General features: G+C 40.2%; 2 protein-coding genes and 1 long non-coding RNA gene across 4 annotated transcripts; 1 reads left to right on the forward strand and 2 right to left on the reverse strand.

Moving 5' to 3' along the window:
• Nucleotides 1-3,662: 3,662 nt before the first annotated feature.
• Nucleotides 3,663-10,284, reverse strand: GPR85 (G protein-coupled receptor 85). Of its 2 annotated transcripts, none has more exons than XM_065862697.2 (2): nt 9,248-10,284; nt 3,663-7,627 (listed from the first exon to the last, which is right to left on the reverse strand). In XM_065862697.2, exon 2 carries the CDS (start codon nt 7,450-7,452, stop codon nt 6,340-6,342), a length of 1,113 nt encoding a protein of 370 aa, XP_065718769.1. In that variant the 5' UTR covers nt 7,453-7,627; nt 9,248-10,284; the 3' UTR covers nt 3,663-6,339. The 2 variants fall into 2 exon arrangements, with proteins under 2 accessions (XP_065718769.1, XP_071659409.1); XM_071803308.1 differs by lacking the exon at nt 9,248-10,284 and adding an exon at nt 8,738-8,818.
• Nucleotides 10,285-10,340: 56 nt separating this feature from the next.
• On the forward strand, nt 10,341-16,073 carry LOC136097190 (uncharacterized). The gene is made up of 3 exons (XR_010650756.2): nt 10,341-10,971; nt 12,986-13,127; nt 14,555-16,073. It is a non-coding gene; the product is annotated as an uncharacterized lncRNA (long non-coding RNA).
• Nucleotides 16,074-28,354: 12,281 nt separating this feature from the next.
• Nucleotides 28,355-30,554, reverse strand: SMIM30 (small integral membrane protein 30). The gene is made up of 2 exons (XM_065829292.2): nt 30,420-30,554; nt 28,355-29,667 (listed from the first exon to the last, which is right to left on the reverse strand). Exon 2 carries the CDS (start codon nt 29,594-29,596, stop codon nt 29,411-29,413), a length of 186 nt encoding a protein of 61 aa, XP_065685364.1. The 5' UTR covers nt 29,597-29,667; nt 30,420-30,554; the 3' UTR covers nt 28,355-29,410.
• Between the last annotated feature and the right edge of the window lie 41,535 nt (nt 30,555-72,089).

Below are 72,089 nucleotides of genomic sequence, written 5' to 3' on the forward strand. Positions count from 1 at the left end.
TTGAGAAGACAAGCACATATTCCCTGTCTGTAGTCTACAATATTGTCTAAGCATTTTTCATCTCTGCTCAATGCTGCATTTCACCTGTTAATACTCAGGGTGTGCACAGCTAAAGTCTTACTTAAACTCAACACAAAGTGGGTCACAGGCCTGTGATGGGCCAGTTCCATGTGAGGTGGTTCCACTATGGGCCAATAGGAGGATTTTAAATGGCTCATAAACAGGGTTGAAAACTTCATTATGTCCTCCAGTCTGCTGCCTAGAGTAGTCATCAGGTATCTATGCCATCCTCTTACACTATCTCAAAGACCTGAACTGCCAAGATTATTACAGTGCAAAACTTTCTACCTTCAGTAATTTCTTCGATATGTATAAGGATCTTTGCATGCCTGAGCTTGATGGCTATAGAACGAAAATAAAAGAGCTCAAGGAATGCTATAGTTAATGGTGACGTGAGAATTGTATGTATACAGCATATACACACTCGCAAAAAGTAGGCAAGCCAATAGATTATAACCCTGCAGAAAAGGCAATGCATATATGATAACCACATTCATTGCAAAGATAACCTTAACAGATGTATTTCTGGCTATTCGTTCTTTCCCCTCCAACATACTTGTTTGTCAGAGTTTGCCTTTGCATTCCTAAAATTGAAACTCTAACATTCCATGGAAATAAGAGAAAGAACGAACTGGAAGTGATTAGTTTGGTTTGGTTTGCTTGTTTGTTTTTCATCATAAGTGATTATTTACATTCTTCAACTATAAACTTTGTGGGTTTATTTAAAATGTCACCACAACAACGTCACAGACAGGTAGCATAAATGAAATTCAAATTAATAATTTCATACTTGAGATGCTTAATTCCACATTACAACAGAACTTGTCTTAGTCAACCAATGAAGGGATGAAAACATATGTGCCTTTAACTAGATGGCTGTTTAACGAAGGTGACGTAGACTTTTGGTGAATTATCAAAGGGATCATTTTGAATAATCTCTGGAGACAGAAATTTGCCTAATATTTGGAGGTTTCGTCACTGCTAATGCAAAGTTTGTTGAAGAGTATATCAGATGAATTCTGCTTTTATATCTCTTGTGCTTATTAAATACAAAGCAAAGTACAAAAACTGTGATGTGAAGAACAAGTGTCTCACTGGGCTGCATCAGCCAACTCACAGTCTAATGACATTGTTCTTTACATTTTTCAGGTACATAAAAAAATCACTAAGTACTGAAAATGGCAATAATTGTTTTGTTATCTAAATTTTATGAAGCATATGGATGACTGCAATTATTTTATTTCAAATGGCTGAAGATTGTTGTTACTTATTTGCTTTTTAGACTACTAAAAAATTTAACTTATTTATTGTGGCACTCCTTTGATCATCATACACTTATGTAATTACACAGTTCAGCCTATCAAACAAAACCAACAAAAATCTTCACTATTTATAATGATCAATCTTTAAAATTCACCCTTCTTTTTCCACACTGGCTTCATCATACTTTTTTCTAAATTTAAAGTGTGAGCTATTTTCAGGCCTCTCAAGGAAAATCGTGGTGTGTAATATCAAACTCTGATTTGTTGCTGGCTTATGCATTACAAAACGTCATCTTGTCCTGTTGTTAATGGTCATGGCCACAGAATGCTGATGATCATGACTGATTTAGATCACTGATTTCCCCACATTCAAAATCACTTTAATAAACAAAAGCAGAGAACATATTGAATTTTAGTTTTGAAGAACAGCATTTCAGACTGAGCTTTCTCTTTTCTCTGAAAAGTCAATCAGATTAGTAGCATGTACCTATACAGCTCTCAATGAATATAAACTAGAAGGAAGTTGTCCCTGTGGTATGCAGAATTGTACAGTCAACTCTCAGTTGTCTGTGGGTGTGTAACCCAGGCTGCAGATTAGCAGTGCTATGCTAAAACAAAGCAGAAAAAAAAGGAAAAACACCCACCATTTTTCTTTGAATTTCTGATCTCACTTTTTTGCTTCAGCTTAACTTCATTCCTCGATAAATGTAATAAACACAGAAAGCTTTTATCTAATGTGCATATGCTTTGCATTACCTATGTTATAACTTTACAGGGGTTAGTTTGCTCCATTTCTATTTTCAATAATTGAGAGCTGACTGTGTAAATACAAAAGAGCCGAGCAACCCAGAGTTTTATTCGACATTTGCTAAAAACCAATTGTGTGTCAAAATACGACTCTAATGAACCTCAAAAAATCATCAGAGTTCCTTTTTACTTTATTTTTTAAACCCATGAGTGATAACAGCTTCCTGCAATACTGGACTCTTATTAATATAAGTAAAACGTTCACATGCTTGAAAGGCAAAGCAAAGACAATACAAGTAAACAAACTCAATGCGCTTAAAAGGAGATAGATACAGTGGACTCCTCTGCCCCCAAGGGCTAGAGACTGATGGAAAGCCATTTTGTAATAATATTTTGTAGCTGTACCAAAACCAGCATTAATAAGCCAATTAATTAGCATTAAGTGGCTAACCGTACATTTTATTCATTTAGAGGGACATTAGCACCGAACATACTTTAAAAAAGCCATGTTCTTGGGCAATGCAACAATAACATTGGTTTCTTTATGAAGGGGTTGGGAGGTTGTTTCCTGCTGCTCCCTCCCCATTCTCAATTTCTCTGCATAACCTAGATCGCACCCTGTTCATGACCAAAGCCAAAAGCCAGAGATACCTCTTGGGGAGCGTCATGGGATGATGATTCCACGGACTACAAAGGCAGCAGGAAGGAACTGACGCCCACTCGCTGTCTTCAGGCAGGGAAGCTAGACACTGAAAAACCTTGGGAAGCTGCTGCAGGAACTTATCTACTGGGGAGGAGGGATGGCTGAGACACTTTGTAAGGAGCAGCAGAAATACAAGACTCGGCATATGAAACATTTAATCTTGAAGAAGGATTGATGGAGGGGCTGCCAAAGGGCCAGCGGGGCAATAGAGCTGGAAAGCAAGAGGGACAGACACAGCCTTTGCTCCATGGAATCTGTTCTTACCCTTTTTCTGCCACCAGGAAAATGAGAACAACTAACTTCACATTACCCATGAGCATTAAAGATCACTGCAGAGCCTGATATTCTTTGCTGTTCTGAAACGAAGAGTAACCTAGCAGCCCTGTATTCTACCTTTGGCAACAGCTTAGCTCCTGTACTAAAATGAAAGCAAAAGGCTTTCCATACTGTGACATAACAGTATACTCAATTGGAATAAACCTGTTTGCTTATTTGAATTTATACCCTAGTACATTAGGTTCGATACGCTGACTAGGATCAAAATGACACCGATGACAAAAGCACTGCTCTAATTCATGTATACATATAATTCTTGTAGGAAGTTCTCCAAACTACTTGACATCCTGTGTCAGTGAGTTCCACTGAGTAATAACTTTACATAAAACGTTACTTCACATGTTGCCTTTTAATTTCACTGAACATCCCCTTGTTCTTTTAATACTGGAGAAAATAAAATGAAATACTGTAGTCACAAGACTTCTTACTGGAACAATTATAAAAACTCACTTTAAAAAAGTACCTCTTCTCTGTCAGGTAGTAATAGAGTTGCGTATTTTTCAGTTGGCCAAAAGCATTATATCCGTATCAAAAGAAAAACATTTAGCAAAATATTTACTTTCAGACTTGTTTACTGTTTATTATTTTAATTTACATAAGTTACTGCTTGCAAAACTTCCAGGGATTTTTTTTTTCCCCACTGCATAGTAAATACAGCCTTCTTAGTGTTTCAGAAGCACAGTACGATAGAAACATTAGGGCCTGCTTCTGCTCCAAATGAAGTTAATGGGAAAACACCAACTGACTTTATTAGGAGTTAGGTCAGGCCCCAGATTTGCAGCTTTTGAAATTTCATCGTTGAAAATTTTCTGTCTAATGTTCAGAACTGACTACTTCTACAACTAGAACACTATTTACAACTTTATTTATTATGTATTTCTTTATTACAATATGTAATATCAATGTTCCTTGTAAAGGTTACTATTTTATAGAAATTAGACTGAAGTTATTGCCAATCAACCTTTAATAAACTTAAGTGGGATAACTTTCAGAATTTTTCTCAACATGCGATCCAGTTTTTATTCACTCTTGCTATCTTTCACAATTGCTTAACTACCTTAATTTCAAAGCCTTTTTCAGTGTAATAAAAAAGTCCTTTTGGTAGAAGTTTATTGGTCCCATTTCAAATTACGTTCTAAAACATCCTTGTACTGATGAGGATTCATTATTTTAGCAATTTTTCTGTTTCAACACAGTATATAAAGCCATGCCTCTCAACCAATCAACCTCAGTATAAAAGTGTAAGTGAGGTCAAACAGATCACTCACTAAATCTTTGATCAAGTTGTCTGATCACATATAGACACAACTCTCTGAATTGTTGCATATGCTGTATAATGTTATCATACAAATTTAAGCATTTCCATTATTAACTGCTGCTTGTGTATGTATATATTAATTTGCTAGTCATAAAACTACAACAAAGGACAATATATACCAATAGTAAATTAGGACCTCTGGTCTTGTCTCTCCAAAAATTAAGAAAAATCCGTGTTCTTTGTGATTGACCAACGCATGATGTTGTGCTTCAAATATACACATTTTCCAAAATTAAACTGTGAAGGTAATGTCAAATACTGTGTTGTAACCTTAAATATAACTGACATATTAAAACAGATAGATGGGTAATTATGATAAACTACACAATAGTGCTACTGTAGTTAACATCATTTATCAATCCTGTGGTCCCCATCATTCATGCATTTACAGTTTGGGAATACAGTGACTGCAAAGGATAATAATTCATAATGGCTACATTCTTAGTACTTCATGCTAGCTCACTAGACAAAATAAAAAAGGTTAATTGTATAACTGGAAAAATGTAAAATTTTATTCCAAGAAAATTAACAAGCTACACAGGTAAATTTTGGCAAATGCAACTTTATATTGAAATCCACACATCTGTATCTTAAAGAAGGAAAGACTCACAGACTCTAATGTATTTCTAAAATACTAAGAAATCATATTATATGCTTTCACAAGTTAAAACTTAAATAATTTAAAACAACCAATACACCAAAATGTGCAGAAAATATAAACAAGACTGTGCCTTCAGTAGAATAAATGCTTCACAAATTGTGCAAGATATCATACTAAGGCTGCGGTCTCCCCAATGACAGCTGTCTTAAAATATAAACATACATCAACTGCCTGTGTTTCTCAGAACAAACTAGAAAGGGCGGCACACCTAGAAAAAAATCATATCATCCCAGTGATGTGCATACTGATTTTGGGAACCATTGGAGTAAAAAGGAAAAAAGAGGACTAAGTGATCTTTCATGCACTCCCAAATGACTGACCAGAGTTATTAAATTTTTCTTGCTTATTTGCTTCAATGCTAAACAAAATGGAAGATACTAGATAACCCTTTAAGGCAACATGTGTTTATTCTGTATAATTATAACTGTTCAATTATGACTGGATATTATCATTAACGTTGCCTAACAGACTGATATCTAGCTTTTTAAAAAATATAAATAAGAGTCTATTCAACTTTATACCAAATCAGCAAAAAACACAGAATACAGGTAAAAGTTAGTAATTTCACTGTCAAGGAAAATGGTACTTAGAAAGAATAATGTATTTGGAAAAGAAAAAATAAAATAAAAACCAAAACAAAACCAAAAAAGTGAAGTCTAAATCTGAACAAAAATACTGCTTTGGAATGCTCCCCAAAACTTACTCACAAGGCAAACAGATTTGTAAGTGTGATAATCCAATAATGCATGGCACATCTTTAATCAGTTACAGTACTTGAGTCCCCAGTTTTCAGTCTTTGCAAAACAATAATTGTATGAAATGTTTTAAAGGTCTTCAGATGTCTAAAATTAGTTTATCAACACATTAACCTCATATCAACTTAATTTATTAAGATGTCCAATGCTAATCATTTTGATGGTCTTACTTTATGTAGTGATATACACAGCATTTAGCACTGATACTTAGCACCTGCTACTTTCATAATCTAGATTTCAACCACATAAAGGAATTCAGGGCAGTAGTTCAGTCCTTTGTTCTTAATTACAAACCTTCAGCAGTGGTCAGCAGGAACATGTTTAGGTTTAAAATAGGATTAGAGGTGAGCTATTGCAAAGACTGCAGAATGTTGCCCAAATCCTTACAACTGCTGACATCCCATTCTTGATTTTCTTCTCAAGACATGGCTACAGGCCACAATTGCTTAGCAGAGAATGGTAGTGTTTCACAAGGCTAAAGATTTACAGATGCTCCCTCATATAACACAGTAAGGTTCCCTTGGTAACCTGGATTTTCTGCAGTAAAGAAGGGTTGTGCTGAAACAGCGCCTCAGCTCCCTGTTGGAGAAAATGCAGACAAAAGGATTGATTCCAGCTTGGGCAAAACTCATCCAGACAGCGGCCGTTAGAAATCCCCCTGGTACTACTGGCCCTCTTGCAAAAACTCTCCAGTAACAGGCTACCAAATAGGGACCCCACAAGGTCAGAAAGAGGAATGTCATGATGTAGAACATTCTGCTGATTCTCTTCTCCATTTTGAACTCATCTAAAACCAGTAGCCTTCTCCTGCCTGTGGTGTTCGCGTTTTGCCTGATTCCCAGCAAGGTTGGAGGTGTGGGACCCCTTCCAAATCCAGCCAGCCAATTAGCAGCTGCTTGACCGCTCGCTCCGGGACCATGAAAAGTCCAGTTCTGGCTCACTGCTGCAACAAACTGGACTGGCTTCATTTTCCTGCGATCGTGAACAAAAAATATCAGCTTGAGGTAGACAAGCTGTGTGGCTAGGAGGATAAGAGCAAGAAGAAGCATAAATCCCAAGGAATCATTAGCCCTGAAGGAACGATGCTGGAAAGTGCATTGGTCTTCCTCCCTAATGAACGAGTAGGTGCCCACGTCTAAAACTGGGGGGAAAGCCATGGCTACAGAGAGGGTCCACACCATACAGATAACGGCCAAACAAGTCCAGAAGGTCAGTCTTTTCGTATAAAAACGATGATGAGCGATAGCTAGGTATCTGGTGACGCTTATGCAGAATAACATGAAAGCAGTGTGAAAGCAGGACAAAACCCCCAAAAAGGCAATCACTTTGCAAGTAAGAGTCCCATACGTCCAGGTCGAGCCATTTTTTACAGAGGTGAAAACAAACGGGAAACAAATTGCAGATCTGAGGATATCTGAGCAGCAAAGATCCAACAGGAAGTAGTAAGGAGCTCTATGCAAGGTCTTATCTTTGACTAGCAAAATGGAGATCAGAAGGTTACCCACCACACTGACTCCTATTATGAAACCCAGTGAAGTCAGTTTCAGAAAAGCTGTTAAAGGAGAAAGATTTTGTAAAATGTTGTCAGCTGCATGGCTGTAGTTCGCCATAGATGGATGGATGATATGTATATTGCCTCAGTCAAGTCTCATGATCTATATATAAGAACAAGGAAAAAATAGATCCATACATCTTACTGAAAGTGTAATCCACAAACAGAACTGATCTTGTGTCTAGTCATACAGTACATCCTCTTCTTTCTGATTTGTCATGCCATCAAAATATCTGAAAAAAAACGAGCTATCAGTTCTTAAGTTAACAAGAAATGATGTCAGAAAGTGCTAACAAAGATGTTAATTTATGGAGAACCAAATGAAGTTGTAAATTTGAGTACTATTGTTTGTTTTTAAAAATCATGGGGCTTTTTTTGTTTTTACTTACTGTTCAGCATGATTGATTATTGGCATTTCAAAGATTTGGCTTGTTACAGTTTCAGAACTGACCGGTGCCCCTTATATTTGGTAGCAGATATAATTTTACAGTTAAAGCCTCAGAGATTTTATGAATCAAAAGATTCCCAGTTTGCAAGCTCAAGAGCTAATCACTGACATCTTTTTTAAAAATCCCCAAAGACTGCTGATATTTTGACATTACCTACATTCATTTTATGGCTACAGTATTTGTCAACGTTTTAGAGGCAGCTGCTGTGTTGATACGGATCACACCCAAAGAAACCCTGCAGAATTTATGTTTTTTAACCCAAGTCACCAAAGCACATTAATCACACTCTGTTAGTTCATGCACATTGAAAGAGAAACAGTATTCATTCTCCCCCTCCCTTCCTCCTATAAACCATAATTTTATCATTTAGGCTTTCAAATAAACAGATATGCTAGACAGTCGATAGCACTATGCTTAAGGGTCCATGTCTTTGTCCCCCCCATTTTAATGCAAATCTTTAAAGTCTGAACATAATTCATAAGCAATGGCCAGTGTAAATACTGAGTAAGAATAGGCAACACACCCAAGACATAATGCCCATCCTTCTGGGAGGGCTGGTTTTGGTTATGCTTAAATAAATATATAATAAATTGATTTTTTTTAGCTAATTAGGGCTCCATGATTCCCACTAATCCTCCCATTGAATTGCACCGGAACACATTTCACGCAATAAAATGAAATAAATTAAAGAACAGCCTGGTGCTGATGGGTTGGTTTTTTTTGCTTGGTTGGTTGTTGTTGTTTTTTATTTTTTTTCCCCTTCCAGAGCTGGGGACAGGAGCCTCAGCAGGCATGATCAGGCTCCTTCGTTATTCACACGAAGTGTTTCCTATGCCACCTCGGGTGTACAAAGGATATTCCCACTGAATCCCAGCAAAATCTTTCCATTCTTACCGTCCACAAAAGAGCCTGATTGCTGCTGTGTAAACAGAGGCTGATCAGATCATGGCATCGTTTTAAAACCATGAAATCAGGCTCCCCCTCCCCCCTCCCGCCAGCCCCGCCGCTTTGCCCCCCCCCCGGTGGAGCTGTCCCCGCGCCGCCGGCCCTGGCTGCGCACACACACACGGACACGCACACACACTCACCCTGGCACACGCACTCACACTCACAGACACCAGCTCCCCCCACGCACGGCCATGCAGAGCTGGACTGCGCCGCGCTGCAAGGGAGCCCTGGTGCCGCTGCCTGGCAGCCGCATCTGCCGGAGCCATGCGAAAGCCTCCCGCGGCGGGGAGCTCGGGAGAGCGGAAGAGGCATTGTCTGCCAACACTTCCATCATGCCGCTTCTTTAGAAATCACCCCCCCAGACCCGCTCCCTGAGCGGGGGGAGCCCTCCCCGCACGCACCTGCAGCTGCGGCAGCCTCGGCACCCCCAGGCTCCCCCAGCCCCTCTCTTCCTACCTGTTGGTGCCGGAGATCCCCACATGCCAGCGCTGCTCCTTCCTGCCGACACAGGGCTGCTTTACGCCGGCCGTCTCCTTTAGAACCCTTTTATTTTCCTCTGCCGTCTTTCATTCTTTCTCTCAATCCTTTCCTTTTTCTTTCGTTTGTTTTTTTTTTGGTTTTTTTCTTTTTTGTTTTTCCTCGGTACCTTGACTGGGAATCCAGTCAGTGGCTCGGGCGGCGCATGCTCACTGAGCCTCCTCCCTGCGCGCCGAGCCCCGTCCTCCCCTGTCGCAGCGGCACAATCTCCCCCAGTAACGCAGCAGCGGCGGCGGCCGCCTCAATGAGAGCAAGGCAGCCTCGGTGGCGGCGGCAGCTCCCGGTGCCCCGGTGCGGGCAAAGCAACCTCCGCGGCACCGGCGCTCTCCTCAGCGGCGGGCAGGCAGCCTCCGCGGCGGCACGTTCCCATTGCGATGCATAGCCGAGCTGGATGTATTGGCGAGCCTGAGCGAGCCAGCTTGAGGAAAGGGAGGGGGAGGAATTAGGTCCTGCGCTCCTTGTTTATGCCTTTGAACTCCCCCTCCCGCCCCTTTCGCTTAAAATGGGGGCTCAGAAGCAGCCGCCGTGCCGCACGTCGCAGCCTGTCAGGAGGGGGACCGGGCGGTTTCTTCAGCTGCTGCTGCTCGGGTCCTCCCGCTGGCGGCTCGTTTTCTTTCCTCCCAGTTGCCACCCGGTGAATTCCTTCTTCCCAACCCCCGAGCCACGAAGGGCTCCTTAAAAGCACCGCGGTTCGCGGAGGGCGTATTTTCCGCGGGGCCCTTCGGACCCCGCACCTTCCCCCCGGCTCCGCTGCCTCCCCCTCGCAGCCAGTAAAGCGGCTCCTCGACATTCAGCCGAAAGCCGGCGCAGAACTGTCAGCGCGCTTCATGGCGACAGTGATGAATTTTAATGTCAACCTGTTCCGTCCGTAGCAGGGCCAGCATCTCCCCCCGGCGCGCAGGGCCGGAGCGGCGGCGGCGGCCGCGCAGGACCGCCCGCGCCGCTGCCCGGCGGGGAGCGATGCCGGGCCGGCCCGATGATGTCATGCGGGCCGGTGGGCCGGGGCGACGGCGTCGGGAGGCGGCCTGTGGCCTGGGCCGCCGCCGGGGGCCTGTCGCTGGCCGCCCCGCCCGCCGGCTCCGGCCCTTGCTGGGTGCCACCGCGGTAAAACCGCGAGGGAGCGGGAAGGGTTTGGAGAGAGCTTGAAAGAGCGCGATCCTCCGCCCTCCCGCCGCTTCGGGTTTTGTGGAAGTTTATCCAGGAGGAGCGGGAACATGAAGAAAGGCTTGCCCCAAAAGCAACTCGCTTTGACTTGCAAGGAACAGCTTATTTTGGGTTGAAAGGTTTGGAATCTGAGGAACTTCTTCACTGGGAGCTTCTGCTCAAGTCAGAATAAATCCTTCTGGAGGATAGATTTATGGGTTTGATTCATAACGTATGTCACATCTTTGAGACCGCTAGTAGACTACGGGCATTTTTTAAGGCTCTTGTTAAAGTTTGGGTTCTTTTTTTTGGCACTTACTATAAGTCATGGGAATTGATGGCTAAACCCTCGAATTAGCTTCAGTAACAGCCTGATCAAGCCCAAAGATCTGCAGCCACTGGAAAATACAGTTATTTAAAAACAAAATGTCACTATTTCAAGCATGTGACTTCCTTCAGGTGACATTTATTCATGAGCAGGAAACTTACACAGAGCTCAGGTATAACTTTTTTTTCCCCTTTTTCTGTGGATGTAATTACGATGACTTTGTGTTGGTGCTCATCTTTGGGGTTAGTTTCGCTCTCAATAATTGGAATTTGGGGTGGCTATTAAAGTCACTTCTTCAAGATGAACTTTTCATGTCACAATCAGCCAAGCTAAGCAGACCTCTCCAGCTATGCCTTTTCTGTTGTTAAATATATGTGCTCACAATGACATAAACAATGACTTTTAAAGTAATTCTTAATGTTAGAATGTGAAGGACAAGGAAGTGGCTACTAAACCAGCAAGAGCAGGCAGTTTAATTGTCTAATACAGCAAAGAATTCTCCCAATGCCATGGAAATTAAACACAATGCCAGATAAGGAAGGAGTTTTACAATATGTGGTACAGGATGGCAATAGTATGTTCATGGTCAGGGCCAATTCTAGTACTCTGATTTAAGATTTTTTGTTAAGAGTAAACAATATGATGCCATCATCATTGTTATAAAAAGATCCAGACCAGTAGTTTTTCTCTTTCTCTTAAAGATGTAGCAGAAGTATATTACTATGTAACATTTGAGAACTTTTCTATTAGACCTGCCAGACTGTGTAGAAGTAATCCGCGGACTTCAGAATTCATTCAGCATTCAACCACTGGTTCAGCATAGATCCATTCGTGGAGCTATGTATAATCTGAGAAGCAGCGCTCTAATTTTGTTCAACAAAATGTAGACATCTAAACTGAAGCAACATATAACTGAGCTAGTTTCTAATCATCGTCAACGGTGAGAAAAATATGCTTTAGGGAGTAGATCATCTCATTATGAATCACAAGTCTAAAACACATCAGATGGGTTGCATTCTATTCTCTTTATGATAAGGGTAGAGTCAGGCAACAGAAACCCTTGTTATGAAGGGAGAGATTTCTGGTGGAGTGTAAGACAATGCTGTGCTAAACTGTTATTCCGGGAGCAGGTCACATCTCCCATGGACGCAAAATTAATCCAGGTGTCATGGGACTGGTAATCTGGAGGATGAAGGTAGATGGCAGCTAGAGATGGAAACAAATGTTCAATTGGAAGGGGAGGAGGGGAGGAGCTATGGAAGAACAGGTGAAGAGATCCATGCTAACTAGTTATTCAGAATAGTTGGGCTGGAGATATGAAAAGTTCAGGGGAAAAAAGTGTGACACAGCCTTTGTTGCAAGATGAGCAGTCTAGCAGTAGCCAAGTGGAATTTCTTGGGGCTTTGCCCACCACACAATGTAAGGGGGGCAACACTAAGGGCAACAGGAAGGTGTTCAAAAAAACCCAGAGGACTAGCATGGTATATAAGCATCTCAGCAGAAAGAAGTGATTAGTCCCAGGCAAGTAAACCCATTTCCCTGCCCTTTTTCTTTTTTTTTTTTTTTTTTTTTTTTTCCTTAATTTAAACATCTAAGTCTGCTTTCCCCCAAGAAGGAAGGGTGAAGGTAGAGAATGTAAGTGAAGTGTAAGGTGTAAGAGCATTCATGTACCCCATTAGAGCTAACAGCATTTTCTCCTGTTGGAGTTATTTAATAATCATGGTCTAGAAAGTAACTGGTGAAGTATTCAGCTTTGTTGTTGGTCATTGAGGATCCTGTATTCCAATTGTAGTATTTTCAATTTTTGTACTGTTTGAGAATGATGAAGAGACTGGGTCCAGTGAATTGGACCCACTAGGACCATCCCCAGATCAGGATCAACTTATTAGGGAACTCTACTTTGACATTCTTGATCTTTGGCATCATCTGCAGACCTGGGCAGCTCATTCCTGTGAGATGGTTGATGATGTTTGGGTGCATGTGGCCAAGTGCCAGGAACCTGGGCACTGGAGTGGGGGACGGTTGAATGCTGTTGTAGAGAAACTTTGTTGGTGCATAATTAGCATTTTGGGTAACTGGCACCTAATTTATTTTGAGTATATGTGCCCTGGAATCCTGTACTGCAGTTGCGAGCCAGCTGAGGGTGCTGGGTGGGTGATTCTCATTGTTTCAAGCTTTTTCCTCAGAACAGGAGAGGTTTTTGAGAAAAGTCTGACACGGAGAAATCTCACTAACGGAGTCTGAGGTAGAGATTGGGCTGGAAGAGAGGCCAGTGATGACAAGCAACTATCAGTTGAAAAGATGGGGTGAGATATTGGCCTCACCAAGGTCAGTAACAACTCTTAACAGTTTCAGTGGAATGACGATTTCAGCTTAGGGCAAGAAGTCGTGAACAGCTAAAATGTAAAACACTCATGTCCTTATTCTCTTGATCATTTCAGTAATTAATGTGTTCACTGGCTGTCTTGAAATTTGCATATATGCAATGTCTACCCAGTTTGCATAATGCAAACTCTGAAGCACTATAAGAATTTGAAACATTTCTACAAAACAAGAGAGATGCTCTGCAAGGTGTGCAGAGGCCAGCACAAGATTTATGTATTGCTTAAGAGATTGTGATAGTTGCTATCAAAGTACATCCTTTTCAAAGGGCTCAAGGAATCCTTCCAAGAGAAATTTCTTGCCTGTGCAGTAGATTTGTGCAACTTTAAAATAGTATTTAAGTAGGACTTATGTAATACAGAGACCTGTGTAAGACCCCTGTCCAATGGAGAATTTCACCTGCAATATATTTGGTTCCTGTGCTTTGTAAAGTGTTTGCAGAGTAAAGATATTTGTTGGTAGTGTCTGGCTCCTGGGTTGGCTCTCAGCACAGACATAAATTTCACCCCACACTGAAAATCTCTCTTGTGGTCTCTGCCTCAGTGATGCGTGTTTACACCTATAACAAAACTGCATTCATGTGTCTAAATTCTTCTGGAGAATAATTGCCTCTTTTTTTTTTTTTGTGGCATTGATCTTTAGCTAGATCCTCAGATATTTTATAAAATTTTCTCAAAAGCATTTAATTAGGTATTTTAAAAAATGCCTGTCCTTTGAAACTTAATTTTTGTTCTTAAAGGTTGATCTATGTTGCATGTTTACACAGGGGTAACTGAAGGTTTAAGGGCAAATACATATAAGTTTAACTGCTGGGCATATGGAAAAAGCTCTGTCCTGTAGAGGAAAACCTCTGCTGTATGTGACTGTAAGGGGAGGGAGGCACCAATATCCTTCTGAAAATCCCATTAGATACTTCCTGTATCCTCATGCCTCTAAACACCTTTTACCAGTTTGTTCATTAGGGCTACGTTTGAAAGACTGGACAGGGCTTTTGCATCTAGATTTCACAGATACACTGTGGAATCAATGTTGCAGGGTTAAGTTCAGTTATTTTTTGTGCTATTTAAGCAGTGTGGACAAGTAATTACTTGACTTGACTTGCGTATCAGGTAGTTAGAAATGCAAATGAACTTAGCTGTGGCCGTGAATAATTACCAATGTTAAATTGCACTGCTAATTACTTGTGCCTGAAAAAAGATAAGCTATATTTTTAAATTGCTGGACTTCACAAATGGCCTTTTTATATGTATGATTCAGAGAGAGTCAAAGAAAGTGAGAGAGTCAAAGAAAGTTGCATATGCAGTGTTTGCTGTTTGTGCGCCATATGTATGTTGTCCTGTACTGAAGAATTATCAAATTACTTGTTTTCACAGAAAAGGTGGAGTGATAACGGATGACTTAAAAAAGATAGTCAGTCACATCCACAGTGATGCAGATTGATGACTGAGCTCCACAGAAGGAAAAAAAAGAAAAAAAAAAAGAAGAGGAACTTCATAATAATATCTGAAGTAATTCCAAATAGATGCTTTTTTTGAGATCACATTTTTGAATGGTTGGGAATATTTCTCTAATATTGTCATATTGAATTCCTCAGAAATTGTATACATAAATAATACAATACCCAAGATTTAATGTATGAGTACTTTATTTAGCTCTTTTTTTTTTTTTTTTAAATAACAGAGGGTAAACACTATCTTGTATGTCTGCATAAAAAATCTTTTAATGTGAATAATTCTGAACCTGCAGTCTTGTTAGTGGAAAGTATTGAAATTCTCATTCCATCAACAGTTTTTAGTTAATGTGGGCACCACTGCAAAAATGCCTCAGTAACAGGGTCTACGATGAGATCCTGGGCTACTGGCCTTGGAAGGACACTTGCTGTTGTTCCCAGCACTCCTGGCAGGAGAAAGAACCTCTTGTCAGAAAATCAAGAGAATGTGGAGCAAGCTTACTGAAGTCGCTGCTCTATCCAGTTTTTCTGCTCTCTTTCTATTGCAGAAAATCTCTTGGTGTTTTGGTAACTAAACATGGAATGGGAGGAAAAAGATTTTCTTCTTTCTCCATTACGAAAAATAAAATATCATTCCTTACAAATCTCGTAGATGGGATTTGATGAAGCATGTGCGCAGACACTGGGAATACTCTTACAGAAGCAGGGATTCATTTATTTAGTGTATTTTCATCTTCAGTTTAATTAATCCAATTAATTGTACATAGTATAAACTACATTACAATATGTCTTCCAACTACTGTAAATACATGCCATTCACTAATTTGTTTTTCTGTGCATGAGATATGGTAATGTGAATACATCATAGTGGTACAATTCAGCAACCAAACTAGTTGAAAGGAATGATGCTGCACACAATTAGGAATTCGTGACTAAATGACTATGGGTGAAAGGCATGATTTTTGCATGAGGCTTGTCTAATCAATAATGTGAAAACAGTCTGGTGAGAAACAGATAAGAGAGGCTTTCAGAATTTACAAGGTGAACTGGAAGCACTGACCCAGCACCATGCTAATGATTTCCTGACCCCGACACGTAGCTAAACTGTCTTGGCCTCTTTGCTGGCTGTTGTTCTCATCTCTAACCTTCTGACACTCTACCAACTGCATTTGGGTAAAAGTGGAGCATCCCCACACAAGAGATTTCCAGCCAGTGCAAGTCAGCACCTCAGGACCACTAACAGAGAAAACTATTTTAAATTACTCCAGCAGGAGAATCTGTTACGGTGATTTTAGAAGTGTTGTCTGTTAGCTTTGGAAATCCATGATAGGCAAAAGATTGTACATTTTCTTTTTCAAACAAAGGAAGAGTTTGGTTTGTATTGTTTGTGCACCTCCCCTTTTCTCAGATATTATGTTTGATAGTCCTTTTGTCTCTGCTATTTTAACACTTGAGTTTTCAATAAAATGCTTTCTCAGTAATGCTCCTGGTTTACCTTACTAAATGGAAATGCAGGACTTGAAATCAGCTAACCACTGCTGAAGCACACAGCAGCTCTGCAGTGTCATGGTCATTAACAGTGCCAATCACACCACTCGAGAACACTTTTTTCCTATCACCATTGCAGACGCCAGTGGAACACTGTGGAGCAAAATGAATGGGGTTAGTGACATTACAGAACAGAATGCTTGCCCTGAGACGAACCTGAAAATGCCTGAGAGACAAGGGGAGGATGACTTCTTCCAGCTGACCTGCGTCCAATGTTTTTATGCACCCGGTATTAAGTGCAGGCAGCCTCATGTCTGAGATGCACATAACTATACGACTTATATAAACCTACTCTGTCCCAAGCTCTTCCATAGTTCTCCGGCACATATGGATAAGTGGGGAATGCTTCTTTGGCCGACTGTGGGGACTGCCAGGCTGGCAGGTATTGCTGCCATCTCTTTTTGTACCGCTGACTCACTGGAGATTATTAGGACATGGTCAGGGCCTAATGAAAGGAATGATTATGGTTCATTATTTTTCATACACTTTCTGTCATGAAGCTATATAATGACCAAGTGAATTTATGCACATTTCCTCCCCTTCACTGTCTTTTAAATCTGGAGGCTGATTTTAGTGAAGTTGGATACGTGAGCAGAGAGGTCTCAGAGGCAGGTGAGGTTCCTATAAGTTTTGTAAATGTAGGTGTTGGCTGCTTGTCTTGACCTTTTTCCCTGGCTGTTCTTTCAGGCTGGCCACCATGTTCAGTCTGGCCTGCACTCCTTAGGGACTCTTGTCCCTACCTGAGGCTTCAACATACAGCGATTCATCTGCTGGTCAAAACTGGCCATGACTTGAAGTCTTAATCCCTTCCCAATTCAAACTCTTTGTGACCAGGCCTGGCTGTGCTCAGCTGTGCAACCAAACAGGACACTGGCTGTGTCCCCGTGGTTCCTGTGGCAGGTGGCCACCACAGCACTGTGTTGGACTCAGAGACCGTGCTGGTTCTGTGACAGAATACACACATCCTATCCACAGGTCGGTATCAAAGGGATCAACAGTCACACTGCTGAGCTCCTCCTTGCTTCTACTGTTCCATTTCTTCCAGTGCTTATAGAACTATGTGCATGAGTATTATTAGTGTGGAGGGATATACGTCAAATCAATCACTTTTGTAGAGCTGAGATATACAAATACTCCCATTTTCTGCCATCTTTAAGGTTAGGTTAGAGGTGAACCATGAATGGACAGTATGTTGTAGGATTAAAGAGACTATTTGGAAATAGCATTTTCTATTTCTAGCAATATACTGAGAGGGGGATTTAAAAATAATAGGATAAAATAGGATAACTGTCACTGACAGCTTTCAGAGGCCTTTTAGGCTGTGCTCAGGGACAAAAATGAACACTGTCAATGTCAGCAATATTTATTTTTGGTGATATGTCTGGTTCACATCTAGGTATTAGACTAATTCATTGTTTAAATTTTAATTTAAGATAATACAGACACGTACAGTATAATGACTCTGGATGGATTTAAAGCTCTGCAAAGAAAATATAACTTGGTTTAAAAAAATATACTCCTGAATGGTAATTGCTGAATGTGTAAGATTGAGACAATGGAGATTCATGTCTATAGTGTCTGAGATGGAGAGTGAACATGGGCTTTGCAAGCAGCTAGCATGAATATATGTTCTACTAGTGAGTTTCAGGTCTTGTGATCTAGAAAATGGAATTACTCTTGAATATTCCTGTGTCAACTCAGCTGTTAGTTGCTCACTGCAACTAATTTGGTATCTAGAACCTGATGCCATGTCCCTCTTTTGTGAAGTACGAAAAATTCTCATTCATTTGTAGAGCAAGCAGAAGCAATTTTAAGTTTTATACTTGCAAAGATGCAGAGAACAGTCTATCTCTGGATAAAGGTAGGTCATCTGTTAAGAAACATGACAGTTTGAATTCTGCAGATACGGCACTGTGATGGCACAGTAGGAGGAACTGCCTGAATGCAGCTCTATGATGCAGCTGTAAATATAAGTTTATTACTGCATTGCCTATTTCATGGAGGTATGAAAGAATTTATGTTTTATTGAAATGTCACCTACAAAACTAGTCAAGCCTAATATTAGCAAATGGTAATACCTTTGCTTAATTGGACTAGTATCTGCATATAGTTAGGCAATGTTTGAGTTTGGTATTTAAAGAAAAGGGTAAAAAACTGAGCAGGAACAGGATGTTGCACTATACTAGATAAGACATGCAGCTGGCAAGAGAAACACAGAGGATCTGGTCCCTGCTACCTATATGGTTTACTGTTGGTTTTGCTTTGTTTTCTGATTGACTATGTAAATGTCCAGCCATGGATCTGGGACCAGGACCTAAATCTTGACATAAGTGGCAGATATCCTAAGTAGCAGACAGGGGAGTCAGTCTCTCTTGTCCACATCACCACCACTACCCCCCAACCTGCCCACCATTGCTCTTGCATTTTTACACACAGAGGGTCCAGGATAAACAAGAGAGCATGCTTGTACCTCCTGGTACTCCAGGAAACTTTTTTTGGAGGTTGGAGACTTGAGCTTGAACTCCAGATCTTCTCTTTCCTGTGATATTACTACCGGGTGGTTATGGGAAAGGCGGGCTTGCTGCAGCATTTGTGCATTCTCTAGGCTCAGCAGTGCTGCTGACGTGCCTTTCCTGAACACACCAGCCAGATCAGACTCTTCTAGGGACATTGCTGGGAGTGAGACACTTGGGTTAGGCTCTGTCTCACATCTAGATCACAGACATCCTGCCCTGCACACTCTTGGGCAGTTCTGCAAACGAATGGAAAGCTTGCAGCCTCAGGTCCAAAGTGTAAATGCCAACTGAAAAGTGATTAAATCTTGCTGTTGCTGCAGTGAGGACTTCTGGGTTCCTTTTTGGAGGGTTTATGTCCTAAATTCTGTTCCAGTCATGTTTTGGATATTTAAACCACCTCTTAAACTCTTGCAGTGCCTCACTACATAATTTTATTAAGCCTCAGTGAACTTATTCACTCTCCATATTAAAATAAAATGTGGAAGTAATAGGGCTAAATACTAGTAATCTGTTTTTCCTAATGTAGGATATGTATCCAGACATGAAAGTGCTCTTTTGATGGGTGAGCACACCGGTTCCTCACAGTACAAGACCAACAGTAGCCAAGTAAAATGTACCTGTTGTGTAATTCTGTGCTGCATTGTAAATTTGGTATTAATGTAATGCTTCAAAAGCTAACAGAACATTTAGTTGATATACTGTATCTCTCTATTATGTATAATATCTCCTCATAAATATGCATGCATAACAAAACTCTGGCAATTTGAGGAATTTATGTAAAACTTATGAATTCTCTTTGATATCATGGGTCCTCAAGATATATCTTTTTCAACCTGCAAGCTCTATATTGAAAAGAGAACAGTTTTTTCTTCTTTTTTTCCTAACCTTTTTAGTGGATTGAATTTTCAAAGGACATCGCCACAAGGCCAACCATGGAACATAATGAAATGCCAACAACCTGAAATCAAATGGAAGACCTTCGGACAAAATGAGCTGGCAATTGCTCAGAATGATTTATTTGCCCAAGTAGGTTAGTTACCAAAACACAGATCACATCTTTGGAAAACCTGGTGAAGCTGAAAGAGAAGTAAAGTTAAAAAAAAGGAGGGTAACTTAACAGTCATTCTGAAGTAACACAAAATAAATTAAAAAAAAATTGTTGCAGGGATTTAAGAAGCTATTTTCTGCTGTCACAGGTAGCGAGAGGCAATTGAGAATATAAAACTAGTGGAATTGCAAGGCTGTATTTAAATACACTTTTGATCAATTTAGGTAAACCCAGTTAGATAATGGAGCTGGGACAGCCTTCGGTAGATTCAGTGAGAGGTTGGAGAGAGCCAAAGTTCATAGTCTTAATTGTGAAACCTTCAGACTTCTGCTTCACTTGGTGGTCCTGGAATAGAGTTATGAACCTCCTTAAACCAAAATTATTTTAAGTTGAGGTAGGTTTTCAACCCTTACATACTTTAAACTTCACTTAAAAATCTGCTAAAATGGGGATATGGGTATTCAAATATGGCTCCTAATGAACAGATACAGCAAGATACCTTTCAAAACAGGAAACAATGCTAAGTGCTTCTTTCTAATGTAGAAAACCTACATGTTAAATCATTCCTGGAGTTTTCTGAAATAAAAAAAATATAAGAAAGAGTAAAAGGATGAATAATTACCAGTACTAACGGTACATTGACATCTCAGCACTGAGCTTCCAAGTGCTAAAATGAAGGGATGCAAGTGTAGTTGACTTTGACTCAGCATTAGGGTTTAAGGCTTAGGTGTGCTGTAATGTGAATAAAACTGCATTATATAGGCATTTTAAGAAAGGATTTTTAAAGTGCCTGTACTAAGGGATCGTGAAATATTTGTTCTGGTGTGTTCAGTGCAAGGGTTCCAGAAGGAATTTTTTGAACTAGTGGAGTTTATGGGCTTTTATTATTTCTCTGGTAAGTGTACAGAAACATATGTACTTATAAAACTCTTTACAAATGTCCCAGTGCCATACTAGCTGCACATTTCTCAGTCTTGGTAATAAGATTAGAGTTACTGTAAGCTGGTTCAAAACTGAAAAAACAGTCTTTCACTCATGAAGTTTACTTCCTTAGCATTTTTTTTCTTGAGAAACCAGAGTGCAGCTGTTGCAGACACAGGACAAAAGGAAAGTGGGTTTTCAACACCAGATAATGAAAAACCAAAAGCCCAGTCCCGTAAGAGGACATGGAGTTCTTAAGAGCAAATGGCTTGGCTACTACTGCATGAAAGAGAGTGTATTTAAGTATGTCTGTCAGAGCCTCTTCACCCTGTTTCTATGACATTTGCTTCCCAAGGCCTGTATTTTGCACTAAATAAGGCAATTTTCATTGTCCCAAGTTAAGACGTTGGCATTATGATATATTAAGGCAGCAGTCTGACAACTATTATGTACAGCCAATTTCAGATGTGCATGATGTGATCACATGCTCTGCATTCACTATTGGAAGGTCAGTATTGCTTTGGAAGTAGAAGGGAATCTAATTCTTAATTCCTATTAAATCTATTGGGAGTTAAGCAGAGAAACCTCTGGCAAACTCATGAAAGTTCAGATTTTGAGTGTTTTACATTTCTGTCTACAGCTATAATAATTTAGTTGCTGGTCCTTCTGAAATTGAGAGCACATAATCCTTTTTACTGGGATTTTACTGTTACTTCTGGATAGAAAAAGAAAATTTATGAAGTGCTTCTCATTTAACACAGAGATCCTTATGTAAACCAGGTGAAGTTTGATGTAGACACAAACCAGATTGCCCTTATTCCTGAAATGATAGGTACAACAAGGCAGAAAGGTAAGCTGATCTACATGAGTTCACATACATTAAGAGTGCATACATACATCAAGAGTGTATGAAGAGGCACTTTATACTAGTATGGTGTCCTTGAGAGTGGGCTGTCTTGTGATTTCCCTTTGCCTTTGTTCATAAATCTTGCGGCGGGGGGAGCCAGAAACAATGGAGTCTAAGTTGAATATACAAGTTCTGAAGTGTTTGTGGAATAAGAATGGGAAGAATATTTTTTCCTAATATTTATCAATATGTAGGTCAAATAATTTACTGGTAGCAAGCTGAGAAAAAAAAAAGACAGCATCTATTTTAAGAACCAATTTAGATTTTCACATAAATGGAAATCAAGAATAATTCTACTGCATTACACAGAAGTGTAAGGGCTGGTGCAAGGTCAGAATGAAGCCTCTTGTGATTTCTGTTCAAAGTGAATTTACATCAGGATGACTGCACTGATTTCAGCAACTTCAGGCTGTTTTTAAAACAGATGAAAATTTGGCATTCAGTTATTACAGTAAATAATTCAGCTAATATTTTCCTAAGGAAAGAGATAGGGATGGTGCCTAATGCGGCTGCAGTTCCCTGTGAGCACCATCTGGCGCGAGGGGCACTACTGGTCAAATGACAGGGACCCCTCCATCCTATCGACGTAACTGCTGCATCCAAACCTGTATTTTGTCTTTGACCTTGTCCTAAACTCCCACTGATGCCGATGGGAACTCCATGTGCAATTCAGTCTTTTATTCAGCCTGTCAATTCTTAATATTTTCAAAACACTGACTTGGTCAGGAGTTAATTTGCATTTGGGGCTTTGCACTGAAGCACTTGAATTCCATTTGGAGCACAGTACTAGCTCCATAAACCCATCTCTAAAATCCCAATCTGAAAAGAGGATTACTGTACATATGCTATATTTGCTCCCTTTTTTCCATAACCTTTTAATGCCTCAGGGATTGAGTTTCACTAGACACAGTGGGAGAATCCTGGTACATCTGGTTTCCCTGTGGTCTTACATGATGACTGAACAGCCTCACAGCTTTTGCGGTCAGGTTCCCTGTGGGCTCACACTGTGATGAGATTTGTTCACCACAAATACATCCTTGTTTGCCACAAAGAAATGAGTGAATTGAGCTGCTCTTTATGCATCCCATTTACAGCTAGGATTTCATAGAATCATACAGTAAATTAGGTTGGAAAGGACCTCTGGAGGTCACCTCATCCATTTCCTGGCTCGGTCTCTTCCCAAAGATGATTTCTTTTTTCCCCTTCTGTGGATGGACAATTTATAAATATCGTTTCAGATGACAGAGTGACCTCTGCTTTCCTGCTTTCTTCAAATGCAAGCACACAACCCAGCCCATGCACATTCCATATTTTAAAAGATTATACACAGGGTTTTTTAAAATAACACGCAACATACAATACTAAATTTCAAAACCTGAAATGTGGCATGGAAGAAGGTTAAAGCCACACAGATATTCCTAGATGTCTAAACAAACACCTGATCAAACATCTGGCTTTTGTCACAGGAGGAGATGGCTCCATGGAGCGAGGGTAGCAGTGGCCTGGCTGTGCATTTGGCACCTGGGCAGCCCCAGTTGTCTGGCAGTTCCCAGGAGGATTTGAGGTTTTTCCAGCATCCCTTGCATTGGGACAGCCTGCTGCCATAACCCTGGCATGGGGTGGGTCGTGATGAAGTGGTGTGGGGTTCAAAAGACACAGTTTAGTCACTCCTTTAGGAGAGCTTGATTTAATTTTAGGACACTAAAATTTTTTGAGCTGACTTCACTAAGATTTTCACCAGGGCCATGATTATTACTAGGTAACACTGACTTGTTCTTGGAAAAGCACTTTTTGCCTGTTTTTAATACATAATAGTTTCTGGGATTTACGCTTTCTTTCTGGAAATACAATAGAATGAAAAACATGGCTGTGTGACATTTATTGCTGAATACTCATTTCTTATTGGCAACTGCTCCAGATATATGACCAACATCTTTAATTTTTATGAAGAGATGAAAAGTGACTTAGGTAAGGCCCATTGCAATATCACATTTCATGAAAAAGGACTTTTTTTTTTCTTTTTTAGTCAATATAGACTGTAGTCTATAGATTATATGCTCTCTCTAAATCTCAGATAGACTTTTGGAAGGTGACCACAAATGGCTTTTCTGAAAAGATCAAACTTTAAAAAGGCATAATTGCTCCTTTCTATTCATGCAGACACTGAAATAAATATGTGCTTTTGAGGAAAAATGAATCAAAATGGCTTCTGCTAATCCTTCAGATCATTTAAATAGATTCAAATAAAGTATGCTACCTATGTACTGTTACCATGTGACTTACGAACAATGATGTTGGGTTGATGTTGGGTTAAAGCCTGAGAAATAAGTGCAGATATTGACCACGTAATTTCCATAGCCATCTGAATTCAGAAAAAGGTTGGCAGAAAATGTCCCTCAACAGTTCTGGAACTAATTAAAGACATTCTGGTTTCACAGGTAATTCACGAAGTGGAAAGTGAAACGTATTTTGATAAAAGTGGCAATTTTCTTCACTGTAATTGTGCCAGAATGAAAATTTGTCATATTTTTAAGACTGCTGCTTTTCTGTGAGAGCATAGGGAAGGGACATGCTTTTATATTATTTTTATTTGTATCATCTCAATGTGTGCAAAGAGCTGCACCCACAGAAGAACATGAAGACAGACCCTTCTCTGGTAAGTTTAACATAACTATGTTGCTCTGGAGCATTTTGACTCCAATTAGGAAGAAAAGTTAATTTTCATGCTCTTATACTTGCAGAGCAGAGAGTAACAGTACAAAGATATGCACAGGCATTTCAGTGCCTTGAACGAACAGCAGCTGGGAAAGCTGCTGGCCATGTTGGTTCACGTCAGAACTTCCAAGACAAGGACTAGTGAGGAGGAATGCAGCCAACACCGTAAGGCTCAAGCAGAACACAAACTTTAACTCAACCCAGCAGCATGCTCTCGTTTGCTACAATAGTGTGTCTGGGGACATGATTATTTCTTCCCTGCCTGGTGGTTGCAGCTCCCGTGTCTGCTGGAGGCCGCTCCACTTTCAGGCCTTCACATCCACCAAGAGCTTGTAAGGGTCTCTTTGCTTAGCACTCTGCAGGGCTATTTTGTTTTGCTCATGAAAGTCTCTGTTGTGCTCTAATCAGATGAATGATCCAGAAACAAAAGGCTGTGCTGACTGCCCACTGTGCCTGCACCTTGGTGTGACAGAGCCTCCCACGTATTTTCGAATTTCATTATGGAGAAACTGAGCTGAGGAGACCAGTACCTCTGGAAATGTTTTGAATAGCTATATAATTTTGTTGCTCATTTATTCTTAGTTCAGAATAGATGTGCTTTTATGGTGTTTACCATACCATAGCTGGTATGTAATATTTCAGCTTGCTTACTGGAAAGCTTTCTTTCTGAATATTGGAAATGTAATATTTAGGTGCTGTTACGTATTCACATAAACTGAAATTCCTCATGATTTCAAAGCTGGTTACAGTCTTTAATAATTTAACACTTAGTGATGTGGTTTTGTCAGTCAGTACCTGGTATAGTAAAAACTTGTCCCTTAAAAGTTTTTAAGATTGATTTCAGCAGGAATTAAGCATTTTGGGTCCTGTGCATCTTTAGTCATATCAAATGTCACCTGCTATGTTTTCCTGCATTTGGTTCTGAATTAGTGGTTTCATTTTTCTAATCTAGTGAACAACCCACACTTTCTGTTGACTTCAGATCACGTACTAACAATTTGTTCAAGTGTAAACAGGCAGGACAACCAGATCCAAGCCCTCCTTTCCACCACTTCTAACACTCTCTTGCCATTACATCAGCTTAGATCTGCCAAACCTTTCATTAGATATAAAAATGAACAGCAAGGTTACTTTTGTAGTGTAATAATTAGACCATTTGCCATGGTAACAGACTTATTATGGTTCATCCATTTAGTCATGTTTTGCTATCAATGGTGAACTCAACTCGCAACTCCCTTCTCACAAAGCTTGTGTAAACAGCTGTGTGCAGAGAGGAACGAGGACCTCAGCCTACAGCTAGTCAGTACACAGAGTCTCTGAGCCAGTCCAGGGACAGCTGCAATGGCAGGGGCATGGTGGCTGAGAACCACAAGTACAACCCACTCCAGGTATCTCAGTGAGCATCTTGGAGATACCACATACTTCCTGTGACACTGCCACAAGACGTGTAGATGAGGTCCTGGGGACATGGTTTAGAGGTGGACCTGGCCGTGCCAGGTTAACAGTTGGATTTGATGATCGTAAAGGTCTTTTCCAATCCAAATGATTCTGTGATTATACATGAGGGTTCTAGATAGAAGATGTCATAGAATTTCCAAGCCTTACAATAGTATTACAGCAGCATGCTCATCAGCAGCAGGATTTACCTGAGTGGAAAAAAGGGTTGATAACAGTGGTTTATCAGTTTTAATGTACCCAGAGAGGCAGGTGTGTTAGTAGCTGGGTGAAGCATTTGCATTCCAGCCCCAGATACTGCTGGACCCAGCAGAAGCTGGTGAGCAGCACCTGAAGGTAATTCCATGAGGAGCGAAGGACTTCTGCCCATTCACACAGGGACTGTACACAGACTGTTAAATGTTTGCAGGATAGCAAGGTTTGAGCTATGCTATTGTTAAAGCAGATGGAAATCATAGCACTCAAAAGCTACTCGTTCCTGACTTGTAGCTTTCCTGCATTGATTAGAGGATAGGTTGTGTTTGTTAAGAGATGGGCACTGTCAGGCTGGTTTTGCTTTCTGCTCTGAAGACACCCACTAATGGTTTTAGTTTGGTGCACAAAGTGAACGGTTTTGTGTACCAGCTGAAGTCCCAAAAGAGCCAGAACCCTGTTTTCCTAAAATGCTGGTATAAAACAAGCTCTTTTGAAGTCTAAAAAAAAGTATAATTCAAATAACTATAAAACACTAGAACATAATTTTTCTTTAGAAAAAAAGAAAATGATCCTTTATATCCTTCTGTCTCCAGCTGGAAAACTGCCATAAATGGCTTTTCTGGTAAAAAGACGACTACATAATAGTAATGCTGAAAATTCATAGTCAAAAGGAAAAATAAATGTTTCAAGTTTATGTTATACCAGAGAAATGGGTTTCTTCACAACTGCAAGCTACCAAAGAGGAAGAGCCCTCTTGAAGGGCTCTAAAGTAACTGATACTGAAATGAAATAATTTTTACATACAGAAGTAATAGGACTAAGAAAAGTACACTTCCTGTACAAAACATACCTTACGCCACATAGGTTTGTAAAGTCACCTAATATAAGCAGAAGTATATAATAAAATAATATTTTATATATGGAATTTCAGCAGTTTCAGTCATTTGCCATCCCTATTTTCCTTTTCATAAGAACTACTTCATCAAATTTACAACAAGTCTTATGTGGAAGTTTATTAAGACAGAAGAAAAATAGGGGTACCCAATTTTACACTTAAGTCACTGAGAAATGCAAGTCTTTAACACTAACAGCAGGAACCAACAGCATTAGGCTGCGCAAACACCTTTCAACAAAGTACATACGGCTCCAGGCAAAGAACACAGTTCCTCATATCCCTATTGCCTGATGCTAATCACTCTGCTAAAATTTTGTTCACCTGCAGTAAAATTGTTGCACAATGCTGTGATACTATTGCCAGGGATCTTTTCCAAAGTGAAGATACAGGAGTTTGTGAATAGTTGCTTGTGGTAACATTTATTCTATGGAAAGAGCAATGTTTAATATCCTACTGAAAAAATGACAAACTACTTGAATTTTGGGAAATACAAAGTTAACTGAGTTGGGTGGTTTTGGTTTTTGTTTTTTTGGTTTATTTTTTTAAGGGTAATGGTTTCACCAAGCTGGAACATGTAGGATCACACTTGATGTATGCTTGCATCCACCCAGTTGAACAATCACATACAGACTCATCTACTGCTGCTGGGCAGCCTTCAAAGGTGATGCTACTACCTGAAGCTCCTCCTTGGGATGTAAATTTCACTTATACGTCATAATTCTCCCTTCCTGATTTTTGGAAACTTACAAAAAGGGTTTGAGAACAGCTTCCTTACAAGACTTGCATCTGATCACTTTGTGACCATTATTATTCCCATAACTTGAGAGCAGATACCTACATTCTTGTGGCTTTCTGGGTTGAGTCCTACAGTTTCAACCCCACGCAATTTTGGAAGCTTTCATTTTACCTTCCTCCCACTATCAACCATGAGAAAAGGACATACATTGCAAGACTGAAATTACCAGGGCTTCTGTCTCCTCAGAGGCTGGAGAAAGAAGTCAAACCAGCTACAAATGGCATACAGAATACAGAAATTTCGGAATTTGGAAAACATGATCTGCCCACCCAATTACTTATATAAGACCTGTCTGACAACTCTTCTAGCCATTGCTTTGTGCTCTGCTGAACAGAGACACTCACAGAGGAACGGAGGGAATAGTAGCAAAATATATAGCTCTGCATCACATTTAACCTTTTTCTCCAGCTCTGAAAGATAAAAGCCAAGATTTCTAGCAAGAGCAGCAGTGTCCACAGCATAAGATCACAGGGGAATTCTGTGAACTGTGGAGAACTCACCTTCTAGGCTCCTCATTCTGCTGCTGTTACGGACTGTGCTCCTTGTCTCACGTGGACAGTTTACAACACCCGAACAAGCCAGAGGGACTTGTGGCAGACATTCCTGGCTGTGCCATTTCACCTTTGGTACTCAAAGAAACAGGTCCTGGATATGCTACTGAGTCTTTCAACCATATACCATACAATCTGACTGAGCATGAATAGAATAAGACTATTTACATCTCACATTTTGCATCAGGAGTTTTTACTTTGGTTTTGGTCCCAATCTTCCATGGAATTCACATCCATCAGGTAAGAAGCCTAAATATTTAGCTAGCAATACAAGTTTGTCATGAGTAAGACACTTGAGAACAATTGACCTGCTCACTAAAACCAAGGATTTTAACAAAACATGTTATTTCCATATTGCAAAAGAAACACGTACAATTGTCTTGTTACAATTCTAATAACTCCCTAATGCAGAAATACTACACATAATTCCTAATTAAAATAGGTAAATCTTCAGTTTTGGGGAAAAAATACAAACACAAATTAAATAAGCATTGAACCTGGTGTACCTAAAGGAAAGCTGAATAAAAATTTTAAAAAGGAGACAAAACCCATATCCCTGATCTTATTTACGTATTCTTACAAATAGTTTTTGTGAAATACATGTTAAAAGAAAAATAGTGGTCCCATTCTTGAGTGTATCTACTTGGTAGCAAGAACACAGGCTACAGAAGTAGCACAATCTAACATAAAGATACAAAAGAAAAAAGAAAATTTGCAATGTTTTCTTAGTTCTCATCCCTGTGACAGCAGAAGTGAGCTGTTAGGTGTTAACTGTCATTATAAAGAATGTGAGCACATGCACACAAGTCAAAGCAGTCTGCTCGCTAGCTATCTAGTTAGGAGTACTTCCAAAGCTCTGTCATCCTGACTGGAAGATTAATAGCTGCTTCTTCCTGATTAACCCTTGAAACCAAAATTGTAGAACTTGTTGGTGGTCTGCCTAACATGTTCCATTTATTAAAATTTACTGTGAACCACTCTATGGGGTTCTTTCCCCATTCAAAAAGGTTTTCCCTTTCTCTAAGGCAACAATTAATCACAGCGATATAAAATCATTTCAACATCATGAGGACAGACCCTACAAATCCCTTTTACTGCATACAGTCTTGCTTCTGCTCTATTGCACAGCAGCATTATCTACTACATGATTTTTGAAAGTTATTCAGAACACAGGAAACCTCAACCCCAAGCCATGTTTGGAAAATCACTTCATCTGATCATCTTATTGAAAATCATTGCAGTCCGTTCCTTTTCCTTGCATACAAGCCAAGGCAGGCACAGAATCCGATGATACTGACAGCGAGGCCCAGCAGGAAGGCGATCGTATCTCCTGCGTCCATGGCGTCAACTCCTGGCAGCACCAGCAGCAATATAACAACGACCAGGAAAAGTCTTGAGGTGTTTTCGGTAGAAGACATGTTGCTGACCAGCTGACCACAAGGGGAAGTTAAACAAGGAAAGTACTGGAAAGCAGGTAATTCAGCGGTACCTACAATGAAAACAAAAGGAACATAACAAATTTCCCTTTTTTCCATCCTGGAATTGTCTCGCCAAAAGCCAACCAATATCTGTGTGGGGCTCAGGAAATTTAGGTTTTATCTTCACAATTACAAAAGTAAATGAGTTACTATCATGAGGCAGCCACTGTGGGTTTGCTATCTTGTTATGTAGCTCCGTGGAAACTGATCTTATGGAGTCTTACCATGCGGTGAAGTCAGAACAGGCTCTCCTGCCTCCGCCACCCATGCCTGCTGACTTGAGGCTGTGCAGTGTCTAGGACTAGGCAACTCCTGCACACACCTTCTAGTAGGGACTATCCTCGGGATCCCCGTGCGCAGGACGGGACAGCATTGCCCACACATCACAAGGATGTGCTTCTAGCTGCCCGCCCCGCCCGCGGGACAAATGTCCTTCCAGCGTTCTCCAACTGGGGAGCGACCCTCGCAGGCGCCGCTCCGCGCCGCTCCGCTCCGCTCCGCTCCACCCCGGGGTACACGCCGCACACCGCGCCAATACCCGCGCTGGCGAGGCTGCCCAGAACAAGCCGGCTCTTCGTCAGTTTCCCTGACGGGGCCAGTAACGGGGCTCTGTCTCGCACCCAGCCAGAGCCCGCCGCCCCCGGCGCGGCGCGAAGCGCGGCCCGCGCCTCGTCCCGTCCCTCCGCCGGTGGCCTGGCTGCCGGACAGCCGCTCCCCGGGGCAACCTCCGCGCAGGCCCTGCCCCACGGCGCCCCTCAGTCACCTCCTGCCGCCGGCCCCGAGCTGGGGGGCGTCCCCGCACCGCACCGCACCGCACCACACCACCCGGCCCTCAGCTCCTGGAGGCGCCGACCCACGCCACCCCGCCGCGCTCCCGCAGCCCGGCAGCTGCCATGACAGGAAGGGGCGGTGGCGCGGCCGGGGGCGGGCGTGACCCGGCCGGGCCGCCTCCCGGAACGCACCGCCGCCGAGCGGCCCTCGCCCGTCCGCGGCACCGGGCAGGCGGGATGGCTGCGCTCCCCTTCAGCGGCCGGGGCGGTACTAGGCCCTTGCGGAGGCCGCCCGGGAGCGGTGCCTGGCGGGCTGGTCTCTGCCTGGGAAGATGGAGCCGCCAGCGGGCCGTGGGGCCCGACGCCACCGCGGAGCCCCGGCCTGAGGGCACCAGGCTCCTCCGAGAGCGGCCCCGGCAGAGCCGAGCTGGTGCCCGTGCGGTGGTACTATGAGCCCCGGCCTAAAGAGTAGAGGCCGCATGTGCGCACTGCGGCTTTAGTGAAGTAAATTTTGCAAAGGTACCGGCTTGCGCTGATTGCCCTTTTCTCTAAAAATAAAAAAATAGCACAAGTTACCTTTAGTTTGACTACAGGCAGTGCCTCCTTCATTTCGGATGTAGGTTCTCCTGCAACAGCGATAATGAGTACTAATGAGTACCAATTCCTGGTCTGGGTGTTGAAACAGTTTTATAGGGTGGAGAGCAGCATGGTGCCAAGAAACTAAGAGAAGTGTTACAAGCTAGTTATCTGAGATCACCCCAAAACGTAAGTCAAACTTGCCCCTATTTTTGTCTTATTTCTTCTTTGGAAAAAGCTGCTCGAAGAAATACTGTGTTGCACTGTTCTGCTATGTAGAACAAGGTTAAAATGTCTTTTTTTCTTTTTTCTTTTGTAAATGCTGCAGGGCTTTACTAGCTAGTTCCTAGTCAGAGTGCAGTTTTTATTTTTCAAAGGAAAATAGTGTGCTTAAGTTTGGATAAAAGATATGCAAGCAGTTATTATACATTCAAAATATGTGTGTCTTTGGAGCGCTTGCAGAAATAACCAGAAGCAACTGTGCTAATCTAATGGCAAAATTAACCTAGAATTTGTAATCCATGACTTCAAGCATTAATTCAGGATAACCCATGTTCTCACAATGTTTCCCTAGATGTGCAAGAAAACAGCTTTTGTAAACATTTCTCTTTACAGAAACAATTTCCCATGAGCTGCTTAAAGAGCAGTGGAAATCCAGAGGAATTGTTCAGCATACAGATTGCTTTGCCTCTGCCTTATGTGATTTCACTGTAATTGCCCTTGAGCAACCATTATTACTCTTATAGGAAATTGTAAGTCTGAAGTGGGATGTTATTGTTGTGCTGATCATCATTCCTTTATTACTGTCCTTCTTCCCCTCCTGCCCCACCCCCCAGCAGCTGTCAGTCGTCTTTCTTAGACTATAAACTTCCAGGGATGAGGAACAGTCTTTTTGCTCCCTCTTTATACCAAGTAGCATGAAAGCATCCTCTTTATGAGCAGCAGTGCCTAGACTCTGTGATAATGCAAGTAATAATAAATATCAGTATAATTTATAAGCATTTCTTTTATTCATTGCCAGTTTTCTGATCTGAAATGCTTGGTGCCTTATGTTCAGTTCTGAAGGCATTTTCTCAAGAAGCTGGTGCCAGATAAACTTCACCAGAGAAAAATCCTGAAATTTCTGAGGAAGTTGCCGTGGCGTGGAGGAGAGTAATGCTATGATGTCTGGCCCATTCCTTAATAAATCACAGATAAAGTAACCCCTACAGAACCTGAAGAGTGGCAGGAGGGAGGTGTCTTCTTAATCACTGCTGTCATCTCAGAGAGTGGGACCTGGAGTCCTGACCCTCTCAGTTCCCTGCTTGGCCTACTTAATGCATCCTGCACGCTTGAGAAGCAAATGTTACGCAGTTCTGCAACGTCAAAAAATGTTTAAATCATCTCAGTAAATTTCAGTACTGTAATTTTCAATAGTTTTCTTTAAGTCCCACAAAACAGATGGAAAGAGGTTGAACAAGGACTTTCGAGTCTATCTTTTATAACTAGAAATGTCAGTACCAAAGAGCTATGGCATCTCTGGACTTGCATATCTTGAAGGTGAGGAATGTAAAATCCAAGGGGAAGACTGGACTCAACATACTCATCTTGCTATATCTCCCCTTTTCTTAACAACTGTGCTAATTTACAGACAGTTGAAATGACATGGAGAAGTACAGTAGGGATGTAGAAAATATTGATCTTAAGATAAATAATTTATTAGTAATATTATGGAAGTGCCATTGAGAGTGTCGAGGGTTAAGATTGCAGGGTGACAATCAAACCCTGGCAGATGTATTGTTAACCTCCTCACCCCCCCACTTCCCCCTTTTTGCCCCTCCCTCTCCCCCCTTCCCACTCAGGACAGGCGATCGGGAGGGAAAGAAGGACAGAGAGAAGAGAGTTGGAAAAGTTAAAGATGTTTTACTAATGCTACTAATAAGAATAGAGAAAATAATACAAAATATACAAAACCAATCTTGTAAGTCTCAGCAACTGCAGAGCCAGCACCCAAAGTCCTGGATTAGACTCTGTAGCCAGCCGGAGCTGGATTCAGCCTGTCACTAGGCCTCAGTTCACAGGGACGGCCAGCAAGGTCCTCTCCTAATGTCAGCCATGAGGAAAAAGAGGAAAAAGGCACGAGATCCTCGTGATCTCCCACTTTTATATGAAGTATTCACGTGAATGGAATGTTATACACCATTGGTCAGTCTCTCGGTCATCAGTTTTCTCGTTGCCCCTCTCGCGAGATGTCCACCCGTGCTTATCAATAAGTTTGCATTCCATTGCTAGGTTTAACCAAAACATGTGTTGGGTTCTCCAGGAAAATGCAGCTAACATGAAGGCTTTAGCTGACAGGCAAATTCACTAAAAGAGAAACTTGTTTTTAACAAAACCAGGACAGAGAGCTAGAAAGCAGTGCCATTTGGGGATATTTCTTTGGCTTTCTGGCTCTTTCAATGCCATTGCATTTTGTAGCTTTGGCTTCAGAAACAGTATGGCTTTGAAAAAAAGCCAACAAATTCTAAACAGTGAAGGAGGCTCTAGTGGTTTTTGTGCTATCTGAATAGCAGAGAAATGTGTATTCAGCTTCAAGCTCTGCCATCAACTTCCTGCATCACCTCAGGCAAATCTTCCTTTTGACCTATCACTGCTTTGATTGCTTAGCTCAAGCGATTATGTAACTAATATTCAGAGGAAAGACAGAGAATTCCCAGAGCTGACAAGCTAAAGCTTTGTAAATTTTGAACACAAGGCTAGGGAGGTATAAATGAGACTGGAAGTGGAAAATAAAGTGCACTTTCTTGAGAGCAAAAAGTTAGGAGATAATCAGCGGAGCAAGACTACACCCTGAAGGGGTATTCAGGTTTCTTTTGCTCCTACTTTGCATGACCACACTGATCTGTGAAGCTTTCTGATCAGTTTTTGGACTTCAGTTGTACTGCCATAATGAGAAATGCTAACTCTGATTACAGATAAGACATTGACTACAGGGCAATGATTATCACTTCTACATCAACATGTTCACCCTGGAGCTACTTTTCCCTGGTGATACTTAATCTGACATTTTAGCTGTCTATCACTGTTTCCTCATCTCTTCACTCACAGATACTGCATCTGTTTTTGATTCTACAAGAACCATGACTTGCTTTATTTGGTCTTCTCTGGGTGTTTTTCTTTGAGTTTCCCATCAGAAAGTAGACTCTACTACAACTCATTTACCTTTGCAGAAAAAAAAAAAAAAAAAGTTAAAATACAGCATGAATTACTTCTGTCATTAACCTTTTCCAAATTTGTTTCTTAGTTTGCTGTCACAGAAATGTTGACTTCATTTGTCTCTTCCTACATTCCTTCCTCACTCATTTTCCCTTCCCTTCCCTTCCCTTCCCTTCCCTTCCCTTCCCTTCCCTTCCCTTCCCTTCCCTTCCCTTCCCTTCCCTTCCCTTCCCTTCCCTTCCCTTCCCTTCCCTTCCCTTCCCCTTTCCCCTTCCCCTTCCCCTTCCCCTTCCCCTTCCCCTTCCCCTTCCCCTTCCCCTTCCCCTTCCCCTTCCCCTTCCCCTTCCCCTTCCCCTTCCCCTTCCCCTTCCCCTTCCCCTTCCCCTTCCTTCATGTATGTCTGCTTCATCCTATCATCTTTTTTCTCATCTAGTTCTCAACGTCCTTAAGTTTCCTCTCAAATAAATGTAGGTAGTCACAGACCTTCTCTGTCATGAAAACACCAGTTGGATTTCCTTCCTGTACTATTGCTTCATCTGTTTCATTCCTGTCATTTCTAACCTCTCTAAACATGCTGTCCAAAACTGCTCTAATTACATCCTGCACCTCCTTCAGTGTGGCTTGTTCCTTCCTCCATCACTTGGAGCTGCTCATGTTGGTATCTGTAGTTAAGATCTCAAACATCAGATCATCATTGTCTCTTGACTGATGGACTGCTTTTGAAACTCTCATTCCCCTTCCCAAATCCAGTAAACACAAACCCCCTCTTCCTTTAAAAAAACTTTTCATTTCTTTATTCTTCACTTGTACTTCTTCAGTCTTTAGTGCTGAGTCCTCCTTTTCTGGGGCTGAGAGTGTGCTAGATTTACGTCTGTGTTTGTGCCTCTTGACTCTACGTATTGTCCCTGGCTGCCCTTATTAACAAATACGGCTTTGGATGCCATCTTTCAACTCTTGTTTTCTTTGTCTTCCTTCTCTTTTTATTCCCACTTGATGGTATTGAAGTTTTACCGCATGTAGCACAGAAGCTCCTGGGCCTAACTGTTCTGTTCTGACCATGTGTCCTAAAGTCATGTCCTGACAATTATGTTTGTCTCCCACTGTGACCCCTGCAGCGCTGTTTATTCAAAATGCTGCTGGGAAGGGGCCTCTGGGATTTATCATTTTTTCTGTGTTCCCTCACTTCTTAATCCTCTGGTGTTACATTTCCTCTTTTGCTGAACCAAAGACAATTTTCTTCTCAGCCCTAGAAGGTCTTTGCAGTATAATCTTCCTTCATACTGGCTTATCCTATTGCCATGTCAGGAGGTTAACTTCTACCTTTCTTTTGTCACCCCTGGCAGACTCCTTTTGATCCCTCTGAGAAGCAAAAGTTACTTCTTTCTGAGAGTGCTGAAAGGCTTACTGAAAGAATTGTGCCACTTTTTTGATGGAAAATTCTTTCCTGTGGTAACACATGCTTCCTGCTGTCCTTTATACAGACATGAAAATAAAGGATTAAATCACCCAGTGATTCCTTTTCCCTCAGTACTTTGCTCCTTTAGCCTGGCAGGGGATCTCCTCTGCCTGCTGGAATCTCTTTGAGTTCTCTTGCCAGCACTTCAGAGATGTCTCTGTGCAGGGCTGGCTGGCGCAGGGAGGCATGGAGGCAGCTGCCAGCCCTGCAGAAAAAAGCTCTGGAGTTGGTGCTGGCAGGAGGCAGGAGCAGCAAAACTGCAGGAGTGAGCACAAAGGACGCCAGCCAGAGTTAAACACCCATTGATTGACTTCCCCACTGAACTCTGCAGGGAATGTGGGAGCTGACCATCAATAATGGCAAATCTGGGGATTCCCTGCCATTACTGCCAGTGCTGTCATGCTTATTTTGGATTGTGAGGAGCAGACTCCTGAGGGTTTTGTAGAAGAATAATAAAGTAGAGGTAGATATGAACTGAAATGATGCATCCGAACTCCCTCCAGCTTTGAGGAAGTAAATTCTGAATGCAGTCTTGTTGATTTCAGTCTTTATACTAGTGTAAGCTATTGAGATGTTCTCACATTATTCATGAGTGTTTCCACAGGTAGGTTAAAAATTGTGTATTTGTCTGGGTCTTTTTGAGAAAAATAAATTATTGTACAATATTAGCAAGGAAGTTATATACAGCATCAGCAGTTCAGCTTCAGAGGGCCTGGCTATGCCATCTTCATCTATCTTGAATGGTAAGCAGAAGAAGATACTATTAAACACAAGAATGACAGAAGGAGATTAAAGGGGGAGTAGCAGCTGTCATCCACACAATGTTTTGTATAGTACTTCCTTATTTTTTTTTCCAAACTATGCTGTCAGATGTTTTCTTGACTTCTGTGCATATGATTGTAATAAGTAGGAGAAGTTTCATGAAAATAAAAATTGATTTAAACATAATAAACTTGTGTAATCATATGTTTGAAGTCTAGATCCAATCCATATTTGGATACCTGGTTTATCTATAGGAATATGTCAATAGCCTTTTCTTTTTTTTTTTTTTCTTTTCCAGCTTTAGGCATTATTAGAAATAAAGCTTGGCTACTTATGGAGTTTTAGCCATCTAAATCTGAGTGTATTAGTCACAGATGAGAAAACTGGTATTATAAAAATTGTCCCTTACATTTGCATGCCTAAATGATACAGTTTTCCGAGATCGATCCTCAAAAAAGAAGGTTGCTGAAATTAGAAATTGGGAAAATAAGAGGTTAGTGTGAGGCTCAAGGTGGTGTATCTTTAACAGAAGAAGCAGCAGAACTCAGAAGGAGGAGCTGTGCTGCGTGTCAAAACTCACTGCCTAGGGGAGGAGAATCGAAGAGTCGCTGAGGCTGGAAGGCACCTCTGGAGATCACCTAGTCCAGCCACCTGTCCAAAGCAGAGTCAGCTGGAGCAGGCTGCTCTCAGCTGTGTCAGTCAGGCTTTGAATGGCTTCAAGGATGGAGATTCCGTGACTTCTCTGGGCAACCTGTGCCAGTGTTCAATCACCTTCATGGTAAAATGTTTTTTTACATGTTTAAATGGAGTTTTCTTTATTTCAGTTTGAACCCACTGCCTCTTGTCCTGTCACTGTGTGTAACTGAAAAGAACCTGGTTCTGTCTTTAACACCGCATCAGGTATGCATGTGCATTGCTAGAACCTGCCTGAGCCTCCTCCGAGCTCATCTATCCCAGTTCTCTCAATCTCTTCTCACGTGCCAGATGCTGCAGACCCTAAACCACCTTTGTGACCCTTTGCTGGACTTGCTCCAGTATATCCATGTCACTGTTGTACTGGGGAGCAAAGGACTGGACCCAGCACTCTGGACGTGTCTCACCAGTGCTGAGTAGAGGGGAAGGATCACCTCTCACCCTGCTGGCAATGCTTTTCCTAATGCAGCTGCAGATGCTGTTCCCAAGTGGTATGGCCCTACAGTGCTGCTATTTCCTCCAAATTCTACACTAATCTGACAAGTAGAGGGGTTTTAGAGTAATTTATACACCCTTCAACAGCTGTTCAAGTTATCACTCTGTCATTAAATACTCTGTGGTTCTGGGGCCCTAAATAGAACATGCTTTTATGTAGTTTTTTGAAATGGGGACTCTTCATCAGCTTAGTGCCTGCTCTAGAAGAACTGCTTGGACTGAGTCAAATCTTTCAGAACCCTTTTGTAATGGTCCAGCGTCAATCTCCTGGGCAGGGACCAAGCTGCTCAGCTGTTGTGCATAAAGAGCAAACAGTCTGCCAAACACACAAAAAAAGAGGTTTTGATCACTATAGATTTTATGGAAGTATATCTGAGACAAAAAGCAATTAAATTTATACACAATTAAACATTAACAAAGGCTGGAGAAGGAAAGCAGGGAAAAGTAAGATCTGAGCCACACAGAGTGAAATTAAGTGTGAGACTTGTTGAAGACAGAAGAGGATAAAACTAGGGAAAGGAAAAAGAAGAGTCGTAGTTGCAGATGACTCTATTGAGAACTAATTAAAATATTTCAATTAATCTTTGATGTCTGTATTTAGTGTTTCTGACCTTGAATTCCATATCTCCAGTATTGTCTCCTTGTCATGTGTTGGAATTTTCCCATTACCTTCAGCTAGGCCATGATTCAACCTGTATCTGAGAAATAAAGGCAATCATTCTTCCCAATATCACAAAAATTTTATGAATTTTCTGATGCTGCAGCAGTCCAATGATATTGGTAAGCCCACAGGAAGCACTAGAAATAATTACACTGAAAGGCACGTATCGTAAAATCTGCTTACATTTCTTTGATAAATGCTGGAGTTTTGCTGTTGCAAGCTAACAAATTGTGTTTTATTTGTGGAATATATTTTCTGTGTCTTATCTTATCTTGATCATAGAAGGTCTAAAAATACTTTGTAGAATACAGAGTAAATCTGGATTATTTCAGTGCCAGTCTAAAGGAAAAGGACATCATTCATGAGGGGCACATTTAATGAGCCAACTGTCTGCTTTCAATAGCCTGCAATTCATTCTAGCACTTGGTTATTTGGCTCCTTTTTCATTAGCAAAACAGTTTGAGTTTCACTGTTGAACTAAATACACAGCTGTTATTACAAAAGACACCGTGATTCAGAAAAATATAACTGCTTAATGCCTTTGTGTTTCGCAGATTACACAAACTTTTAAAGGAAAATGCATTTAGCTTCTGCTACCAGTCTGAAAATTCATGCAGTGAGAAATATCACTCATCATGTAAACTGAGAAATATATTTGTAAATACATGTAATTAAAACTGACATATCTCACCTTAATGACTCTAGTGACCATGGTGATACAAATCTGAGATATATGAAATACGGAAGCTATGTATATTTATATGTGCATGTTTAGTAGTCATATACATATAAATAGTAATAACAATAGCTGGATTAGAATTAGAGCATTCAATCCAAACTCACCCATCAAAGGTACTGGAAAACTTCTAATAGATTTAGTGGGTCTTGAGTGATGTTTAAATAATAGTTTGCATGCATGGATTTCATGGCATATTATGGATAGCAGGGATGGGCATCCCCATCTTACTGCTGGAATAATAAAGACATGGAAAGATGAAATGGATTCCTGAAATTCTTGCAGAAAATCAACAGGACAGTCAGGAAAGGATCCTGCATCTTCTTATTCTTTCTATGTCTGCTCCCATTGTAGCTGCTGGTAACTTCCACAGATTTCTGTGGAAATGAAAAGGGAAAATCCTTTTGTGAAAATGCGCTGTTTATGTCAAGCTGTATGGAATTTCCTGCCAAAACCACAAAGCCCACGAATGTCTTAGGAGAGGTAATTTGCAATGAAAACATTCAACCTTGCTGACTGGCCTTATGTTCCAGCTGAGATACAAAGATGACTGTGATGGAAGCTGTAAAGATGCATACAACAAAGACATATACTTATGTCACCATTTTCAAAATTTATTGGTAGCACCTTAATTCACAAAATGTTTCATTTTACCAGTGCTCAGATTCAAACGTGACAGAGGCTGTTTAACTCAGGTGGCTATTTGCTGTTTTGTGTAATCACTCTAGAGAATCAGTCCTTTCTTCAGAGCAGTAGTAGGGAAAATTACACATTTTATGCATTAGGAAAGTATTACTTCTCTTCAGAAGTGTCTGTAAATGTGGTCTGCAATCATTACATCTATGGCTGTGATCTCATCAGTATCAGAACATAGCAAGGTTCAAACTTTGTCACTTCTTAGGTAAAATACCTAGTATCTGTGATAATATAAATGTATAAAACACACACATACACTCAAACATATTTATATGTATATAAACATGCATAAGCACACATACACTCTTGACTTTTGACTAAATAATAAATACATTGTCTATCTGTTCGCATTGTGGAATATCTTGAAAATATTTAATTGGTGGTGTTAATTGCTCATGTTCGTAGTCTCTGGGGACTGCTTTTGCCAGTATCTGTCATCTTATGAAAGTGTCAAGACCTGAGGGATTCAAAATTTATTTTGACTCTATCATGACTTGCAGTCCGAATAGAGATAATAAGTCATACTTTCTCTTCAACAGCCTGTAGTAATACAGCCTCTTATTTATCCATGATTGCAGGCAATTAGAAAGCATATATTGTTTGGGCTGTGTATTTTGGAACAAAATAGCTATATGCAGATTGCTTTAGACATTGCCTTCCTTACAAACATTGTCCTTCTGTTCCATGCCTTTTTATTATTTTCGATGCATCAGAAAAGATTTATAGAGGTCATGGGGAGGCCAAAAAGTAGAAGGTTATGTGGGTCAAAGAGCGAGATGACAAGAGCGTGGACTGTATTTTAACAGTAGGTATAAAGTGAAAAGGTCGGACTTTGATTTAAAGAGAAAGCTATGTCAAGGTCTACTGACATTTAGATGCCTGACAGAAAGTATGGGTAGAAGCAGCCAGGGATCAGGCTAGGAAAGCTAAAGCCCTGATAGAATTGAATCTGACCAGGGACATCCAGTGCAACAGGAAAAGCTTCTAGTGGTACATTGGTGATAAAAGGAAGACTAGGGAAAATGTGAGCCCTCTCCAGCATGAAACAGGAGACCTGTTTACCCAGGATATTGAGAAAGCTGAGACCCTCAATGGCGTTTTTTGCCTCAGTCTTCACTCGCAAATGCTCCAGCCACACCACCCAAGTCACAGAAGGCAAAGACAGGGACTGGGAAAATGAAGAAGTGACCATTTTAGGAGATTTGAGACCATCTAAGGAACCTGAAGGTGCACAAGTCCATGAGACCTGATGAAATTCTTCCACAGGTACTGAGGGAACAGGCAAATGAAGTTGCTAGGCCACTATCCATCATATTTGAGAAGTTGTGGCACTCCGGTGAAGTTCCCGCTGACCAGAAAAGGGGCACACAATGCCCATTTTTGAAAAAGGGAAAAAAGTAAGACCTGGGGAACTGCAGGCCAGTGAGTCTCACCTCTGTGCCTGGCAAGACCATGCAGCAGTGGCTTGATGTTGAAGTGGAGACCAATGATGAGTTGTGTTCCTCTTGGATCGGTATTGGGACTGACATGGTTTAACATCTTTGTTGGTGACATAGACAGTGGGACTGAGTGTACCCTCAGCAAGTTTACCAACAACACCAAGCTGTGTGGTGTGGTCAACACAGTGAAGGGAAGGGATGTCATCCAGAGGGACCTTGACAGGCTTGAGAGGTGGGCCTGCATGAACCTCATGAGGTTTAACAAGGCCAGGTGGAAGGTCCTGCACATGGTGTGGGTCAATCCAAAGCACAAATACAAGCTGGGCAGAGAATGGATTGAGAGCAACTCTGAGGAGAAGGGCTTGGGGATGTTGGTTGATAAGAAACTCAACATGACTGGGCAATGTGTGCTTGCAGCCTAGAAAGCCAACCATTTCCTGGGCTGCATCAAAAGGAGTATGGCCAGCAGGTCAAGGGAGGAGATTCTTCCTCTCCACTCTGGTGAGACCCCACCAGGAGTACTGTGTTCAGCTCTGGGTCCCCCAACATAAGAACTACATGGACTTGATGGAGCAAGTCCAGAGGAGGGCTACAACGATTGTAAGTGTGCTGGAGCACCTCTCCTATGAAGAAATGTTGAGAGAGTTGGGGTTCTTCAGGCTGGAGAAGAGGAGGCTCTGGGGAGACCTCATAGCAGCCTTTCAGTACTTAAAGGAGGCCTCCAAGAAAGCTGCAGAGGAATTCTTTACAAGGACATGTAGTGATAAGACAAAGGGTAATGGCTTTAAACTGAAAGAGGGTAGATTTAGATTAGATATAACAAAGAAATTCTTCACCATGAGGGTGCTGAGGCACTGGAATAGGTTGCCCAGAGAAGTTGTGGATGCCCCGTCCCTGGAAGTGTTCAAGGCCAAGTTGGATGGGGCTTTGAGCAACCTGGTCTAGTGGAAGGTGTCCCTGTGTATGGCAGGGTGGCTGGACTAGAAGAATTTTAAAGGTCTTTGCCAACCCAACCCATTCTATGATTCTATGAAGATTACATTGCAAGCTGCAAATAGTGGTAGTATTCCTCATACTACGGCAAAGAAAAGAGAAGTTTAGTTTCTGATGAGTTTTAAGATGTGAAGCCAGATGGAGACCATCTAAACATACTGCTATAAAACAATAATTTCTGATCAGTTCTGTATTTTTTATTGCTACTGGACCAGGTGCTTTGCACTATTATTCTGAGGCTGTCTTAGGAAGTCCCACAGAACCTGGATTACATTGGATAAGATAAAAGAATGATAAGAGTTAACATTTTTTTCCCGAACTCAAGCTGATGGCAATCATTTAACTTTAGCAGGGTAGTTGTCAGCTGACTGTGGCTGAAAGGAGAATGCTGGTCTAGGGAGCATTTGAATTAGTACACAGATGAAAGGCTGCATAACCCCTCAAAAGCCATTGATAAATCCTTGTTCCTGGTTTCACTGCTCTAACAGTTCTACATTGAAAGGTCAGCAACTATTACTGAAAGTTCTTCACATTGTAGTCCTTTGTTTTGCACAGGATCACTTTTTTCTTTGTGTTTAGGCTGAAAATCTCAACAGCAAGTCATTGTGACAGTAATATATTTGTGGAAAGTTATAGTGTGCAAAAACTGCTCTTAGAAGGATGAGTAAAGTTACCTGGACTATTTAATAAACCTGTGGTGTCTGGCTTTATTCATAATGTCTCTGTGGAGTGTCAATTGTCCTGCTGTCTTCATGAAGGATGAGTGATAAGCCCTTGATTTCAGATTGAGGTAGGAAAAATGTTACTATCTGTTAGCATTACAAACCCTGGTGAATGACTAATACAGAGATCAATGCTTTGGACTGTATCTGGAGTTCATGTGTTGATGAAATTCAGTACTAAGTCTTTTCACCCACTTAGCTGATGCCAGAACCATAGCTTATTCCTGGAAGTGGAATGTATTTATTATTATTTTTCTTTCTAACGTTTTCCTTTGTATCTGCTCTAAGTTTAGGATGATCCTGAAAGTAGAATAAACCTTACCAACTTGTTTGATTCTCTTCCTCCAGTTGACATTTCCAAGGTGATAAGATGCAGCAATCATACTTCCCTGAAGATCTCTGTGTTAGAGAAAACATATTACTTAGCCTTTAGATGCAGTTGACCTTATGATGAGATGAGTAATGAGGGAATTAATGTTCTTTAATCCTCCCTGTGATCATCTAAGGAAATTTGGCATAGCACCTTTTTTTTTTGCTTTATGCTTACTCTTTCTATAAATTACTGAACTGAGTTCTGAGTGTTTTCAGTGTTTCAATTGTGAAACCTGGTTATGAGTAACTGAATCTGAATGGAAGTATTGATGGCATTATCAATAACAATGGCAACTGTTTGATGTAAAAGCACTAGAAAATTCAAAATTTTATTCATGATTTTATAATCTTGAAAGTACTGCAGCCATAACCTTGGTAAATATAGGTCAAATTCATCAAGCAGACTTAGGTCCTGTATGTATCTCCACGTAATACCACTGTCATCAATACTGCCTGGCTGCCTCTTAATCTATAAATGTCCATAATCTTCCCAGCAGCCATGTACAGAAACATCTGTGAGTTGACACTGCTCTGCAGTTAACTATCTGCCCATTAAATGTTCAGGAGAAACTTTAACTGACAGCTCCAGAAATGGGACCCTCAGCACAGCTGGAGGGGTCTCCACCATGTCAGTGTACCCTCAGACTTGGGCTGAGCTCAGCCCAAGCTGGATGTAAGTTCTGCCACAAGGACCAAGTGTGTAAATGCCAGTGTACATACAGAATAGCATACTATGTGGAGCAACACCTTGTACCCAAAAAATTTAGCTTCAAATTTTTACTTGTGCCTGATTTAGAGTAGGGACTTAAACTTGCGTTTTCTACATGAGATGGGAGTGTGCTGGCTGCCAGGCTGCTTTTAGGATGGAACTGTGTCCTTAGGTACACAAAGACATACAGGTTGATGTTCCAGGCAGAAAAAGGAGGGTGTCCCTGGGGATGTCAGCTGTTTAGCACAAGCCCAAACCCTTTTCCTGTGCAATCAAATCTTTCATGGCTTCTGAAGATCCTGTAGAGTGGGTCTCTGGCCTCCTCTTACCCTGCGCAGTGAAGCGGCAAGGAGAGGCTGGGGACTGTGCTGTGTGAGAGTGCAACTGTGCTCCACTATGACCCAGCACTGCTGGCAGAGGGATTAGATATCTGGTAGTCAGCTTCCAGGCACGAACAAGAATGTTCCAGAGCTAAGCACTAGCTAAGAAACGTAATCCTCTGTTTGTGGCTGTGCAGTGCTCTGGTTCCTGCCAGGGGTCAGGCTTAGTCCACCTTTGGTGGCAGTCGGCAGGATGGAGCTGCAAGGGCTCTCCTCTGCCACACTTGGACTGCCACACTTGCCTGGGAAGCTCGGTCTTTGAAAGCATTATTGGCCAGTGTCATCTTTTCATTTTCCTGCTGACAATTAATAATAACATTAAAATATTATAAATGCATTAAGAAACAGCTAAATAATTACCTGTGCTAACTGTGTACATTTAATCTTTGCATTGTTCTTGGGTGGATGCAAGTCCCTGGTCCCTTAGCATAGCTGCTTTTAGGGGTGGCAGGTCCAGACACCTGTTTGTGCCCTGGCCAATTTACTGTGCTTGGTCCATGTCCATGACCTTCTCAGGCTCATTTTCCAGTCCTGCCTCCCCACCAGTCTCCTAAACACCTTTGTCCACCTCTCATGTGTGTCTGTCTTGCATAAGCTATGGGGCAACCTTTCAAGAAACAGTCGTTGGTGACTGTAGTTTCTCATTGCAGAGATGAACAGTGTCATTTTCAGGAAGTGGTGGCAGCTCGCAGAATACTGGTAGGTCTTTTTTTTTAACCGAATTTGTCTCTTTATCATCCCGCAGTTCTTCAGTGACTCTGACATTGTTTTCTGACTGTGCAGGTGTTTTGTTTTTATTTAGCAAAGTGTCAGGAGCTGTCAGCACATGATTCATTGATATAATTTCGTGATTATATTATCTGTGCAAGGAATTATAAGGTGCAATGAAGACTGATAGGAGCAGAGAGTGAATGGAATGGCAGAAGCACCAGAAGGAACAACAGAAAAATGGCATGTGTTGATGACACTTATATTAGAAGGTCTTCAGGATCTCTGTGCATCTATGTACAGTTTCTCAGGACACTCAAATCAGAAGTCAATGAGGAAGTATATCCTAGTAGCTAACAGAGGAGTCACAGGAATTACATTCCCTCCCTGAAGAATAAAGCACACCCAGAACCAGCATGTCATCAGCAGCCGAAGAACAACCCAGAAAGATGCGATGAGGACTCGGTAGCTGGTATCCCTCATCTTCTGTATCACTCAAGACAGACAGACCAACAACCTGGGTATTTGTTCATTGTTTTAACATTTTTTATTCTGAATTGGGAGTTAATATGGATTCACTGTCATGTATCTAGTTACATATATAATTTTAAATTGCTGAAATTCATATCCTCCAAACTATAAACCCATTGTCAGACATTTCTGTCAGATATAGCATGTCTGGCAAAAGAAGATTTGGCAGGAGAAATTTCTCACTTAACTGTGGCTGTAGCTATCTTGGGGAAATATAGTAGGAATACCTCATTTTTGCCAATCAGTGTAAAAATTCTAAAAATCTAAACTAGGTAGATATCATGGCATTAACGTTGGTCCTCCATTTTGATCACTTTGTCATAACAGGTCTTCAGTACTCCTGGATATATTAATGGAATATTTAATTCTATATTTATTGTCATTGTACTTCAGGACTGATTACTCTTTTACCTAACTTCTTGTGTAACTTGTTAAACTTTTTATTAATACCACTATGTTGTATCCATTGTGGATTTTCCTGTAGTTGTACTTTCAGCTTGTCAATACAAAGCAACATTGATGGCTCTTACAAGAAATCTCTGTGATTCTCCTGTCTGTTGGAGCAGGCAGAATGGTAAAACCTCAGATTACTATGAAATACCGTTGCATTCTGTATTATTCACTTCTCTCATTCCAAAACACAGAATGGAAATTACATGTTGTTTTGTTCAGCAGTTTAAACTGTTTTTGCATTTTTGCTCAGATGAAAATGTCCTTTATGCAGGCCTCATCATAAAACATACATTATCTTTTCTGGTGAAAAGCCTTGGGTGCCAAGCTCCAACCCAACTTCTTCTCAAGATGTTTAACACTTCTGCGACAGGATTTGATATTTTAAGGGCATTTGCCAGATTCTTGGAAATGTAAATGCCTTAGAGAAAATTTTTGATTATGAGCCCTTTTCCTTGATCTTATAACCTACAGGTAGTGGTGATGCTAGGTTCTGTGGCCTGATTTTATCACAGCCGGTAGTCAAAAGGCTCATGCTGACTATGCGCTTCTTGAGCAAGAAGTAACCAGAGCGCTCAGTGATTGCTTGCTCATTCCTTATCTCTCAATATGGCTATAATAGGAGTGAAGTGCTTGGGTGTTTCCTTTGTTTCAAAACACTTTTTCAGCACAGTGCCCAAGCCTGGCAAATACAGCTTTACTACAGACATTATAGCCCTTCATCATGCGTACCTGAGATAATGCTTAAGTCAGTGATTAATGTGTAGCCTCCGCAGTCCTGGTCAGGCATGAAAAAAATGAAGCTACCACGACCGCTGAAGAGAGAAGATAATCAGTCATGCATGTGAAGGCCCCTGGACTGTGTAAATGTCTGGTAGGACAGCGAGAAAACTGACCACCCAGGTCCCACCTGGGCAACATCTGGCCAGTGACTGGTTCTGCCATAGCTGATCAAGGAAGCAGCTGCATTAAACACCAGCTGTGAAGTATCACACTGCTAAAAGCTTGCCCTGTTTCCTATATCATGTTAACTCTGTGGCTGCACTTTGGTCCTTAAGTGCAATGGGCTGTGACCAAAAAAAAAAAAAGCTTTGAATATCACATCAAATCTGCCATGCTAAGAACCCAGGCTTTAAAAAGACACAATCCCAGCCCCAGAACTTGCAGTAGATCTCACTTTGTTCTTGGAAAGAAACAACTTTTTCTTTTCTAAAAATTCTCGATATGTGAGGACTTTGACGTCTTGGATGATTGACTCTGAGCTGGTAATAGGCAGGGAGCTGCACTCCATTCCATTCTCCATGAGGTGATTATGTCAGTGCTGGGGGAGATGGAGAGAGTCTTTTCCTAGGAATGTGGGAGTGGGGATCCAGGATTTGTCAAAGAATAGCAAAGGCTATACAACCTATGCACCCAGGTGAACCCAGAGATCCTGCACCTGTGTCCTGGGCTCTAAGTCCCAGTTCTCACACAGCCCTGCTGCATAGCCTTGGCTCATAATGCTGACACAGAGCTGTGAGAAATTCTGCAGAAAGGTCAGAAAGGTAGATTTCTAGATAGAAGTAGGATTGTTAGCAGCTGAAGCATTCAAGAGGAACACACAGCATGGAAATGTGTAAAACCTTAGAGGAAAAACACGAGGAGGTTGGTCAAGGTTTAGTCAGCAATCATAGGGTCATTGAATTGAGTATTCATTGTTATTGATGTTGTTGGAGCTGGTGGGGGTTGGAAACTCAGTAACAGTTAGGATCCCTTCCATGCAGCTGTGGAAGGTGAGTCCTCCCAGCTTGCAAAGACTTTTTTGGGCTGGTGAGCACACTGTGCCTAGTAGATGCTTTTTACTTTTAGGCATGTATATCCTACTTGTGAAGAGCGCCCAACTGAAGATGTCCAGATGAGCTGACACCCAAACCAGACCGTAACAGCCAAGAGTACAAAAACTAGAGGGCAGGTAAGTGATTGTGGAAAAATGGTGACCAACTGCTGTAAATTTGCTAGGCATCAGGCTGTGGAGAAGCAGGAAGACCTAGTGAGAGGTTTAGCTTGGAAAGCTAAAGTGGAGGAGACACCAGCAGTGTTTCACCGTAGTCAGGAAAGGAGGTAGTGAGGAGTCATACCACAAGTCCCTCTGTATCAGAACGGTGTGTTCAGCCTGGCAGGCTCCTGGCATGCTCAAACTCTGCACTTCAAAGATCCCTCTCTGCTCTCCCAATTTCATGGTATCTCTTTCCACCAAGATCATATTTCTCCTGAACTCCAATAATCCACAGTAAGATCCTTTTTGCTTAGTTGCAAAGCAGAGAAAAACACAGGAAGGTGCTTCTGAGACACCCTGGCCTGTTCTGTCTCAGGCTGCAGAGTGGTAGCTGCAGCTAAAGGCTACAGAAAATATAGATATATAAACAGTTTGCAAAGCCCTAACAGAGGGAAAGTCATATTTATAGAGAATATGCATCATGTCTTAAGTCAGTGTAGTTCTCACCAATCAAGGCTGACAGAATTTTGCTGTATTTGCTACAGATGTTTTCCCTGAGGCTTTCCACACTTTCTTATTAAATTTTTTTTCTTAATCATACTTTCTTACTGACCCCAAAATTCCTTCCAATGCTGATTTAGTTATGTCTCGTAAAGGTTAATGTCTTACATGTGGACATACATAGCTGTCTTGAAATTGGTTCTTCTTGGTGGTTATGAGAATTAAACAGTACCTGAGAGACAAAAATTAAATTCTCATGCCTTAATATTCCTCCTCACCTGATAGGTGCTAATGCCTGATGTTGGTAGGTATTTAAGATGCTTACATTGATATTCTGGGTTATTGACTATTAGATAAACTTCTCCAAGTTATTCTTGTCAGTTTACAAGGACAAATTTGTTTTTATCTTAATTGATCTTAAGCCTCGTTATTCTTTCCACTTCTTTCAAGACTCCAATCATTATCTAAGAGTTAAAAAGGAGTTGTTAAGCCTTAAGTCACCTTTTTTTTTTTTTTTTGTGGTGAATACAAAGCTGTTTACTTACATTAGTCTTGTTTTCTTTTTTATGCTTTTTCACTTTTGAAAATATTAAGTACTTATGTCTGCTGTTTTAAAATCCGATATTCGATTTAATTCATTTATATTGTCCTTAATTTTCAAATTTCCAAGAACTGCTATTCTCATGTATTACCCATGCATCTGTTACATAAAATTTCTTGAAATTTCATGAGAAGTTTCAATGTTTTAACCAACGTTTCAACCACAGCTGGCAAAGGACTCATCTGAAAGAAAGCATTTAGCATCTGCTCATGACAAATTTGAAGCAAACTAGAAACTTATAACTGTGATTTCTTTACTGTTTCAGGCCATGTGACCCATGTTTCCATAATTTATGATCTTTGAGGTTAACTATGTTTTCCTTGTCCACAAGATCTAACATCTTTTGCAACTGCCATGGACTTGCACCATACTATTCCATTTTCTTTCTGAATACTGATAGATTTATAATGCCTTTATTTTCATTATTAAGTGCATAATTAGAAAAAGACCTTGACTATGGCACTGTAATAATATCACTGCATTATTAATATGGAAATCATTTACTTGCTTTCTGGGGATAATGGAGATCTTATTTGATTTTTAAATTATTAAAGCTTACCTACAGTGCGGTTACATAGCTAACAGACTTCGTTATTAGTTTTCCAGATAATATAACCTTTTAACTATTACAAGACTCTGCTGAGGCTTGTGGTTAATTGCTTCTTGTCAACAAGAAGATTTTTTGGTGTATATCCACAGAAGTACATTCAGACCAATAATGAATGAATTTATTATGACCTTCCTAAACTCAGATTCTGGATTAGATGATATAGTTTAGTGCCAGGAAGGGACTTCTCTTTTTAAACTGAAGTCAATAAGAGAAAGTTATTTTTAAGGAAAAACCATGCACTGGAGCTGGGGAGGATGCCAGATATGGTATGTGATGCACCCTTATGCTTACTGAGATTCAAACCAAAGATTCCTTTTGATCCTTCCACAAGAACAATGGTTTATCTGACCAACGTGAAGTAATAAACAAGCACATTTATACTATGTCGTATTACCTTAAAATCAGGGAATGCATTTGTTTTAGTGTGAACTCCTCAACATGAGTTTGTTAATACAATAACTAGAACTAGTTTACTAGTTAATCCCTCATTTATGAGAAGAGGGTTTCATGTTCTTAGAATCCAGTGGAAGATACTGTGGGCAAGAGAATGAATATACTATATTAGTAGCAAACAATCCTTGAATACAAGGTGTGATATTACCAGCACAATAAAGGGGCAGGACAGGTATAGAGATTTACCAGAGGAGGAAAATGGGCTATAGCAGCCCCGCCGTTATCACCCAAAGGATCTGAGTTTCTCCATCCCATGATGTGATTCACAGACCCTCAATTCACGCTGCTTCTAATCTGAATTTGAATTCATAGATAGTTAAGTACAGTTACTGGTAGTTTGTAGAATGTTTATGCTTCTTTAGATAAACTCAGCGAAGTACAAAGTATTTTCTAAAGGTGGTTATATTATCAGGTGCATTTGGATGCACTCCATCAGTATCACAGAAAAAATCTTCACATCAGCTCCAGTCACTAAATTATCTTTTTTTTTTTTTTCAGGTCAATGAACAGATGTTCAGAGAAGGGCCCCAAAAATGATCAGTAGGATGGAACACCTCACCTTTGAGGAAAGGCTGAGGGAATTGGGGTTGTTCATAATGGAGAAGAGAAGGTTCTGGGGAGACCTTATTGCGGCCTTTCGGTTCTTAAAGGTGTCTTGTAAGAAAGGTGGGAACAGATTTTTAAGAGACATATAGTGATAGGACGAGAGGGTAGAGAGAGTAGATTCAGACCAGGTATAAGGAAGACATTTTTTACAATGAGGGTGGTGAGACACTGGCCCAGGTTGCCTAGATTGGTGGTAGATGCCCCATCCCTGGAAACATTCAAGCTTAGGTTGGACAGGGCTCTGAGCAACCTGATCTAGTTGAAGATGTCCCTGCTCATTGCAGGGGGGTTGGACTAGATGAGAATTATAAACTCCCAATCAACCCCAAACTTGTGCAGGATTTGCTGCTCCAGCTAGATCCCTGTAAGTCAATGGGGCCTGATGGGATTCATCTGAGGGTACCTAAAAAGCTGACTGATGTCATAGCGTGACCTCTCTGCATGTTTTTTCAATGCCTCTGTGAATCTGGAGAGGTCCAAGTTGACTGGAAGCTGACAAACATTGTCCCAGTCTACAAGAAGGACAACAGGGATGATCCTGGCAACTACAGGCCTGTCAGCCTCACTTCTGTGCCTGCTGAAATAATGGAGAAGATTGTTCTGGGAGTTATTGAAAAACATCTGAATGACAACACAGTCATTGGTCCCAGCCATCATGGGTTCATGAGGGGAAAGTCTTGCTTAGCAAATTAATTTCTTTCTATGACAACTTTACCCAGCTACTTGGCCAAGGGAAGCCTGTCAATGTGGTATTTTTGGATTTCAGTAAAGCCTTTGATATCAACTCTCACAGTATCCTTCCGAACAAGATGTCCAGCATACAGCTGGATAAACACACAATGCAGTGGGTGAGCAATTGGCTGATGGGCCAGGCTCAAAGGGTTCTAGTAAATGGGGTTATGTCAGGCTGGTGACCAGTCACTAGAGGTGTTCCACAGAGATCCGTCCTAGGGCCAGTACTCTTTTGTGTCTTCATAAATGATTTAGTCTCAGGACCTGATGGAATGCCAAATAATTTTGCTGGTGACACAAAATTGGGAGCAGCTGTTGACACTTCGGAGGGCAGAGAAGGACTGCAGAGGGATCTGGGTAATCACCAACCACATGAACTTCAACAAGGGCAAGTGCTGGATTTTGCATGTGGGACATGGCAACCCTGGCTGTACATACAGACTGAGGGACAAGATGCTGGAGAATAGCTCTGCAGAGAGGGATCTGGGGATTCTGGTTGGTGGCAAGTTGAACATGAGCCAACAGTGTGCCCTGGCAGCCAAGAGGGCCAACCGTGTCCTGGAGCACTGTGTGCAGTTCTGGGTGCCACAGGATAAAAAGGATATAAAGCTACTAGAGAGTGCCCAGAAGAGGCCTACAAGTTGGTGAAGAGTTTAGAGGGGAAACTATATGAGGAGTGACCAAAGTCACTTGGTTTGTTCAGCCTGGAGAAGAGGAGACTAAGGGGAGACCTCATTGTGGTTTACAACTTCCTCACAAGGGCAGGAGAAGTGGCAGGTGCTGATCTCTTCTCTCTGGTGACCAATATTAGAACCTGAGGGAATGTCAGGAAGATGTGCCAGGGGAGGTTTAGATTGGACATTAGCAAAAGGTTCTTCACCCAGAGGGTGGTGGAGCACTGGAACAGGCTCCCCAGGGAGGTGTCACAGCCCCAAGCCTGATAGTGTTCAAGAAGGGACTGGACAACACCCTCAGACACGTAGTGTGAACTGTGGGGGTTGTCATATGCAGGTACAGGAGTTGGACTCTATGATCCTTGTGGGTCCCTTCCAGCTCAGGACATTTTACGATTCTGTGAATTTTAAACGTGCCTTGCAACCCAACCCATTCCCTGATTCTATGTTATGCCTCCTAGAAAGAGAAAGGATACTGGCATGACAGTCAGGAAACCTGGATCATATTCTTTATCAGTGAGTTTTTTTCCCCTAGGCAAGTCATTTTGCCTCTTTGTGCCTCAGTTTCCTCTCTGATTTCTCGCTGATACAGTTTATCATATCTTTGAGATGGGAATCTCAAAGTGTCTTACCTGACATGTGGACCAGCATACTTAGCTGCAAGCTCATCCTAAGCTAATTATTTTCACTCATAATATCGTTGCTCTGTATATATATGTATGTATATAGATGTAGTAATGGGTGTATATGTATGTAAATACATATATACATATATTTGACATATATGCATACATGACATACATATACACACACATATTTGAAAGCAGTATTCAAAAGAGTATAATCATATTTATAAAATGTTACTGTCATAAACAGCTATTTGGTGTTTTTCTTTGTTTCTCAGTATAAAAATGTTATGCACTGAGAAAACAACTTACACACCTGTATCTCATTCTGTATTAAAAGACGTCCAAAAAGCATGAAATATAACATATTCTGCATATTTAGCAGAAATGTGTCCCTCTTTAGTTAAGAGACAAGGACTTGCAGTTCAGATTTCTTAACAGCTATGCTTTTATAGAACATTTCAGAGGTCTAGTGCTCTGCCTTTCTTTTCTCTGTGCCTCATTGTACCAAAATGGGGTATCATGTGCAACTACAGTCTTCACAGCAGTTCACATCACAGTAGTAGATGTCAATGTTTAACACCATCTATAGCTTTAAATGATGACAATAATCTGTGTAGAAGTAGATTTTAGGGCACTGAAGACGGACGAAGGATTCATATTCTTCAGGGAACTGATTAATTTTAAACTTTTTCTTTCCTTGTGTCTAAATTTAGTGTAAGAACAAATCATTTTCATATAATTTTCTGTTCTGGTTACAATCTTAAGGGTGTCAAGGGAATGGATAAATGGATAAATGTTCTGCTATTTTCTCTTTATTATTATAATTTTTCTCACAAGATGGAGAAAAAAGGGAGAATATAATGAGAATAAAAATGCACAGTATTGAAGCATTACAATTTGGTGATAATTCATTCCTGTGACAGAATACAGCAAGTACAGAATGCAGTGTAAGATATATTCATTCTCCTGACAAAACCTGTAGAAGGAGTAGGAAATGGTATAAAAGTAATTTACTCTTATGACAACTGTCCTAAGGCAGTAGTCTCATGTCCTCTTAGAAATGTCCCTTGTGCCAACATAGCTGTGGATGTTTTATTTAAAAGTACTCATCAGTTCAGATTTATTTCTAATGTATGGAAACAATACTGGGGTTTGTGCATAGGTCATTAATTCTACTTTAAGAATATAAATATCAGTTTTTCTGTCAGACTGTTTAAAAGGAAAAAGTGTCTTCACTCTGAATTTCTAGATGTTGATATTGATGTAGGAGTTTTTTATGATCTGATCTAGCAAAACGAAAAACAATCAGGTTTTGACTTTTCCCTGTGTGGGTTTAGTTCTGAAGTACTGTATTATTTACATCAGAGAGAATAGTAATGGTTCAATTTAGAACTCTACTCCTTGATTTAATCCCACTGTAGCTATCAAGATGTGGCATAATAGGAGACTTTTTTCCTAGCAATGTTGGAATGAGATTTGTGGGCTTGAAATATGTCACTTGAAATTACATGTCCACACAAAATTTAGCAACAGTGAATGTTCAGATTAAAAAAAAACCAAACTATTAGAGCACTGAGTATTATCTGTTTCCCTAAATTGTTTCAATCAAGTTTAGTGCAGTTATAGGGAGAAATTGTCCCAAGAACTTTACTGTTCAGTGATTAACCAATGAATAGCATGCAGTAGATTTTAATTTTAGACAGTATTTTCCCTGTGTTATAAATCTTCAAGTGCTTTGCCAGAAAGGTTTAGAGACTAAAAATGCTGTAATTGTCTGGGTGGATGATATCGTTGCTATATACTCACTAATAGTTTGCACACTATTGGTGATTAGAAGTGGTTTTGGTTGAAAGATAGAGGCTAACACAGACCCTGGACTAAGAACAAGGGAGTAGCTGAGCTGTCATTTGGGCAGCGTAATCAAGGAGGTGGAATAAAAATGTCTGTAGTGTGTACAGAACAGCCAAAGCCTATCTCAGAGTTGCAGAGAAACAGAGATTGTATTATCTCACAAATAGTTGTCATGAGACTAACTTTGAAGAAATCTAAATCTAGTCATCTGTCACCCTGAAGGATCCATGTAGTAAGGTATTTAAAGTAGCTAAGATTAGAGTAGCTTCATTTGCAATTTAAATTTGCTACAGACAATTTTTTGAAAGCATATACGAGAGTGGTAGGACGTGAAGTGTAATTCAGTGGGGGGTTATGTTTGAATTATATTGAGATAGTATTTCTTAAACTATCTTTTGCCCATATCTAGCTTTTCCCCACATCTAGTTTTTAAGAGAAGGCTGAAGCGTATGTACACAACCACCACCCCTTACTAGGCTTCAGTTTCTGCCTATGTAGTTCTGGCTCAGCACTGCTCTGGGCCTTCACAGATCTCCACCAGCTTCTGCAGGCAAGGCTTGCTCTGAAGTGAGTCTAGAGCTGTCAGCCATATGAGAAAATGTTTCTGTATTACACCTGGATTAAACAAATTAAACACAGGCCATGTGGAAAGGTGCAGGACTGCAGATCTCTATAGTGTGGGGAAGCTCTTCCCTCTGGCACAGAAGTGCTTAAGCCATGGGCAGGAGCAGGGGCTGAACTGTGCCTGTCCACAAATGTTTCTGGAGGGCTGGCACTAGGTTAGTCCTTCTTGAGCCAGCTTCCCACAGAGAGCCCTGTCCTTGGGCTGTAGGTCTCCCTGCTCACTGAAGAGAAGACCTAGTGGACTGATTCAGGAGCTTGGCTTACAAATGGTTAAAAAACACTGCAGTGCTCTGGGTTGCAGAACTCAAAGATTCTTTGGGATTTTTTGGATCTGACTCCAAAATTCTGTTGGTTCCCATGGGCATTCCAGGAAACATTTGCAAGCTAAGAAACTACAATTTAGAATAACAAAGAATTAATTTTTCTTCACTGTTTTGTCAGGATGACTTGAAGGTTTATGATAGTGCAGAGCCCAAACAGAGATTAATAAGTTTTCTTTTTTGGTTAGCAAACCAACATACTTTCACCTCTGTCCTACCACAGGTTCTTCTGGTCTCATTCTGGGGCATCGCAAACCCGTCCCAGGTTCTTTAACTGGTATGAAGTATACCAAGGCCAAGCTGCTCTAGCTGGCATCTAATGTAGATGTAATGTCTCTCCTTAATATGAGTGGTTCTAAAATTTGTACATAATCTTGCAAAAGTGTCACAGATTCAGTTCTACCCTACTGGAATTATGAGTCTGCATGGTAGAAACAGTGTCAAGTAGAAAATAATATTGATGGTAAAGATTCATCCACCATTATTTGAACAAATGGGGTTTTTAGTGTAATGAAAAGCTATCTGGCTGCTACCAGCTTAAGAGGTTTGTTTCATTGAGTATGATCTCATCTCACTATGTTGAGATCTTTGAGTGGTCCAATATTCCTCAGTCACTGCAAATATTCAGCTGATTCTTGCCTTGCAGGCTGCCTCTGAGGTAGTTCTGGTCCTGGCACCACCACCAAGTTTTCAGATATGCTGGGGGAGATCCCTGTATCCCCAATGCTGTTCTTGCTTCTCCACTATAAAGTGATGATAACTATGCCTAGCTTCTATCCAAAATATTTGTTTATAAGCTCTTTCAGTTGCTTTAGATAATTAATTAGAAATGTTTGTTCACCGTTTTTAATGTGGTCCACTTATTATTATTATTATTATTATTATTATTATTATTATTATTATTTCTAACCAGTATGTTCTTTCGGCTACAACCACCAAGAAGCAGAGCACAGGCAGTACAGTAAAGCAGGAAGTGAATACTGTTAGAGATCACACCAAGGATAACTCAGGACAAACAATTGGCTCAGGAGCCAGAGAAAAACATAATGAAAAACAACAAAGTGAGAAAAGGGCATGCAGCAGGGCAGAATATTTATTCCCAAGTTATAGCAGCATGGTGTTTGGTTTAGTGACTATAAAGGCCATGCTGAACTAGGGTGCATTTCTTTTCCAAGAAAGAATATGTTTGTGTTAGCAATAAATGATCATTGTTTTTTAACAGTGCAGCAATTCTGATCAAGATGCTGGAATGAAGACAAAGGAGGTTGCATTTATATAATGTATGTCAGGTAAAGACAGGGTCACATACAGCAACATGCTAGACTTCAAATTTCAATAGTCAGTGTCTTCTACAGAGATAGCAACAAAATCAAAACTTCTTTCAGTCAACTACTGGCATAGAGGAAGCAGCTAACCATTGTGAGAAAATGTTAGTCTTTAGATCTTGTCCTTAGTTGCTTGGTAAAGATTAGATATTAGTAAAACAACATTTTTAATCTCAAAGCTTCTCTAAAAACCTACTAAAAAGAACATGCTATAAAGAAAATCCGTATCATGCTGATTATGTTGTCAATAATAATGAAATGTTTCTGTTGGTCTTTGTGAAAGGGGGTTAAATATCACAGTGTCTCTGCATAGAAGTTGCCAGCTAAGTGCATTTTTTTTTATGGGGACCTGTCAAAACCTAATGTGGCAGTATGTTCCTTCTGTGTGAGATGAAACAGCTACACTGCCAGTAAGAATATGTCAACATGGTAAATTTTTGTCTCTCTAGAAGTGGACAGCTTGATGATTGCAGCCTGATTGTGGCACTAAGGAACATTACTGTCGACTCTGCTACCTCAGATCAGAGGGAAAACACGAAGGTATGTCAGTCTGGATAATCTTTTAAACAGTTTTAAAATGCACATGGTGGTTTCTCCTTCTTGAAAAACAAATTGCATGTCAAAGGTAGCACTATGTACTAAATAGCCATGTGGTAGTGGGATGCTTTAACCTCTGTTCTAATTTGGTTCTGGTAAAACAAATGCACACACTGAATAATTTGGATTTGCACTTTCTGTATATTTCCTTGTTAGAAAGTGTGCAGGTAGGTCTCTTACACCAGCACCTCCAGGGGCATCTCTTGAAGCTAATCTGTCATGGCTATCTCCCTGCAAAGGCAACATCGCTTCAGGTCTATCACAGGAGGATGCTCTGAGCATGTTTTCATTGCTGCTATTCTTATTTTTAAGCTACCTTAAATAAGATATTTTTCTGAGAAGTAAGTCCTCATGGAGGATATTTTTCATGTTACTTTTCAAAGAATACAGTAATAATGACCTAATAATATTTTGTACTTCTGTAGAAGTTTGCATTTGCTATTTTCAAAGTGCCATAAAACCATTTTCTAATTTATGTCTTTAGACAAGTGAATAATCAGAAATCTAGGCCTGATTCTCCTCCCTCTTATGTTGGCTTTGCCCTTGCAAATATGTTAATTTGGCTTTATTTTTCTGCCAGATGGAGGAGGGACTGACTACCTCAGCCCCTGCCTGTGTCCATCCCGTCATGCCAGGGAGGGCTGGAGGAGGTGGTACAGGCAGTGCGGCCTTGGGATATAGATGACAGAAGGTGACAGGGCGTAAGCCCCTATGTGCTCCTGCTTTCCAGATGCCACCTCTGGGAACAATTATGGTTGTGGCTGTGCCTAACTGTGGGGACATGGATGGGGTGTGGAAGTATCAGGGATGTATTAGGAAAGTTTCTTACTTTAAAAAAATTCAAAGACAAGATTGTATCCCTCCTGATCTGACATGGTTTAAGTTATCATGCTGTCCTTTAGCTTCCTGAGTGATGCAGTAAGAGCATATAACACTGTTGTGGTGAGATGGATACTTTATTTCCTTCTGAAATGTCTTTTATGAGAGAGAAAACTTTTCCTCTTAGTTCACTGGGAATGGTGAATCTTTGAGAAATTCTGACACAGTTGTTTTAAGCTGTATGGAACAGTGTCTTTGCTAAGGAGTTTTGTACAAAATGGCTTGGGTTCATATTGCATGTGACATAAGGATCACTGCATGTCAGAGAAGGTACAGTTTGACTCAAATATGATACTAGAAGCAGTTACAGCAGCAAGGCACACCAAAGAACATCTGTCAGGTGTGGATGTGCCTATAGGCACATGTTGAATATAGCCACATGCTGAATGCCCCACCAAAAAAGTCACACCCTGCAGATATTTAGGAAAAAACAATATTTCTGCACGTGTCACTCAGGGTCTTACACACACACTTTAGCTTCAGATCATAAGAATGACAGTCTGCTCCTAGAAAAATGTTTTGACAGCAGAAGTTGAGGTTTATCATGGCTAGGAGCCACCTCACCCAGCAGTAGGAGTCATTGTACCCACTGAAGGGATCCCAAATCTTCCAAACCAATTTTCTCAATGAAACAGCTTGATTTCCTCCCACTGTGCTTGTAATAGCTTAAGACTGAATAGCAGAAATAGGTTTTATTTCAACAATCACAACATTGCAGAGGTTTTCTTTCATTCCTCATTGTTGCTGTTAAATTCAGAACACATGAAGATGCAATAAGAGGGCTATTTTTTGGGAGTAATTTACAGCTGCTGGAGGTGTGGTCTTCAGATGTTCATTTCTGACACAGATACCACAACTGATGTGCTCTGTTAGAAGCTGAAAAAGGTTAAATGTTTGTCTATTTTCTCCCATGGCCTTGAGTCTTTGAGAGAACTGTGTCCATTTCAAACAAGCTTGAGATACCTCTTGACCGTGCTGGTGCTTTTGGCATTTCCTTTCCTGTTCTTCATTCTCTGCAATTTGTATACAGATGCTTTTGATTATTTATGTTTACTGGTTTTTTTCAGTATTTGTTTGAGAACTTCTCCATTGTGCTCCTTATGTTGCATATTGTTAAGTATATTGAATAGAAACAACCTTGTTCTTGCTTAATTTAAGTTTTGCTTATTAAGCTCTGCAAAGTTCTGAATACTAGGAAGCTGTCACTTCTCTGCATAACCTAGAAATCATCAACACATTTAGATGACCTCCTATAGAAGTTACTTCAGCTTTCTGAATTTCCTAGTGGTGACTTATTACCTGGCAATAAGACCACAAAAAACTTCACCTGGCCTATATTTATTTCTTGTATTTATTTTTTCCCCAGGATCATAGTTGTCGATATACCAACATTAAATTGGTGGGTTTTATGTATTTATGCATCATCAGGAAGAAATTACCACTATTCATAACCCAATCTCATGTTCTTATATTTCTCAAGAAAAAATATGCACTGGCATTTTCTATCGAAAGACACATGTCTTAGTCCAGGCTCTTTGCTATAGGATATCTATTTGAAACTACTCTCCTCAACATTCAACTCAGTGCTGTTTGTGCAATAATTAATTTGGAAGTCAGTGACCTCGTTTTTTGTAGCTTCTTCCTCAGCATTTTCTCTCTAAACCAGATCTTTTACCTTTGGTAAGTCCAAATCTCTATAGCCCTAGAAAGGTCATTGTTCAGCTGTCAACAATTCTTTTGTTGTCTGGAAAGCAGTTGCTGCTTTTCACCCTTGTTTTTACCTCCTCACTGCAAGGGAATTGGTTTCAAAGGCTTAATTGCCTGCTTACCACCTATTACACTTTAAAATATCTTTTTTTTTTTTCTCCTCAATGCGGAATTCAAAGCAATGTTTTTCACTATTTTTTACTATTATAGTATTTACTGAGAGCATAACAGGAAAAGAATCTTGCAGTTAGCTATGGAAACAGCATCTGCACCATTTTCCTCACAAGTAATTCTATCTTTGTGGCAGATTTTGAATGTTTCTGTGGAACTTAAACTACTGTTGAGCAAGTGTTGATTGGTTACTACAAGAACAGGGCTTTTGGCAAGAATTAGTCTTAGCATTGTCAAGTTGCTTGATAGTTATTAGAATGTGAAAACCAACACAAATACATGCATTATACAGGGAGCTTAGTCTCAAACCACATTTACAGCTACAAGTTCTGCTTGGATGTGATTCTGGAAGCCCAAGTTACACTATGTAACGTGAAAAATAAAATAAGAATTGGTAATATTTGCTGCTAAAATATCTTAAAGTGTTAAAATTCATTTCAAAATAAAGTAATCAATATGTGTAGATCTTCATCAGCTACATTTGTTGCTAAAATGCTTCATGTTCCTTTCCTTTCTCTTTAGTGATTCTGCTATGATATTTGTTGGAAGAGTTTCCTTTTGTGTTTTATCTTCAGTGATTTATTTGTAATTCTGTCCAGAAATCTCAGTGAAACCAGCCACTTACAATTTGGTAGAAGTTTTTTATTATGAAAGATGAAATGCATTTACAAAGTAAAAGTAGATGCATTTTCATCTTGAAATGGAAGAAATATTTTCTTGGTAAAATCCCAAGGACAATGCCATGAAAATAAAATGAAACTATTTAAGTGTAAACCTGTATCTGCTGTCATGCTGGTATCTGGAAAAAAGAAAAGGGGTTGTAACACCAGTGTCCAAGACAAGTTCTAATTTTGGAGCACTGTTCTACAGAGAATGGTATCTGAACAAGGAAATTTGCTGGTTGAAGTTGTTTCTTTCATGCAAGAGTTTCCAGATTTATTGTAGCTACATCTCACTTGACAACACTTTGGTTTACTCCAGCTGGGCATAACTTCATACATAATGGCTGCTCCCACCTCTGGTTTCCTCCACCTTCCTCTGTCTTGTGTGTTCCTCTTCCTTCTGCTCCCACCAGTGCCACAATCATGCATCAGCTTGACTCTGTCATCAGTCACTCAAGAGTGAGGAATTGAGCATCTCTATAAATTATTTAACCTTTTTTTTAGTGTGGTATTTGTCTGCATTCCTCCTTGCTCTGACATTCTTGTCTAATGTCTTAAGATCTGGAGATTCTCAAGGCAATCTAGGTCAGCATATGGCTTTTAGAGCACTTGGAAAATTTGATAATAAATAATAAGGTCATCTTGACAATGAATGTGATGGTGCTATGAACCGGTGCAAGCTTCTGTGTTTGTTCATGGAATGTATAGATTGTTGTTGTATTTTGAAAATTCAATCAGTACTTCTACACCTGCACATGAGGATTTTTATTTGTATTTCCACCTTCCTTTAGACTACATAGGAAGTAATGTTATCATCAGAAATCCTTGTATTCTCTTCAGAAAATGATGACTCTCATTTGACCTTCTTTAAAAAGCAACAGGGTGGTTGTAGAAAGGTGCATCAAACAGAAAAGCTGCTGTAAAAAAAAGAGAAAAGATTATGTGAGACAGGCTGTTTTAGGATCATTCGTTTTTTCAAATAAGTGGAAGAACTGAAGTATTTCCATTAGGATCTGAGCATCAAAAATCATTAAAATTATGGAACCCTAGTTTATGTGGAGAGAGGTGATTTTGCTAATCATGGATTCCCATCGGAATTGGGAGAGTTGAACAGTCAAGTGTTGAATGACCTAAAGAGTAATATAGCTATGTATGTAACCACATCATACCTTCAGATACTACTGTACCACATGTATAGCTCAAAATTGTAAGTGTTTAGAGGTAGGAAAGATGCTCCTGTGGATAGACTGAGGCACAAGACAATGGGTCCAAGACCTAAAACAAAACAAAACAAAATAAAACAAATCCATAGTTGCATAGAATCTTGTGTTTTTCCATTGGATTTCCATGGTCTACCATGGGCTACTGCCTTCAGAACATAGCTCTCTACATGCAATGACGTTATACATTGCATGCATCTGCTACCTGTTCCCCAAGTACACAGTGGTGATAGAATTATTATAGTAAGACCATATATTAAGACTTGCACAAGTCTCAAAATTCGTCATGTTTAAATTTTCAGACCTTGCATAAGTTAATTTAAATAGACTGACCATGTACTTCTAAAGAGTGGGTGATTTGACCTGCATGCAATGTAAAGGCATTGCTGATATGAGAAAAAAAAAAATTGTGTAGACATGGTTTACGAAAGTAATGTTCAAATTGACACTGGTAACATAAACCAGGCTTCTAGACTTGTATTTATAATCTGGGAGCCACTTCATAATCAGATGACAAAGTGCTGAAATGTGGATAGTTGCAAAAAAAAAAAAAATAACAGTTCTTATGTAAGTGGAAATTACAAAAGGGTTAAGATCATCTGGATACTCTATATTTGTCTAAACTAAAGAGAAAAATTACGTACACTTAGAGATGTGTTCAGCTTTTGCATGTACCATCCTGAAATCTGAAATTCTTTTGACTGAGAATATTTTGTGACCAGTTTTATGAAGTCTTGCAGAAACATACGTTGCCTATTATAGAACAAAGGCAGTGGAGCAGCTAAGTGTGGTTAGAAAACTGCAAGCAAAACTGACAAAGGCGCAATTCTCTTTCAGCTTTCAAGAGAGAGTCCTTTGACTTAATAGATTTGTCCCTATGTAATTGAGGGCAGGACTAGGGCAGAAGGCCATACTGTGAAATTCATTCTCCTGCCTTCAGAAATAAGGAGTTGGTTGTGACATAATGTGATTCTCACATAATAGATGATTGTCACATCTGTTGCAAAACCTACTATTGTGCCCTCCTCTATATAAGGCTAGAATTGAGCCCAGTGTTTCTATTTTAAGCACTGAAATAGTCTAATTAGTGCTGTACTTTTGTGTAATTCCTACACTAGAGAAATTACTCTTACAGAAGGCTTGCATTCATGTAGCATATGTTTATTTAGCCTTTCGTATGTGTATTATCTAACTATTGCTTTTATGGTTCAGGCCATGGATTATTAATTGTAACAGTAAAATAAGCAATCATTTTTGGTTGCCATAGCAAAGCTACCCGAAATATAGTTGCTGAGGAAACCATACTGAGAATATACACAATATATAGCCTAATAATGTTGATATACAGCTTTAAGACTATGAGGATATAAAATATACTTTTGGTCTTGTTGGGGGATTAAATGTTGAAATGGATACATGCTAATTAATTTCTTTTTAAAAAATCTTCCTTTTGCACGTAAAGATACAGCATACTTAACTATCAGATTATCTACATGATAATGTTTAGACTACGTAACTTTTTTTTTTCGTTTTTTTTTTTTTTTGTTTGTTTTTAATTCTGCTTCATTAAAGGAAGAAATGGACTTTGGAAAAAGATCATAAATGGACAGAAAGTGAATAAACATCATAATGACAAGTGCTGCTTTTCTAATCCAAATAAAGAGCTACAACAACGAGACAAAGAATGATTATATATATATATATATATATTTTTTTTTTTTTTCTACAGCATTGTGGTACTCTATTTCTTATCACAGGAAAAGGCTAGAATGACCTGCCACTTCCAAGATGGGTTCTGCAACATATATATTGTATCTTTTCTGATAGATGTATTTATATACACTTTTTCAATATACTTCCAGTATGGAGGGTTTCAGAACATCCCCATGAAACCTGTTCAAGGGCTTTGCTCCTCCAGTGTTAGTAAGATTTTCCCAGTGTTTACCATGTATATTTATCACTGAAACTCAAACCATTTACTTCTTTTCCTGTGCATCAAAACCAGAGAAAAGAGTATTTCCTTGCGTTTTGCAGCATCTCTCAATGCACATGAAAACTGTTATCAAGTTTCCAGATTAGTTGCATCTTTGATTAAATAACCACACTTTCCAGTTTTTATTGATACTTTGTTTTATGCTTAGATTGCTACAACTTTCTTGAAATTCTGTGTCCAGAAATGGATCTCATATTTCGTCTGAAACCTAATCCATGCTAGACAGAGCAAGGGAACCATTTCACTTGTCTTCACATATTCCGAATTATAAGTCCTAGCGTGGCTGGTCATCTTTTTCTTGGGAGTAGGACATTATTCACTCATGTTTAGTTTGTGATCCACTGTAATCCCTAAGATCAATTTTTGAAGAACTACTACCTAAATCAGATGTTGTACATCCTGCATTTGTGCAGTCAATTATTGCTAAGAATAGAAACATGCATTTATTCATGGTGAATTGTTTCCTGTTCTTCAGTAAACCATTTCTTTTTTGTTAAGAATATTTGAACTCTAATGATGCTAGCCAAGGTACTTGCAACTCCTTTTAGTTTTGTCTTTCACAAATACAATAAGCGTAATAATGCAATAAAAAGAGCATAAGTAGCTTTTCTATTTAATCTTCTGACTCTAAATGAAAATGTTGTTTAGTACTAAAGCCAGGACAGGCTATAGTAGAACTTCAATACAGCCATCTAATTTTGACAGCTATCTACTGTCAGCTGCTATCTAGCTTCTGGTTGTCCAACCAGTTTTGCATCATGCAGTGGGAGATGGAGCAACACCATATTTCCCTAACTTGTGTATGGCAATTCTGTTCTGCTAGATTTCTTTTCCTAAACATTCTACAGTCTGAGATTCCCCATTACCTAAAGGTCCTGTACTTTTATCTCCTGCAGATAAAAACTCTCATAGCATAATCTTCCTTGTCTGTAATAAATTGCTCCCCATGACTATACCTCCATTCTTTTCTCTTCTTAATCTTGAATAGAACTTCCTTCACTTGACTCAACTTTCTCCATATTCTGGGTTTCCAAGTTGCTAACTTGATGCTGTGTATACAGGGTAACATCTCTTTATTTGTCTGCTCTTAGTGAAAAAGCTATATCCTCTAATATTTACCAGTAAGTCATGTGAGATTTTCCACAAAATATATGCTGTGACTATTTAGATGTCCTTAATCATGTAGTAAGATTTCCAGCTCTTATTTAGCTTTGCAATTCTGATGAAGATATGCAGACATCTAGGGTATTTAGCAAATCAACTCACCATCTTCTCTTTCTCTGCTATACCCTATTATGGATAGTATTAGTTTTGTCATCTGCGTTTAGACCTTTCCCAAGGCTCTTGTATCTTGTCACAACCCCTTCACAACAGATTAGCACGTGACATGAGGAAGATGCTGTGTTTGCTCAGCATCACAGGGAAAATGACTGTGGAAGAAATCATGTCCCTCCTGACAAAGCCCCCACCTAACACCAACCCTTCAGCCTTTCCCCAGGACCCTGCAAATATTCCTGATCTGGGGTCTGCCAGGGCTGGGCAGGAAGATGCTTGTGTGTGAGTGGGGCTGGGCTTGAGATGTGGTTGGGGAAGCCCAGGGGCCCATGGAGCTATAGCCACAAGGCGGGTCTGAGGCCCCAGAAGGAAGCCCAGGAGACAAGTCAGCGTCAGGATCAAGACCATCAGGGCACAAGACTGGACACAAGCACGGCTGCAAGGTGCTTCCAGCAAGGACCAAAGGAGCAGGCCTGAGCTCAGTGCAGGTTTCACCTCAGGGGAGGCCCTACAAGAGGTTTTTCATGGCCCTTTTTCACAACTTGGCTGTTTCCTGTGAAGTAGGATACCAGATTATGTGGCTGCACTAGATCAGGGCAGACCTTGAGCATGGGCAGTTAAACCCTGGAGGAAGACTACTGTCATGGTCTGTTTGGATCTCCCAAAATTTGCAGGACAACATACTCTGTAAATTAAGTTTTATTTTATGAGCTCATTAGGAGAGCAAACAAACACACACAACAAACAAGAGCTCAGTCCCCTTTGTACAGACAAGTCTAATGTGAATTCACTAATTCATCACTTAATTAATGAAGTTTCTAACTCACTCTAATTCATAAATTGCAACTTATAATTTGTGCAGCTATGAGCAAAATAATTATGTAGCCAATGGTGAGAGTGCTGGTCCTTTGAGCACGAAAGCCTCAGCAGTCCAGCTGCTGTTGGATCCACTTCAAAATCTTTTTGGATAAGCTGATGTATTTATACCTTCCATCTTGGAAGTTTGGTCTGTCTTACTTTCATGAGTTAGCAGATTCTCAAGAAAACTTCCAGTCAATCAATATACAAGGATTGTGGCTGCAGGAGGAAAAAAGCTGCAAGTGGTACTGGCTGCATAATGAACTTCAGCCCTTTCTGACCACCATACCCAGCCTGCAACACGTAGGCCTTGACCTAGTGGCACTACTCCTAGTGTACAGGTTATTTTTGGCAGTATCCTTAGTGCTCCTGTGGATGGCAAATAAGGGACACAAAATCATGGGACATCTTTTAGTTACTCCCAGAAGGTGACACAGGTCTTGGTCTCCAGGTGCCAGAGTGATGTACAGGGTTACGTTGTGGCAGGCATATGCTTTAAAACAACAAGTTACTTCATAGAGAAAACTGTTTTTCCACAGATTCATCAATAATTTTAGCTGGAAACCTCAATAAGGATTTTTAGGAGGCTGAGCTCAGGAAGTTGCACAGATTTATTGCCTTAATGCTCCCTAAGCAAAGCCTGAGTAGTCTGGAATGGTTCTGAATTGTGTCAATGAGTGATGGATTAAAGATTCCCCAGGTACTGTGTACAAAGCGACACCGCTGACCCGAATGGTTCCTTGAAAGCTATTCTGGTTTATTGTGTCAGTGATCCACAGATAATAGGTCTCTGGGGGACTTTTGAACCAGGTTTTTCAATTCATAAGGCAGTAAGGATGCTCTGACTTGCCAAGTCTAGGCAAACTTTGGCACATCTTGAAGCGTATTTGAAGGGCTTGAAGCGAAGTCTCACAGACTTTTATTGAACTTGTAACAGATTTAAAGGAGGAACAGTCAGGAAATGCAGTGATTCTGGACTGGAGAAAGGCATGAGTGGGAGGGAAATCATGCAATGCTCAGCCAAAACCTTAACTGTAGAAACAGTTTTCAGGCAAGAGGTAAAGAAAATGATTTCATGTATTTTCAAGCCTTGCAATAGCTGCACAGTATTGTCTCAGAGTTTCTGACTTGCTGCAGACTCCCAATAGAAGATATTTACATTCTTCTGCTAGACTGAGAAGTAATCACACAGTAATTTCACAAGTAAACTTTAAAACATTAACAGTTATAATTATTGAGTGATAGGTAGCATATTGATAGTTTTGTTTCATGTAATTAAAAAACAGCAGAAGGAAAATTTCAAAATTAATTGCCACAGTTTCATGCAATGATGTGATATGGAAGTAGGAAACTAAGCTTTGGAAGCTAAATAAAATCTGTCAGCAATGGAATTTGCTCCTGAAAAAGGCTAATCTCAGTTAAAACATTTCTGCTTATTTAATCCCGTTATCATGTGCTCACAAAAACTAGTATTAAACTGGTCTTATCATATATGCATGTATTGTTTCATGTTTGCGTGCTCACAAATTTAATTCTTGCATTAAAACCTGTTGTTAAATGCACTTATTATATAGCACATTTTCAGTTTTTTAAAAGATCTCTCTTATAAGTAAACTGTGGAGTTATAAAGACTTTGTCCTTTAGAAAAAGGGAATTCTAAATGTAAACTCCAGTGGATCATTACATGTTTTTGACAAATTATGTATTTTCAGAAACCTAAATTGCAATTTAGAGATGTAGCTACCTTTTATCAACTTGTGGATCAATAGTTAATTAATGCTCTTAGTGAATTGTTATTATTCATTAATTCTTGTTATTCATGTCTGGATCCTTGTTTATTCAACTGAAACAAGATTACTTCAGAATGTGGACTGAGCTCAATAGTGTCAGTTTGCATGATGTGTCTTTGTAAACAAATTCCTTATTTTTGAAGCATGCTTGTTTGTGGTGAATCATTATGAATACCAATGTGCTGCTTAGGCTTTACTTACACATCATTAGAGTTCATCTTGAATATTTTAACAAGAAGAGTAATAACTATTGTGCCTTTAAATAACAAATGACAATTCAGCAGCGTGCCCTTTCATAGTGATATGTACCAACTATCGGAAGACTGGATTGCTATCTTCTGTCAAACCAATGATGTGAATGACAAGTGTCATTCTTTCTTAGCATCCAAAGTGGCACAACTGGTACGTGGTGCTATGTCTAGTCACATGAGGTGTTTACTTAACAGGTGGTCTGCAATAACTAAAATAGATGTGTGGGAAAAGTTGCATTGAAACACATGCTGCATACCTCTTTTTCTAATCTTTTCCCATTGCATGAGCACTTTCTGTTCTATTAAACTCTGTATTAAATGAACATTGTGTCCTACTAGAATTACAGCACGAGGAAATTATTCTCACTTATCACATTACAGAAATGCAAAGCTTCAAACAATAATGTCAAATTATTTTTCATGATAAGTTTCTTCATGTGAGGCTGCACTTACTGCTTTAAATTCATTGTTTTAAAGTTGTGCCTCCATTACATTACAAGTTGCAGGTGGCCTAATTAAAACCAAGACTTATTAGGAGATGAGTAGGAAGATCAAATCATAATGAAGGAAATATTATGAATAATATATAGTCATTTATATGCAGCAGAAGCTAAAATAGGTGGGCAAATGTTGAATTAGTTATCTCAAATTTATAGAAAGCACGTTCCCCATTCTCCCATTTGAATGTGCAGAAGACCCAGCCTGTCACACACCATTCATGCCTATTGCAGCCTCTATACCTCTTTATTTCACCTGTCGTCCTGTTGTACTTCGCTTTGTTTGGTATATCTCATTATCTAACTCTAATTAAAGAAGTCTATAGACTTTAAATAGTTCATACACACATCCAAAACACTCAAATGCTAGTGGAAGCTGTACACCTGTTTCAGGAAGGATGCTAAGAGATAAAAGTAGAGCAAAAGTAGAGCACATACCAAGAGTGACCTAGGGCAAAGCACAAAGCTGGCATATGCCACATGCACCTGTCAGTTGTGATGGTGATTGACATGGACCAAGAAAGAAATACATTTCAAAATGGAAACTAAAGTAAATGCTTCAATGACAAAAACCCCAAGTGTGCAGAAGTTGTTTGTTTGTTGGTGTACCACACAGCCCACACATGTGTTGGAAATGTGTCAGTCTTGTGGCATTCTGAAAAGGATTGGAACCAAAAGAGAGGCATCCTTGTTATGTGTCATGTTGCATCCTATAGCACTGTTTGGGTGTGATGCCAGTTATGTTAGACCCTGTAGCAGTGATGGGAAATACAAAGTGGCCTTGATAAGCCTCCCTTTTCCCTTCCTTCTTAAAAAACCCAAGAGATGAGGTAAATTGTTTAAAATATACAGAATAGGCAGATTGAACCATATCAAGAAAATTATGATGAGTTGCTATTCAGTGCAGTGTTTTAATGCTCCGATATGTTTTGCACTGAGCTTTTTTCTAGAGTTTTTCTCTCTTCAAGATTTGTTGCATACAATCCTGCAAAGACACATTCAGGTAACAATTCATGTAAATCTAGTCTATGGTGGCAGTGTCTGTAAGCACAGATATACATGGCTTCAGGATAAGATGAGCTTATACATACCTTAGAAAATACTAGTGCAACAAAAAAATAGAGCTTTTTGCATCCTTTCTATTTTATTGGCTAAAATATGCAGATATTAGCTTTTATAATAAAATTAGAATTAATGCCATAAGACATTATGAATTCCATTTGTGTTACACGTGATCTGAAGAGATTTGGGGTGGGGAGGGGGACAGAAACATAGTTAAGCCTGTTGGGAATTGTTTGTTCCCACACCTTATTTACAGTTATATCTTTCTTTGAAGAGCTTTCTCTGAGGACTGAAATAATTGGAAACAATGCAAGTAGAGTCCATAAGTGAGGGTTAAAAAGGATATCATAAAGATAAAAATCATATTTAAAATACTTTCCCTGTGTGACAACCAAAGCCATGTGGTACCTAACAATATCTTGTGACGTTAAAAGAATTTTTGCAAACTAAATTAACTTTTGTGCATTCTTCATACTTTCTTCAGCTCAGACAGTGAAGCCAGCATGGTTCTTTCCGTTGGTTTAATGTTCTGGGTTTAATGTTCTTACGCCTGATTACAATGCTGATATGCTTGTTCCTAGCCCTCGGAGATAGTCTGTCCTTAGGCACAGCCCTGAGCAAAACAAGCCTCACAGGCTGAAGCACCAAAAAAGCAACCCTTGGAGGCATCGTGCACCAAGGATGCTCCTCTTCTGCTCATATGTTGGTGGGGGAGAAGAAAATAGGAGGCAGGAAGAAAATTTCCAGCATGTCGTCAAAAATGATAGCTCACTGCCTTGCTCACAGTGGCCAGGTGTTCTGACTGCAGAGTACATGGGTGCAGATGAAGCACTTTTGGATGGAATTCACTTTCACTTGCATTTCATTTCACCTCTCTGAGGTTGTTTACTGGCCCAGGCCTGCTTTTGGGATCCCAGGAGACTTGCTCTCCTTTTCAACAACAAAATGAGAGGCACAGACTACCTCACAACCCAGTGATTGTTTAATGTGTGATAAAATCAGCCTTTCAGGCTCAATTCCCATTTCTAAACCCAATGTAGGAACCATATGAATGACTTACTGCGCATTAATTAAAGTCTAACACTTCCTCTGTTATCTCTCCTAATTTATTTAAGGTCCTACCAGCTGCTGAAGAAGTGGAAGAAATCTTTAATTCTGATGGGAGGAGGAAGTTAGAGCAATTAGAAAAAGTCTAACTCTGCTGGATGTCTTTGAGACATTAAAATCCCATAGGATTGGCAAGTTGGGTCTAGACCACACTTTATGAAATCTGTGGCAGTTTGCAGGATCATTAAGACCAGTTCCTATTTTTTACTTTAGTGACATCTGTCAAGTCACCATAGAAAAGACATTGTCTTGCATTTTGACAAAAATTCTAGAAGGGATCTCACACTGTGGTATGAATTGTATATGTTTCTGCCGTAAGAAACGTTGGATTTCTAACTTTTAACCAGCATCCTAGGAGGGCTATTTTTCCCTCTTCTGTTGACTGGGATTCTCAGGATACAGCTGTGCAGCACAAAGGATGCTTCATGGAGCCATCTGCGCAAGCCTGGAGAGCAGAAGTCTGTAGCTAAGCCACCCTGATTCTCCTGCAGAGCGGACATATCCTGTCATTAGTGAGCATGGAGAATATAGCATTGAGCCCATGCACAATATGGTAAAAATCCATGTTTAATCATGTCTCCTGTATGTTAGCTTATTTATCTGTCTCTTCTCAGTGTTGAGTTCTGCCATCCAGATATTGCTAAAGAAATTTAGGAGTGGCCTGAGGGAGCCTGGGCAGAGTGAGGATCTCAGATGTCCAATTCACTACCGGCCTCACCAGTGGAAGAACTTCCACTAATGTTTGCAGACATTTGATAGAAATGGAAAATAAATAAAAATACAGTGCGTTCTTATTTGTAATCTTACTTTTACATTTCAGAAGGAAGAAATATACTTTCTTAGAGAAGACATGATGAGTTGTCTAAGGGGCACAGATAGCTTCTTGGCTCAAATGTGGAGCAGGAAGCACTATGATGACGGTTATGTATTTTAATAGATTCCCAAGGAAGCCTTAGTTGTTAGGTTATTATTTACTCACCCTAGCATAAAAGACTGTTACACTCATTTTAAAGTAACTTTCAAATGTTTTTTCAACATGGTTTGGATGCATGGTTCAGTTCTTTTTAAGAAAATTATTCCAGCAAGCTGTCATAATATATACATAACAGCTATAGAAAA

The sequence above is a fragment of the Patagioenas fasciata genome, chromosome 1 (assembly GCF_037038585.1).
Source record: "Patagioenas fasciata isolate bPatFas1 chromosome 1, bPatFas1.hap1, whole genome shotgun sequence".
Lineage (NCBI taxonomy): Eukaryota > Metazoa > Chordata > Aves > Columbiformes > Columbidae > Patagioenas > Patagioenas fasciata.

Coding starts and splice junctions, on each gene's coding strand:
- SMIM30 (XM_065829292.2), bottom strand. CDS start 29,596: ATGTCTTCTACCGAAAACACCTCAAGACTTTTCCTGGTCGTTGTTATA.
- GPR85 (XM_065862697.2), bottom strand. CDS start 7,452: ATGGCGAACTACAGCCATGCAGCTGACAACATTTTACAAAATCTTTCT.